Genomic DNA, 66,141 nt, shown 5'->3' on the forward strand with positions numbered 1-66,141 from the left:
TGGAGGGGGTGTTGTGTCTCGAAGTACCTCAAAGATTGTCTTTTCTATATCTAGTAGGTCACTCCGATCACCTTTTCCTCCGGGATAATTGTTGTCTGTTTTTCTTGAAGGTGATCTGGAAGGTATAGTGTGAACAGGGCGTCAGCTTTCCCATTCTTGCTGTAAGAGATGGTAAAGTCAAACTGGGAGAAGAACAGTGCCCAACGAGCCTATTGAGGACTTAGCCATTTGGCTTGCCATATGTATTCCAGATTCTTGTGATCTGTAAAAACAAGAAAGGGATATTTTGCACCTTCCAACAAGTGCCTCCACTCTTCCAGTGCCAATTTAATGGCTAGGAGCTCCCTGTTGCTGACATCATAGTTCTGCTCTGCCGGGGTACGTTTCCTGGAGAAAAAGGCGCATGGAGGAAGCTTTGGAGGAGAACCGAATCGTTGAGATAAGACTGCACCTACCCCCACTTCAGACATGTCAACTTCCACCTCGAACTGTCTGTCAGGGTCCAGATGTTAAAGAATAGGTGCAGATGTGGCTTCCTGAGCTTGCGGGGTCCACCTGGTTGGGTCCCTGTTTGGGTCCCTTTTTTGTCAGGGCAGTAATGGTTGCTATAATTGTGCTGAAGTTTTTAATAAAAGTCCTGTAAAAGTTTGCAAAGCCTATGAAGCTCTATATCTGTTTCAGATTGGTGGAGGCCAGTCTTCTCTAGCGGCAATTTTTGCAGGGTCCATCTTCAGCCCGGAATTTGATAAGATGAACCCCAGGAACACGATTTCTCTAATTTTGCAGAGATGATGGAAATGTAACCGTAGAAAAACCATCCATCATGTCTGGCATAGTTCCTAGAGAATATAATATATATAGATATATAACAAAGAATTTACCTAGGTAATCCCAGAATATGTCATTCATGAAATGCTGGAAAACTGCTGGAGCATTGCACAGTCCGAATGGCATCACAAGGTATTCATAGTCCCCAGTCTGTGTATTGTGCCCATCTCCTTCTCTGATGCGAACGAGGTTATACACCCCCCTGAGGTTGATCTTAGTGAAGATGGTTGGGTTATCCGCTTTCTCCAGTAACTTCGGGAGGAGTGGTAATGGGTACTGATTCTTCCTAGTTATTTTATTGAGATCTCTGAAATCTGTGCAGGGGCATAGCCCCCCATCCTTTTTTTCCACGAAGAAGAATCCAGCCACAGCCAGAGAGGTAGAATGTTGGATGAAACTCAAGGCTAAATTTTCTGTGATATATTCTTCCCTGGCCTTATTTTCTGCTGGAGAGAGAGTACAACCGGCCTCTGGGTGGCAGCTTCCCAGGTATCAGGTCAATGGCACAGTCATATGGTCTTTGAGAAGGGAGTTTTGTGAGAGCCTTCTGTTTACTGAAAACATCCAGAAAGTCTTTGCATTCTTCAGGAGGTTTGTCCGCACTAATTTCTCGGGTGGCCAGTAACTTAACCTGAGGCAAGCAGTGCAGTTTGCAGTTATAACTCCAAGCAAGTAATTTCTTTTTAGTCCAATCAGTATGGGGGTTATGTTGCTGTAGCCAGGGAAAACCCAAAATTAATGACGGCTGTGATGCTTGGATGCATAGAAAGGAAATTGTCTCTCAATGTAGAGAACCTGCAGTAAGGGTGAGGGGAACTATTTGTTTAGTAATCTGCCCTGGACCGATAGGGTAGCCGTCTAATGACTTGATCTTGATTGGAGGAATACACAAAACCAGAGGGATCTGTAATCTACTGACCATGTCTTCATCAATGATGTTACTGGCTGCACCGGAATCGATAAATGCAGAAAGATGTGCAAATTTATATGCAGGCAGGTAGCTTACCTTTGTGCTGGGCTCATGGATAGTAGAAGGGTGGAAAAATACATTTTGCTGAGGCTGTTAACTAGTGGCTAGTTTGGAAGCTCTATTAGCCCGCTCCATGCAAGACAGATTGCTAGCATAGTTAGCATCTTTGGTAGAAAAATGCCAACTGAGATTGTATTCTTTGAACACTGCGACACTTTCCTTGCAAATTAAACATATAGCCTTTGTTCCAACCTTGGTGAAAAGGTATTTTATAGTCCATTCTTTGTTGAACACTGCATTCACTGTCAACTTTCTGTTTCTTCAATCAACTTTTTGGTGCAGGTTCCCTCACAGTGTGATCGACCCACTCTAACTGGTGAATCAAATTAGTAAAACAGGGCTTCCCAAATGTTTTGGGTCCATGCCTCCCTTGACCTGTCAAATTTTCCACGTGCCTCCCCTGTGTCAAACATAAGTTCTATGGCAGTGCAATATTTTACAAAAGATTATAAATTTGAAAAAGAAATGATGGATCAAAATAAAAACAAATTTGATCCAATTTGTATATAATCATTTTCAAAACCAAACCAAAACCAAAACTTGATCAAAATAGTAAAATTTTACATTTTATTGAAATAAACTGTAAAATGCAAATAAAATGACCTAGAAAAAGTACAAATTTAACATCAATGTTTTTTTTAAAAAGGGGGAGAAATACAATGTCTTTTTGTTTGTGGCTCTTAAAGGGTAGGTGGGCTTGTTTTATAAATTATCGTAACATAATTCACCAAACATACTGGGTAGTATTTTTTAAATGGCAACATGCATCTCCTTCTCAACATTGACCCTTGATCTGAACTTGGATTTCATAAGTGCTGAAAACCCAGCCTCACAAAGGCAGGAAATTGAAAAAGGAAGCAGAATTCACAGAACTCAGTTGCTTATTCCTTGGTATTCCAATAGTATGAGTTTTTTTTGCATTGTGCTACTCGGTACACAACTTTGTATGAAGAAAGAAGAACTTTGCTGGGGACTGTAGTTTGGTTAGAAAAAGCAGCTTTCTGTCCATTCATTTAACTTGAGCAAAAAATACTCACGATACTTACTTATCAAACTACTTTGAACAGTTTCCAAATGACATTTCAATTTATTGGGAAGCATGCTCTCAGCAGCCAACACTTTAAGGCAGACAACACACTGAGGACATTCTTCGGTGTCCACAATTGTGCACATGAAACTGAAATTTAAAAAAACTGTCATCATACTTTCTGTATTTGTGTTTCCGTTTCTCTTTAGAACTAGGCTTTGTGTCCTTCACATTTTTTACTCATATTTAAAACCTCTCAATTGTGATCGTGTAACAAAAAACTCACAAAATGACCACTCATAGAAATATGAAACACCGAAGCTGCTGTCAACTGGTACGCTGCTTACAGAGTCTTACAGACTGCTGACTCCTGTGGCCAGTGTCATGTGACACAATCTAGTAACTTAAAATCTGCTAGGTAGCGCACGACTCATACATTCTGTGTGCAAGAACAATGGGTTTTGCTCGTAAATAAAATTTTTCTTTGACTGGCAATACCTGAAACGACCCTGACCAACAATAGCGCCTCCCCAAGGTGGCACGATGCACAGTTTGGGATCACTGTGGTAAAGCGTTCGTGTGCCATCTAATGGCACGAATAACGAAATGTAAGAAAAAACTTCACCAAACAAAGTGGAATATGGCGAATACTGACTAATTTATTTTTTACCTCAAGGGCCAGTTAAAACTGGCTGCCCACAGGTGCTGTAGAACTATTCAATTTGCAGTTGGCAGTCCATTTAATTTTTACCTGACAACAATGGAATTTGCAAAGGAATAAGTAAAGGTTTATTCCATGCTGAAAAGAGAAGAAAAGCAACATAACATTTTGGCTGTGGAGATTTCTTCGGGTGTCTGATAATGGAAGTTGTTTAATCAGGCCCTGGGTCTCCACTCATTCTCCACACACAACTACATGTAAATTATATCTCTCTTTAAGTCTCTCTGTCCTTAATCTCTTGATGTTTCTTATTTCTATTACAATAATTGTTTCTTCCACATTTTTATGTTTTCTTCATTAAGCACTCACCCTTTGTTGGATCTCTTCCACCTGTTCTGCAATTGTTCTGAATGAGCTCTGTATATTATTTCGATTTGATAGAGATATAGCTTTAGAGTTGATATGTTGCAATACAAAACTCTTACTCTCTCCAAAAGAATCTGCAATGCAATCTCATATTCTCCACTCATTGTGTAGCTTCAATATGGCATATTAGTGTGTTAACCGGCATAGCAGCATATCTACTGTAAATGGTCAATCTTTGACCTTTTAAATGTGAGTCCCTTATATTCCATAGTTATTAGTTATTATATTAAATTAAATGTCAACCATAAATAAAACAAGACCTTTGTCATTTCAGTTATATTGTATCACCCAATAAATTCTTATTAAACATCAAGATCTAAATTGCTTTACAGATTCTTAGACATTCATGCGGAGAACTTCTCCCTGCAACTCACTCAGCGGCCATTGTGCCTTCATTCTAAGATCTTAACAATAAGTGCATGCTATTGACCACCTAGTGTAGACATGGTTACAAGTATCTTATTGTATAATGATAACAGAAATATATGTAGCAAAGATGGTGCAATATTTCCAAGATATTTTAACTTTACAAGCTTAAATTGGGATTTAGTGGTGGGGAATACAGAAGCTGATATGGATGTGGTTGAAATGTTTAATGATTGCTTCTTAACCCAGTTCATAAAACACCAAATGTGGAAGATACTGATATTATCAAATAACCAAGATACAGTATAAGTAATACAATAGACAGACAGGTCCAGTCCTGTCTGAGAGGCAACGCTGGCACGTTTGTCTGCTGCTCCTCTCACCAGATTTTCATTTATTAATTTTCTTTTTCTTCTCTGCAATACTGGTTTCTAATTATTTATTTTTATCCACTTCACGTTATCCACTCCACTTTGCAATTTACTTCCACTTGCATTGTGAAATTGCTCAACTGAAGACTTTCACCACCTGCTACTGCCTTCCCGTCTTGTTACACCATCTTGGATTCATCGAACATGTCTCTGAGGTACACCGCACTGCAACTGCTCCAACTAAAACAAAACTACTTCCTGGTAAAAACACATTTGATTATTGTCGTATTTCTGGGATTTTAGGACCGATTTTAGGGTCGCTACATCCATCGCAGCACAGGACACCGTTTCTTTCATTTGTTTGCCAGCGGAGTCTCTATCTCTATCTCTTTCAGCGCACGAATGTAAGTCCATCCCGTATTGGTGCGGACCTCAAAAATCTTCTCTTACTACCGCACCTGGAGCTCACTCCCCTTCCTCCTGCATCCCCGAGACTGGCCAGATCAGCGTTACTCAATACCCACTCCATAAACAACAAGGCTCTTCTCTTATGTGACATTATCAGAGAAAAAAAAATGGACCTTCTGTGCTTAACTGAAACGTGGCACTTACAAAACGATGGACTGCTGTTTAACCAACTAGTCCCTCCTGGGTATGGTTTGTTTGACCTTCCTCGTCTCTCAGGCAGAGGCAGGGGCATCATTGTTATTTACAACCTTTTTTACAATTTAAGTCCTATTACTATACCTCCTCCCTCTTCTTTTGAGTGCCTTGTTTTAAATGTCTCTATCCCCCAATCTACTATCATTGCCACACTTCCTTTCTCTATTGGGATGTTTTGATCTTACTCAATTTGTTTGTACCCCTACACATAACAAAGGACACACCTTAGATTTAATCATTGCAAATGAGTCTTTTGTCTCCCGCTGCTCTTCCCTTGATCTAGGCCTCTCTGACCACTTAGCTATTCTTTTCAATCTGGAATTACCTGTCTCTAACACTTCCCCCTCACGTTCTGTAAATATCTGCAACTGGCGATCAATTGATCACCCAAGGTTTGCAAATTCTGTTCTGTCCTCCTTATCTTGTTTCTCTTCCTCTGACCCTCTAGAGGACAAAATACAGTTACTTGACAGTGCTCTTTTATCTTCCCTTGACACCTTTGCTCCCTTAAAACCATCCCCTTCTCTCCCCTGCCCCCTGCTACAACAACAATCTGCTATCTATGAAGACAGCCTCCCGCAATCTTGAGCGTAGGTGGCGTCTTTCTGGCCTAAATGTACATTATCAGGCTTGGAGAGATTACTTGTCTGAATATAAGGTTACAATAGAGTCTGCTAGATCCACCTACTTTTCTCACATCTTTGAAAATTACCATATCAACCCCAGACATTTTTTCTCCACCATCAACAGCTTGCTAAAGCCAAACTGCCCCACCACATTACCTGTCTCATCACAACTTTGCAACACATTCTTAGATTTCTTTAGGTCTAAGATCGACAGCATCACATTCTCTCCACTACACATATCATTTCCATACCTCCTCCCTCCTTATCCAACTTTTCTGGTTCCCTTCTCTCCAACCTCTCTCTTCTTGACTCAGTATCCATTAATAAACTAGTTACACACATGAATCCCACAACAGCTATTTTAGATCCCATTCCCACCACTTTATTTCAGTCCTGTTTCTCTTCTCTCTGTCCCATTGTCCTCAATATTATGAATGAATCCTTGAGCACTGGCATTGTACCAAAAGTCCTCAAAACTGCTGCCATTACCCCCGTGCCAAAAAAGTGTAACATGGCTCTCAACAATCTTAACAATTTTCATCCCATCTTCAACTTAGCTTTTCTTGCAAAAATTCTAGAACGTACTGTTACATTTCAGTTACATAACCACCTCATGACAAATAACCTTTTTGAACCCCTCCAATCTGGCTTCCGTCAACTTCACAGCACAAAAAGTACCCAGGTCAAAGTCACGAACGATCTTCTAATAGCTTTTGATTCTGGATCTCTTTCTATTCTCATCCTTCTTCATTTCATACTGCTTTTGACGCTATTGACCATGACATCTTACTTTCTCATCTTGAGACTGTGTTTAGAGTTTCCAACACTGCTCTCAAATGGTTCAAGTCTTACTTCACTGATCGCTGTCACTTTGTCTCTCTTAATGGGTATAGGTCTGAAATTGGTTTTGTTAAGTCTGGTGTTCCTCAGGGCTCAATACTGGGCCTCTTGCTCTTCAGCATTTACATGTTTCCACTTTTTAAGATCACATGGCCTCAGCTATCATTTCTATGCTGATGATACTCAAATATACCAAACCAAACCTGACACTGATGTGGCCGTCTCTATTCTATCTAATTGCATCTGTGACATAAAAACTTGGATGACTCAAAATTTCCATCATCTTAACTGTGACAAGACTGAAGTCATGTTTATTGGCACCCCCCATCAACTTCGTAAAGCCAATCCTGTAACTCTATCTGTAGATGGTTCTGTACTTGAGCTTCAGTTTAAATTGAAAAACCTTGGGGTAATATTTGATTCTGGCTTAACATTCGACCCACATGTGCAGCATATTATCAAAACATCTTTTTTTCATCTCAGAAATATTGCTAGACTATGCCCTATGTTATCACTAACTGGCTAAAAAGCTGATCAACACATTTGTCTTCTCCCAAATTGACTACTGTAATGCTCTACTCACTGGGGTATCTAAATCTACTTTGAACAAACTGCAGTACTGTATGTCCAAAATTCGGCAGCCAGAATCCTGACCAGGTCTAGTGCAAGTGATCACGTTACTCCTATCCTGGAGTCCTTGCACTGGCTTCCTGAGAAATTCCGTGTGAACTTTAAAATCATCATGCTCACCTATAAGGCTCTGCATGGCTTGGCACCTCAGTACCTGTCTGAACTATTATCGCCCTGCTCCCCACCTCGCAACCTTCGCTATTCTAATTCTGGTCTTCTAACTGTCCCCCAAGCCCATCTACATTGTATCCAGCGATTGATCAAAGCATACTTCACCTCCTCACTACCTAACACCCTAGACCCACTACCCACTATTTGCTATTGCCACTGCCCTCCATACTGCCCTTTCACACCTGGATAAGAAAGGAACATATGTGAGAATGATGTTTGTTGATTACAGCTCAGCATTCACTACCATAGTGCCCTCAAAGCTTGTCATCAAGCTCCAGGACATGGGACTGAACACCTCCCTTTGTAATTGGATCTAACTAAGTGGGGAGGCTCCCAGACACAGTTGTATTTATTCAGAAATCATGTAAAACACCTCAACTGCACACAGGTGGACTCCAGTCAAGTGATTATGTGACTTGGAGAAGAGAGTTGGTTACTTCAGAGGTAATGTAGGTGTGTTAAAGCAAGGGGGTGAATACTTATACATTCAATTATTTTCTGTTTTGTATTTTTAATTAATTGAATAAAATGTCTGGATTTTGTTTCACTTTGACATTATAGAGTACTTTGTGTTGATGAGTGGCACAAATACTCAGTTAAATACATCATGGTTCCATGTTCTAACACAATAAAATGTGAAAAAGTCGAAGGGGGGTGAATACTTTTGCAAGGCACTGTATGTATTAATACTACTGATGTCATTGCTTAGATTTTTATAACAGGTTTCAATTCAGAGTATCTTTAGCCAACAGCCCAGTTGGTCCTGACACTCTGTGGTCATTATAAATCCAGCATCCTGGCAAAATTTCCCATTGACCTTTATTAATCATGGCCTTCTAATAATCCCCATCTATGAATTGCCTTCTTCAGTCTGTTCTCCTCCCCACTGATAGTTGGTGTGTGGTAAGTGTACTGGTGAACTATGGCTGCCATCACATCATCCAGGTGAATGCTGCACATTGGTGGTGGTGGAGGGGAATCCCCATTACCTGTTAAGTGTTTGTGTGGTGTGTCCAGAAAAGTGCTATAAAAGTATAAGCAATTATTTGTATTATTATCTTAATGTGTTACTAACACTGTTAGAGGAGACCCATTTCATCCAATATCTGGATGTTGCACCAGCAGTCCCACTACACAGAAGATCAGATGGGTGAGTGATAAATTATTACTTCCATTTATTTAAGGGGGAATTGGTACAGTAAGTGCCATAAAGTGTCATGACATCTTAAATGCTATTCAGGCCTAGCAATTTCTTAGAGTAAAAAAAAATGTCTTGCTACTGTACCTACTGACCAACCAACTTTACTTTCAGCACCATCCTGGTATAAGAGGGTAGGTTGTGACAGGATGGCACAGAAAGCTTTGGGGAATGACTTCCAGTCCTCCATCTCCTGAATAATTGATGGAAGACAATTGAGCAGGTGACAGTTAAAAACCCAAAATCAAAGGCTTTCAGTTTTTGATCTGCATCTGCTGTCTCTGGAAGACAGCTGATCCCCCTCTACTATGCACTGCACCAGAAGGAGAGAGGGAAGGAAATGTCCAACTGACCGTGGAACCTATGGAGATTTGGAGATATGGAGATTTTTGGGAGCTGGTAAGCAGCTTAACTGTCTGGCTATTTATAGCAAGAGTATTTCTGAAAAAGTGTACTGAGAGCTCAAAGAGATAATAGAGTATGTGTTTGTGCTTTGCAATTTTTATACACTGTAAATAAAGAACTGTGTTGTTTTAGCATAAGTCTGCGTACATGTGTCATTGTCCCTCAGACTTACCTATTAAAAGACACACTACTATCTGTCCATTCTCCAGGCAGTATCACATAGATTTTTGGGGGAAGTTTCCTGTTCCTGTATTGATAAGCTGACATAAACTTTTAATTGTAAGTCTAAAATAAACCATAAAACCATGTGCAAAGCTACATTACACAAAAATACTGAACTCACCCCATGCATTATTCACTAATGTAACAATAACATCATTTACAAATGGAGATTATATTCCATTTTGCATTGTGTATCCAAAAATAATCTCCATCATGAATAGTGGGGCATGTGTCTCCTTTCTTTTAATTCAAAAGCATAACTTTTGCATTATACCTCAATGGGTTTCCCGGTGTTTTAGAATGTAAAACTTCTTACTAACTCCATTTCCTCTTGTACATTAAATGCTTTGCAGTGATTAGACAGTCTGGTCTTAAATTAGAACCCCATCTAGTGGTCATTATTATTATTGGATATCTAGCTGGCAACATCAACCCCATGTTGCAGATTTTCAGTTTTACTGTTGGAATCTGTACATATGAAAGTCACCCTCAGTCACCCTCTTTCAGTTGCAGAAATTACACTGGATAATAACCAGGTTAATCACAGAGGAAGTGAGTGAATGCTCTCCCAGAGTAATTAAACATTGAACCAGAATAGCTTAAGAGCTTGATTGATTAATAGGGAGTGAGGCAACATGTAACTCTGCCTTATTAGAAGACTGTTGTGTAATGCTTTTAAGAGTTATCAAAATAAAGGAGAGCTTACAGAGGTTTTAAGTACAAGATCCACTCACTCTTCAGAGAAAGGACCCACTTTCAGGGATAAACATTAGCTTTAAAATGGAATACATTGCATATGTTTATATGTGAATATCTTAATATAAATGGGTCTAAAATAGTATCTTAGACCTTCGTAGAGAGTATAGATGGTTGTGAAAGAGGGTTTTGTATTTTACATTGTAGTATTTAAATCAAGATAATATCTTGAGTTACTGTAGGATGATTGAGTCACAGAGACTACAAATATAAATACATACATTTCCCAAGTACATATTGTAGTCACATGAGAAATTGCCAGCAAAAAGATGTGGATAAAGCAGGGGAAACATAATCAATAACACATAACCAAAAATAACACATACGTTCTTACACAAACATAGCCCCATCCAATATTTGTCTTACAGATAAAAAAGTGATCACAAGTTTGTGTCCTGTATTGTCAATGTTAAGGACTTCCACTTTTTTAAGATTCGAAGTGTAACAAACCAATCTGTTTGGTTGGAAATTAATAGGTTTAAGTTTGAGTTTATTGTCATGTGTACCTGAGAACAATGACATGCTTATTTGCATGGTATCCTCACATGATGAATGACATAACAGAAGACATATGGTAACATTGATATAGAAAATGACATACAAATGATATTACAATCAAGGAGACAGGAACATGATAGCAGCTATAATTTTAAGCAGCATTTAGATAACAGCTGTGTTTTGCACATCAAAAAGTGACAGTATTTTTTACTGTCAAGTAGTGGCAGTATTTTAAGTTCAGTGCAAAAACAGAGGAGTATAAGCGGGGATGGGAGGATTTAAGAGGTAGAGTTTAGGAGTCTTATGGCTGTGGGGTAGAAGCTTCCTTTGAACCTAGAAGTTTGCGATTTTATACTCCTAAATCTTCTGCTAGAAGGAAGAAGAGAGAAGAGTGCATTCCCAGAGTGGATTTAGTTATTGTTTATATTATTTGCAGATCTGAGGCAGCACATGGCGAAGATGGTCTGGATGGAAGGACGTTCGGTACCAATGATGGCCTCAGCTGTCTCCTGTATTTTTTTATGGGGATGAGCTGGGCAATTGCCATGCCAAACTTTAATGTAGATATTTGTGAGTGTTTGTGAAGACATACCAAATCACCTGGATCTCCCAAGAAAGTAGATGCGCTGGTGTGCTCTCGTGATTACTTCATTTACGTGATGGGACCAGGTCACATTTTTGGTGATGTGAATGCCCAAGAACCTGAAGCTGCTGACCATCTAATGCTGCTGACTGGGACGTGGCCTCCTCCATGCTTACTAAAGTCAACAACCAGCTCCTTAGTTTTGCTGACGTTGAGGGAGAGGTTGTTGTCCTGGCAACATAACACCAGGTCCTTAACCTCTTTCCTGTACTTTGTTTCATCATTATTTGTGATCAATCCTACAATAGTGGTGTCATTAGTGAACTTAAAGATGGAGCTGGAGCTGCGTCTAGCCACACGACTCTGGGTGTAGTGCTGGGGCCTGAGCACACAGCCCTGGGAGGCTCCTGAGTTGAGGATCAGAGTGAAGGAGATGTTGTTGCTTATTCTCACAGATTGAGGTCTGCCTGCCTGAAATAGAGAAGCACTAAGGCCCAGATCCAAGATCTTGATGACCATCTTGGATGAGATTATGGTATTAAAAGCTGCACAATAATCTATGAACTATGAATAGTAATCTGGCTTAGGTGTTTATATTGTCTAGATGAGCCAAAGCACTGTGTAGTGCATGGGAGATGGCATCAACTGTGAGCCTATTATGTCTGTATGCAAACTGAAGTGGATCAAGATTGTCTGTGAAGCCAGACTTAATGTGTGCCATTACCAATATCGCAAAGCTCTTCATTATGATAGATGTGAGTGCTACTGCAGGATAATTATTAAGACACATTACCTTATTTTTCTTGGGTGCTGGAATAATGGTGGTCCTCTTGAAACAGGTGCGAACAGCAGACTGAGAGGTTAAATATGTCTATAAATACTCCAGCCTACTGGTCTGTGCAGGTCTTGAAAACATAGCCAGGTATTCCATCCGAATTAGCTGCTTTGGGAGTGTTAACCCATTTAAAGGTTGATTTTACATCAGCCAGAGTTTTAGGGGCTGTATGGGCTTGCACAGGCGATTCTGTGTTTATGTGTTCAAAACAGGCATAAAAGGCATTAAGCTCATGGAGGAGAGAGGTATTTGTATCTGTGATTCCACTTGGTTTCACTTTAAAGTTGGTGATGGCTTGTAATGCTTGCAAGGATTGTAATGTGCCAAGCATTAGAGGTGTTAGACAAAAGTTCTAGATTGCTCTTGTATAGTTTTTAATACTTTTGATTACTTTTTTGGAGGTCTTACCTGTACCTGGTTTTCTTGTATAATTCTAAGTCACTGCTAATAAAAGCCCAGGATAGGGTTGTTAGCATGCAATGAATTTCTCAGTTAATCCATGGTTACCAGTTGGGAAAAGTCCACATTTTTCATAGGTACACAGTTAACCACACATTTCTTGATTAAGTCTGTAACAACTGTTGTGTATTTGTTGGTTGGTCCAGTCCACAGACTCAAAGCACTCTTGTAGTACTTACGCTGTCTCCTTGGACCAGCATTGTACCATTCTCACTACCAGGTTCTCATGCTTCTGTTTCTGCTTGTAAACAGGAAAGATAAGCACAGACAGGTGATCTGATTACCAAAATGCAGATGAGAAAAAGAGTGACAGGCATCCTTGATGGTAGTGTAACAGTGGACGAGAATGTTAGTGCCTTGTGAGACAGAAAACATGTTAGTAGTATTTTGGATGTATTTTCTTAAAATTGGCAGGATTAAAATCCCCAGCTAAAATGAATATAGCGTCAGGGTTTGCAGTTTCGTGTTTGTTAATTACAATGTATGGCTTGTTGAGTGCAAGTTTGGTGTCTGCTTGAGGTGATATGTAAACTGCAGTCATGATGACTGAAGAAAACTCCCTCAGTAGGTAGAAAGGGTGGCATTTCACCATTAGATGTTTCAGACAGGGGAAGCAGAAGTGAAGCAAGATTGTCACATCTAAACAGCATGAAGTGATTTTCAGACAGTATACTGTACCTCCTTCCCCTTGCCGGAGGACTCTGTGCGATCAGTACAAGGTCTGGAAAACCTTCAGGCTAGAGAGCAGGATCAGGTGAGTTTGGAGTGGCCATATCTCTGTGAAACAAATTACAGAAGTCCCTCATCTTAATTGATCAACCTCACACTGAGTTCATCTAGTTTATTTTCCAGCAATGTTCACCAGAAGAATGCTTGAGAGCTTGCAGAATTTCATTCTTACTTGGAGGCCTCCATTTCTACCATGCTTCTGCATTCTACGTTGTTAAGTACTTGTTCGGTGCTTTCTTGAAGAGTCAGGTGAATCACGTGGCAATAGACAAAAGAAGATAGTCCAGATAGCTGTTCTAGGCCCAAAATACTAAAACTTATGTCTGAATCTCTTGATCTAATGTTCAAAATAGCATGTCAGTCTTATAAGAGTACTGCAGGAATAGTTTGTATGTATAAAGGTAACAAAAATAACACACAACATGACATAGAGTACAATATGTGAGGACCTGTCTCCGGCATCATCTTGAATCAAGTAAGATGGTCATTCAGTTCAAGTGTTGTCTGTGTGCCATGTTAGTTGTGGTGAGTAGTAGCGGAGAAAGAAGGAGTTTGGAGACTTTTTGTAAAGATAACCGAATCGAGATATGGTTAGTGGAGGTGAAGACCAAAACAAGGTGGAAAGGATTCACTATTGGTTGGTTTTGACATGCTACCATATCAAAACCCTCCACAAAGTACGTGGCAAACATATTTTTCTAAACATGTGACTGTGAATTCTAATAACACAACATCACAGCAATGTTTGCTATACATGTTAAAATTATATTTTTACAAATACAACAAAGGCTTTTCTTTGATTCTGGAGCCATTTTGTAATCAAATGCAGTCTAAAGGAAAGTATACAAATTGTCTTTATTCACTCCACACTCAGAACTCCACAACAAACTTTAGATTTTGATAATAGGAATACCTCATGCCACAATCTCTACTTAGCAATTAATTTTTTCTGGTATTTCTGTAATCTGTTTTAAGACAAAGACCAACTGTTTTCTTTTTTCATCTCTTGAGGAAAAGGAGAAAGTATAACTATAAACAAAAAAAGCATAACTGTACACAAAACATGAATAGTGTTCAGTAAGTGAAAACTTACTCTGACAAGCACTTTAAAATATATATCCAGTAATCCGTTTTGACCTGGCATATAATCTGGACATGTTCATGTTCAATTGTCCGTCTTGTTTATTTTTTGTGATTTTTGGTAAAAAAACAATAGTAATTTCAATTTTTTTCTTTTATGGCCAATAGCTTTGAAGCACAATAAAATGTCCATACAAGAGCAGTTATTTTTTACAAGTTAATTGGCAGACATCTCTTGTTCTTTTAAATGTAAAGCACTTGAATTATATGGTAAATTTTCTCAGATGGTGAATACTAGCTACCAGCCTTCCATGAGTTAATCGCCTGATAGCAGATGTTGACTGAGAATCCTGCTTCCCCTGAAAAAGAGTTGGCAGTCTATTACACTTTCTAAAAGCCTATTAAGAATGGAGCTTAGGTACGATAAGCAGCTCCAAAAGCTGCAGGGAAGAAATAGCCTTTCTAGAAAAAAAAAACATTGTAGCCTGACAATACCTCTTTCTTACAAGACCTAGCTCTGTGACTGCACATCAGACTTTGTCTGCTTTCTCAGTTTCTCAGTGTGTGAGCAATACCAGCTTGAATCTGGTTAAATAGCTTTTGTGCACAAAGAAGACATTTTTTTTTAGGGAATGCAGCAAATATTCTGAACGTCTGCTGTTGGAGCTAATCCTCATTTGTCTTTTTTTGTGGGGCATCATTCTTTTTTTGCAAGCATGGAGAAACTTCACAGGAATTAACAACTTTGTTGTATTACACTACTGTAGTCGGGAGGCAGTCTTTCTCTTCATGTAGAAGCTTTCTGCTTGTAGGACCTGTTTACAATATATGGAGTAACTGGAAAAAATATGCATGGCAAAATAAACTGGAGAAATCATATAATATTGTGAAATCATGTCAGCTGACTGACTTTTTTCACACACATAATTTTATATTGTCCTTGTTTTTCCCTAGTTTGTTGCATATTTGTTTTAAGTTAATTTTTTCCATAGTTTTCCACTAATGTTTTCACTTAGCTTTTGTGGAAATCTTGGTTTCTTTATTGAGTTCCAGCAATTCTGGGTTTGGTATTGAATTTCAGAAGACATAACCAAGAATTCATATTTTTCTGGAAAACATCTGTATGTATGTTTTGATTTATTTTAGATTTTTTTTATCTTCTACAACACATTTTTGTAGTGTCTGCATTATATTGTGAGTCATGCTGCACAGCATTGTATTGCAGTTGTTTGAAATTTTAAGTCTCTTGATGATGTTTTATTTTTAAAAGTTTGCTGTTCAGTGAATAGCTGTTTGTTACACCATTGTTATTTAATTCAGCTTGGTTCCAGATAGATTGGTTGTCTATGGTAAGGTTTCAGTTATTCTGGGTCAGGTGTTGACAAAGGTCTAGTGTTGTTTACAGGAAGTTCATCTCAGTTTTGTATAACCCATTAAGGGTGTCCAAAGCTTTGACCATTTTGAGTTCTGGTTGAATTCCGGTGTCAAATAACTCCTTATCAGTGCCTTCATGCCTCTTCAGAAGGAAATTTTGAGGGAAGTCTGGACAACAAACAAGTAAGTCTTTCCATTTATTTTTGTGACTGTAAGTAATTCTGAACATCATAATGCACATACACAATTGAAATATCAAAATGTACAATTTCAGTAATGTGGTTATAATAATATGTACAATCCTTCTATTTTCAATAACCTCCTTACAGGTTAATGGTAAGCTGGAACCTAAATCCATAAAACAGTATGTGCAAAGAAGTAAACACTTTAGATGAGATTCCAGTCCACCACAGGACAGATACACATTCAAACAGAAAACAATAGAGAGCCCAGTTAACCTAGATAGCATGTCTTTGCATTGTAGAACAAGATGTATTTCAATTAAGATGTGAACAATTCTGTCATCCAAGCATTTACAGTAGATCAGAAAAGCAATCAGCAAGTACTGAAATAGTCACAATTACAGTCAGAGTTACTTAATGTCCAGTTAGTATGGCGATAGATTTAAGAATAACCTACATAAACCTACATAAACATGATCATTCAGAATGCATTATTTTAGTATTTGAAAATGAGGAAACATACAAATAGCAAATAAATAGCAAAATGCCCAGAATTGAGTCCTTACGAACAACAGACATATAGCAACCTGCACAACATCAGAACAACTACAGCTACAAAGAAAGGTAAAGTATATCAAAGTGTCACAATTTATACAATTAAATTTATGTCAAAATCAAATATTAAAATTTCTTCTATTTATAAAATAGGTTAGTAATTCTGTCAAAGAACAAAATACTGAAAATTATTAAATTATTTACATTTAATTCCATCTAATAAATGTCTAAGTTTCAATCTCACCTCTTTTCCAAGTTCAAATATTATCATTACATCAAAATATAACATATCAAATACATGGAGAAATTGTCTAAATAAAATGCAGATGAAGTATGTCACAGCTGGTTAGTAACTGTTTAATACAGTTTGAAATTTGATTTCTGTGTTGTATTATTGGATATCTTTACTACATTTAATATCTTGAAAACTGGGTTAGGCTTTCTGGGGAATTTTTAACATAGTTTAAATCACATTTTGTTTCTTTATGTGAGCCTGTTTCAGATTTAGCAAATATTACCTGTAGTGTCCCACAAGGCTTTATTCTTGAACCAGTATTAATTTTGTGATTAATTATGAACTCTCAATACAGTATATATTTGTTTTCCAAATTGTATAAGCAGCACAAGATTATGATCATTTAAAAATGTATTGAAATTAATCACAGATAAAACTGACATCTTATTAGTAGGGTCTAGACAACAAATTGACAAAACTGATTTGACTTAGAAGGCTTATTAGGTTTATAAGAAGCTAAGCTAATATGAAGTCTAAAGTAACCTAATAAATGGTAACCAAGTCACAGATAATAAATATTGCAAGAGTACAATTTCATAACTTTATAATTTTGTAAGTGTTGGTCATTTCTATGCTGAGAAATGTTGTTTTTATGTTTCATTAAGTTTTTAGGTTTTGTGTGAAATGCTGAAGTTAGAATCCTTACAAAGACAAAACTAATATTTCATATCACTCCAACTCCATATCACTGGATTCCTTACACTGGCTCACAGTCAAATATAGGATTGACTTTAAGACGTTATTAATAATCTGTAAGACATTAAATAAAATGGCACCAGAATACATTACAGAACTGCTTTATCCCTATGAGTTATAGTGTGTCTTTAGGTCTGCCAATCAGGTACAGTACTTCTCATAACTTTAAGGGTGAAACTGAGAAGCAACCTTTAGTATTGCACATTTCACACCTTGGCTTTAGAATTCTCTTCTTGGTCCTGTCCTTCATTTTCTATTTGTAAATCTAAACTAAAAACTGTACACGCAGTAAATGATCATTTAAAAATATGTTCTGCTTATGTATCTTATTTACCTGTTATTTTTGTATTCTTTAAAGTGCCTTGCAAACTGTTTGTGAGTATAAATGTGCTCTATAAATATATACTATGTGGTTCTGTGTAAATGAGGTTTTTATTTTATGGTTTAAATATATTTTTAAAGGCAGCTTTTAAAATATACTTTTTAATTTAAAAAAAATATGTAATTTTAAGAAAAAGTGGTATTAAGAAAAAGCCTCTCTTGGGAGGTTTTTTGTGGAATGTTTCCTATCCAAGTAATTCTTACAAATAAATAAGCATTTTAACAAAAATAAATATTGTGAACAAAAATTATATTTTACTGTGCGTACAACATTTGACAGGAATTTTTTTTTCAATTCTTGTCTTGTCTTCTTGCCTCCCTCCAAGATGCAATGCAAAGTTACCATCTGAATGTTGAAAACATTCTCTTATGTAAAAGCCAAATCAGTACAATTCCCTGAATAAAGAATTCTATGAAATAAAGCTGTAGAATGTCATTGATTTATCCATATTGTTGTTGCTTCCATATTCACACAGGTACCTAAAGCACAATATCATTTTAACCGACAGCTGATGCACATTACAAGGAACATTGTATTCCTTTAGTTAGGATTTTCTTCTGCTTTGAGAATCCTGTAAGATACTGTACTATTGACAGAAATATTATTGACTTCATTCATCCCCTAGAGAATGTACTAATCCATTCATTTCATTGTGCTGGATGTTGTAAAATGAGCTTAAAGTGTACAATTATTTTTATTTCAGCCTTCACAGTGAAGATTCCACTCTGCCGAAGCAACAGCTGGTAAGAATTAAGTACATGTACCCTTAGCTTTTGTGAAGTAATCGAGAAAATCCAGTTAAATGAATAAATGTATGTTTAATTATGTTATTATCTTATTCTATTTTATTCTCATAGACTGTTCAGAAGGTTGTATTTTAGCATAGTGTCACGAAGCTTCTTTCAGGACCCTATGCAGACAGCACAATCTGGAAGGGAGTGAGAAAACACGTGGAAAAAAAGACTAGGATAGGGGCTGGAAGAAGAATAGGGGGCATGTCCAAGGTGCGCTGGTGTTGGGGGGGATGTCCAATGCAAACAAGTCCAAAGGGAATCCATGAAAATAACCTGAGTAACCCAAAGTCCAAAGCCAGGTGATCCATCCTGACACAGACGAACGAAGTTAAAAGCCGGAGCGGAATCCAGCAAAGGGTCGGGGGAATAAAAGGGGGTGATGGGGCCAGGCACTCCCAGTCCTGGACCCAGATGGTCAGGACGCCGTTGTGAAGCCTATGCCGTCGAGTCACTCCTGGACTCAAGGGTAGGCGGGCTTCCGGGCGTCCATCTTCCAAAGCTGAGCCCAGATTGGCAGGAACGTCTGGCTTTTATAGGACGGGGGCAGGAACCGGAAGGAGGTGCAGGAGATAAAGAATAAACAAGGAAGGGCTGGAGCATCTTTAAGAGGAGGGTTTATGATCGTGACACATAGAGGTTAGGAATGTGAACCTCAAGTGCACATGCGCTACATGACTTTGGGTTTTAATATAACAATTATATATTAATACAAGTTTGTATTAATAAATTAATTTGATTAAAAACATCCTTACAGTTTGTAACACGTAGTGCATTATCTATGGTTGTACATCTATAAATGCTTTTTACAACGTTAAGAGGAGGTTATATTTGCTCAGTTAATCTCCTATCTAATCCATTAGACAGAAACTAGGATTGGTGCTTGGAACAGACCAAATTGGTCATAGAAATTACATTCTTTGTTATCTGAACTCAGTTCAGTTATTACATGTTGTATTTTACATGTTTAAAAAGTCATAATCCTGACATTTTGCTAGTTACTGCAGACTTTTGCACATTCTTTGTACAGAATTTTTTATCAGATTTTCTTAATTGTATTTCATGCTTGTATTTAGCAATGTTATGTGTAAATTCTTTTTATAGCAGGTAAATAGATTCTTCCTGGTTCACCCCTAACAGATTGGTTTGTTCTGACAGTACACTGGGTTACTGCCAGATGGGCTGCCAATAAATCCTATTATCAACTTTAATTTCTGCTGATGATGGCTCATTGAACAAAGCTTTCTGCACACTTTCTGAACAGAGATTCTTTTTATTCTTTTTTGGTTTATTGGTGCTTATTTTTAAGGAGAACAGAACTGACTTCTAATCAGACGTACTGTATATGAATATGTCTTCAGATAAGGTAAAGTTGTAAGAGATTAACTCACGCTGGTACAACTAATTAAGCAGTGATTTGATTGTGTTTGTATTTTCTAATAGTCGATAGGATGACATTTTTTGTTTAGTTACTAAAGTGAATTTGTTTCTGGCACATGAATATGTTATATTTATTAATACACTATATTTTGTTAATAAGCAATATTTTAAAAAATATACTTACAGTAATACAATTTTTTTTCTATGCTGATCTCCTTGTATTAACACATATACAATATACAAAATATTTCTTTTAGATATAGATGTTAGTTGTGATGAGTAAACTATTGCTTTCTTAAACAGCTAAATCTTACAGAGTAAAACTGCAAGCATAATAGTTTTAGTTAATGAGATAAAAGGCAACTGACGAATTAATACAATATGTCTAGTACAAAAGGATTTAGTTTAATAAATGTCATATAAATTGGACTTAGAAGAGAGTTTATAAAAAAAGTGAGTAAAATTAAAAATGTCACCAAATATGAAGTTGATCATATCATTACAGTTTTTTGGTCAGTTTTAAAATATCAGGAAAACTCCTGACAATTATTTATTCTAATTGAACAACACATATATATATGAATTGCAATAATGTTGTTTATTACGGTATATCAGGAGCAGGAGTACAAGAGTGAGTTACAGTCACAAGCATATAGTAAAAATATAAAGTACCACATTTATTTAATATTTCATGTATTCATAAAACAATTCAAAGAATGAAATGTACTAAATGTACTAACAGTTGGCTACAACATGAACAGAATGTATGCAATAAAGCCTTTCTGTGTACTGACCCTGTAGTCCAACCAATGGTCCAAGAAGTTCAAATGTCCCAAAAGGGTTCTATGACTGTATTGTTATAATTATTTTCTACAAGGAAACAGCAAAACAAGGGAAGTTCCTAGAGTTAATTGAAGGTCCAACTATTTTATCAGGATCACTTCATGTTAAGAGAATTTTCATGCACCCGATTTTATTTGCCTGTGTTACAATTTAGTAGTTTTGGTCCATGCTTGTGTAAATGGTCATTGAAACATCTGTACTTGGAGTTAGTTACACATTTGATTTCAGTTTAATCAATGCTACAACTAGAAAATCTGCTTATATTGCTTTTCAGACAATATGAGGTTCCTAAATTGTATAAATCATGTTACATATTTCATTATAGTGGCCATATTGTTTTCTATTCAGTTTATTGATATTTGTACAGCCTCTTTCTCCTTTAAATTGTAGCTCCTTTGGAAAATTTCATCCATTTTGAAACCACAATATCAAATACAGGGTTGCAGACTTTTGAAAACTTGCTGATACTGTATATTTCTTAAACTGTATATTTCTTAAACAAAATTAATTGACAAGACTAGCATTTTTGTTTACATCTCATTCTTTCCCAGAGGACTTTTTTCCATTAAATTGTAAAAGATTTTTTCAAGCTCAATCCCATAAAAAATATTCCAAGACTGAGTTTATGTCTTGAAGTTGTTTCATAACTTAACACCCAATACTTTAAAACCCTAACTAAAATATTTAACAGTTCAGAGTGTATGTGTGATTTTGTCATTTGCCCACTATAACTAGAGATTTAAGAGATTTTGTGATTTAAATTGCTGTAAATTCTTTCACCATGTTATAGCTATCTACAGGTTTCAACCACACTAACCTGGTTATGAATTTCTGATTATGGTATATACAGTTAACAATAATGTTAATTTTAATGTTAATTTTCAGGAAACTTAGATTTGCTGGACATGTTGTTAAATGTTGTAAGTTGACTTATAAGTGTGATAAAGTTGCGTGATCCTTCACTGGAGGTTAATTGTTGTAAAGAAATCCAAATATAATTATATAATTACAGGTTTGTAATAATTGAAATAGCATTTAATGCTTATTTATTACATTTGTCCTGTGGTTTACAGAGTGTATATGAAAATGATTTGCAAAGCAATTACAAACAATCTCTATTAATGTTTGAAGAGTCTTTGAATTCCATATAATGCTTCCAGTCTGAGCTACAGTATGTAATTAGCTGGCTGTACCTTGTAATTCCAAAGCACATGAAATGCAATAGGCTGGGCACTGAGAGGGTTGTTTGGTCATAGATAGAGCCAGGATCTTCTCAGTTTACTGCAAAATAGCAAATCCCTGAGATCTGCTGGGTGAATGCTGGCTTGTTGTAACGTCAATGAAAGACAATTCACTCATTTAATTGATGCTAATGCTCCTAAGGTGCTACAGGTGTCATAATGTATGAATTGATAAGTGGACCTAGTAGAAAAGTGTTTGTGTGAGTCCTCATTATGCCTGTGCAGTACAGGTGGTGAAGGAAGAAGCTGAAGTTAATAAAAACTTAATGATTCCACATTTTGTCGATATGATAAAGAAAATAATTGAGAACTTTATGAGACAATATTTGAGAAATACTTAACATAGGAGTGCAATGTATATAAGCTGATATAAAAGCACATTTTAAAAGTCTTCTGTTTTGCCACAGTCTATAGAGATGCAATGTGGTTGTCTGTGCCACTGGTTTATCTATTACTGTTTATCTATTCCTGAGGAAAGGGAAACAAAAATAGTTTTAAGTTTTTGCATGGTATGTATAGACTGAATATGATTCAGAAATACTGAGCCCAGCACAGCCTTTTATTGATATTTTATGTATTAATTTATTTTAGAGATTTTAATCATATTTTGGTGCATTACATTGAGAATTACATTGAGAATTTACCTTATAATACACATTTTTGTTATGTCAGAACGCTTTTCATAACTTTTTTGACTGATATAATGTAAAATTAAATGCATGTGTTTCTCAGTAAAATTTTATTTTTATTTTTTATTTATGTAAATTTGGCAGTAAAAAAGGTCCTATTTATTATTTCTATATTTTCTTTTTCATTTGAGAAAGAGAACACTCCATTATTTTCAAAATTAAAGAAAGCTGGAACAAGGGTGCACTTCAGTTTTTAATTTAAAAAAATGTAATAACATGCATAACATTAATTTCGGAAATTTCCAATTTTATAATATATGAAACCAAGGCAGTATTGTGCCAAACAGCAGTAATGTTCCTCTTGAGATCTTGAATTTTAGCAAATGTTTTAGCTGTATTTAAACACAAAACAGTATTTCAGGTTATATGGATTTTCAAATAACAGACACAATAGAGCATACTAATTTATTTTTTAAAAATAAGTTACAGTTAAAGTTAAAGAAAAGTACAAAACATTATTTGGTATCCAGTCAATACCATTCATTTCCGCCTGGTATGCCCAGTTGAATTTATACTGTCATCAATCACAATTTTTAAAAACATTTTTTGGGATACATACAGTAAGCCAGAAAGAATCAATACACCAGCAGTTCAGGTCTGTAGTAAGCAGTGACTGTTTGAGATGGTAATATAAATAGAAACACAAGATTTACTCTTAATAAGATTAACCATGCCGCCACTAAACCTGAAGTGTTCAAATAGTGAGGAGATCAGAGTGAACTGATCCTTCCTCTTGAGAGCTGTCAAAATCACTAGTTGAAAACTGGGTCTCTTTTTTTCAGACAGTGGTTCCCACCTGTTGGTTTTAATTCCATCCCACCTTCTTTAGAGAGGCCTTACTTGGTCTAAGAAGTTGCTTCAATTGAATATTTGCACTTTGTTTCTATTCACAAATGTGGTCATTTATTTCACTTACAAAATACAATGGTTAAAACTCCAACATGTTTAAGAGTTGGGAAAAACAGTTCAAATTACTCTTATTATTAAGTCAATAAAAGGTTTGAATGTTAGCTGGAAAAAAAAGTGTGTGTCACCATGACCAGGACTGGAAACCACTGTCTTAAGCTGTGCACTACAAAACTAACACGTTAATTTTATATTCATCTGCAGTCATAGAATGTTCTTAGCAGTTCGCTCTTATTCAGTGTTTGATTAGGCATTTTTAACAATAGAATATGTATACAGTATATATTAATTTTTAAGTCCTTCACAAATGCATCAGTACATACTGTATGTTGACAATTATTTTGATTCATTCTGCTAATTGCTGTCCACCTTACCTAAAAAGTTCAGCAGGCATTCAATTATCACCTGCTGGTTTGTTCTTCGTTTGTGTAATGAATTTCTTTATCTTGAGTGATGAGTTCCAACTCAACCATATTTTGGTGTTGTAGGATGGAAATGAATATACTGTTAATCGTGGATTTTTGATTCAAGAGATATTCAAAATGCTGCTTTCAATTGATTATTTTTCTTTCACCTTTAGTAGTTGGTGTGAAATCTTTTTCTACTTTGAGTTTGGGATGTTCTGCTATGAACAGAACATTTTATAGCAGAATTTGCTGCACATTTCACTGTTCATCTTACAGAACTATATCACAATATATGGTGTTATTTAACATAAGTTCATGAGGAGGTCAAATTCTAATTTCACACTTATGCTTTCCTGCATACTGTATAAACAATTGCCAGCTACTATCAACTCTGTGTGCATTGTTTCTAGCACTCTGTGTTTCAGTCTTATCTTGGCTGTTACTAAGACCTTAACTTTATTCTGTTTACCTCCTGTTTACAAGCCAGGACTGAAGTCACATTCCAACCTCTTCTTGAATAAGCAGTTCTTCAACCTCAAATTCTCCACAGAAAACAAGCATTAACTATGCCTCTTATATTCATCAGCTCCTTTCATCTTTATTATAATTAGATGAAACTATTTAAAATCTGTCAGTTAACAGACATCCAGGAGGAGGACAAATTCTAATCTCACTCTTAAACTCTTCTATTTAGGTTGCTGTTGTGATCCAGGTTCTACTCTACAGCTTCTATAGAACATTCACATTGGATTTCAGAGACCAAGTAGCCAACTACTATTTAATATTTATATACTGTCATCTCCAATGCAAGCCCTGTACTGGAAGGAGCCAGCTGTTTCATGTAGCAGTTTGCGTTTGACTGACTCCTGAGCAGTTCCCCTTTAAATCTTTGCTTGAAAAGTAGTGAATTTCAAGCAAAGTTTTAAAGGGAAACTGCAACACTATGTTTACATTTCAGGGTTATAAAAAATCGTCATTGATGAGTTCATTTCAAAACACAATAAATGCACAAAGTACACAGTAATGTGTAAAACCTCCAATTGACATCACAAAATAGACAAACCTGCATAGCATGTATTGCCATCATTGTCTGCATTTCAGAACGAGGCAACAAAACATCCGGAAATATGAAACGGCCCTGTTATTTTATGAAACTAACACATAGACAAAATGTTTTTTTTTAATTTAAGATACTTCATGTAGACTGCCGATTTGAATGAACACAATTGAATTAAATTCAACATAGACTTCACGACAGTTTTGCTAACAAATACTACTTGCTTGTTAACTCTGTGTGCAGATCACATTGGAACATTTCTGCAGTGAAATGTCTGCAGCACAATCTATATTTATACATCACTCATGAATCTTGTCCAGAAACTTGTCGATTAGACCAACATCAGTGCTTTTGTTTATTACCCACCTCTTAGCTTGTTGAATATCCCTCAAAAAAGCAAGTAGTTTGACCCTGATCTGATCCTCTGTTTTTTGTGTGATGACTATGTTCTGCACAGCCAAAGGCTTGACAATGAGGCATTGGTTAAAATATATACTGTACGTGAGTTGAGAAAGCCAAAAAAGGATTAATGCCGTTTGGAGATTAAGTTTCGAGCAAGCAGGGCAGATTTTACATTACAATTCTCACAAACTCGCTCTTGCCCATGGTGAGACAAAATTTGCAAACAAAATTTATTTTGTTACCAAGATTTAATAACCAGTCTGAGAAATCGGGACTGCAGTTCTCCTTTAACCATGATGACCAAGCAGCTTTCAAAACAACTAAGTTTTAATTTATTCTATGAATAAATTTGTAGAATGGTACAAAACAGGAAAAGATTATTAAAATTTTTAAGTCATTGAATATCCCTTTGAGCACAGTAAAGTTGATCATTAAGAAATGGAAGGTGTATTGTACCAGCCAGATACTGCCTAGATAAAGCTGTCAAATCAAATCAAATCAAATCAAAGTTTATCAAATGCACAATAATACAGCATGCAGCAGTAGTTGCTGGCAATGAAATGTCTTTTCTGCGAGCTCACAAAAATCACAAAAATCACAAAATTAAGGTTACAAAAATAAGGTTACATAATAATAGATAATAATGTAATATAAATTGAATAAAACTCAATATGAATAGAGCTGCTATGTGTCCATGGTGTATGCAATATATTATGTCCAAGAAGTGCAGTATGGTGAATACAATGAAAACTGTATGTCCATGTAGCCATTACAGGTGATTTGCTAAAGGAGCTGCAGGTTGGCTGTTTAGCAGTCTTATTGCCTGGAGGTAGAAGCTGTTCTGTAATCTGTTGGACTTTGACCAAATGCTTCGGTACCATTTACCAGATGGTAGGAGAGAAAACAGTTTGTGACTGGGATGACTGGGGTCCTTGAGAATGGACCTGGCCTTCTTAAGACATCTAGCTGAGTAGATATCCTGAATGTTTGGTTGCTCACAGCTGGTAATGAGCTGCACTGACTTCACCACCCTCTGCAGTACTTTGCAATCCCGGGCAGAGCAGCTCCCATGCCAGGCAGTGATGCAATCAGTCAGGATGCTCTCAATAATGCACCTGTAGAAGTTGGCCTGGACATGTGATGGCATGCCAAACGTCTTTAGCCTACGGAGAAAGAATAGGCACTGCCGTGCTGTTTTGACCACGGTGTTGGTGTGGTGGGTCCAGGTTAAGCCCTCTGAGATGTTAACTCCCAGGAACTTAAAACTGCTGACCCTCTCCACTGTAGTCCCATTGATATAGATAGGTTTGTGATCTCCTCCTTGGTGTTTCCTATAGTCCACAATTATCTCCTTAGTCTTACTGATGTTCAGAGAGAGGTTGTTCTCCTGGCACCATGCTGCCAGAGTTTCAACCTCCTCCCTGTACGCAGACTCTTCACCATCAGTGATCAGGCCGATGATTATTGTATCGTCCGCAAACGTAATGATGGAGTTTGAGTTATGCCTGGCAACGCAATCATGGGTAAATAAGGAGTAGGGGACAGGGCTAAGCACACAGCCTTGGGGGGCTCCAGTGTTTAGAGTCAGGGTAGAGGATATGTTGGTGCCCACCCTCACCACCTGCGGACGTTCCGTCAAGAAGTCCAGGATCCAATTACAGAGGGAGGTGTTCAGTCCCAGGTCCTGGAGATTGATGACAAGGTATTGAATGCTGAGCTGTAATCAACAAACAGCATTCTCACATATGTTCCTTTCTTATCCAGGTGTGAGAGGGCAGTATGGAGGGCAGTGGCAATAGCATCTCCTGTTTACCTGTTCTGGTGATATGCAAATTGCAGTGGGTCTAGGGTGTCAGGCAGTGAGGAGGTGATGTATGCTTTGACCAACCACTCGAAGCACTTCATGATAACTGATGTGAGTGCAACAGGGCGGTAGTCATTCAGGCAATGGTGGACAATGGTGGTTATCTTAAAGCAGGAAGGAACTATAGAATGAGCTAGAGAGAGATTAAATATGTCCAAGAAGACATATGCCAGCTGGTCTACGCACGCCTTCAGAACACGGCCAGGGATAGTATCAGGGCCAGGAGCCTTGCGAGGACTGGTCTTTTTAAAAAGTTTACACACATCCGCTCTGGATACGATCGGTGGGTTTCCGTCTTGGATTTCTGGAATCTTCCTGACTGGATCTGCGCTACTGTCCTCAAACTGAGCGTAGAAGGAATTTAGCTCATCAGGAAGAGAGGCAGACTCTTGTGCGATATAGCTGGGTTGCATTTTGTAGTCTGTAATGCTGCATATACCACTCCACGTTCTGTGTGTTGCAACTGTGATAATATGACTCTAATTTTATTCTGTAGTTGTATTTAGCTATTTTGATAGCTTTCCTGAGGTCATATCTGGATTTTTTGTATTTATCCTTATCGCCAGAATTGAAAGCAGCTGTCCTAGCTTTAAGTTTGGCACTTATCTCGCCATTTACCCACAGTTTCTGATCTGGATATGTGGTGTCCATCCAAACTGAGAGGTTATGCAAGGAAGAAAGGATGTCATCTTAAGGTCAAAGCTTCAACTTTCAATGATTCAATGAAGGAAAATGAATGTCCCTGAGTTTACAATGTCCTGATCACTGCAAAAAGTCAGCCTGTATGAAAAAGTTAAAATAATAATTAATGCTCTACAGGAATTTAAATGCTACTGCCAACATGTAACAAAGGTTTTGTGATCACACAAAACAAAATTGAATCATTTTGGTCTATATTAAAAATTTTACATCTAGTGCAAACCCATCACAGTACGTCAAAGCCATCCCTACTGGTGTTGTGGTAGCTGCATTATGTTATGAGGATGCTTCTCATTAACTCAAAACTGAGTGGAAAATGTATGGAGCAACATACAGGCAAATAAAGAAGAAAATGCTTCAGTCTGCTCAAGACCTAAAACTGGGCCAAAATTTCACTGTTCCATAGAACAAACACTTAATTACGTAAGCTTTACTTGTGGTTTAACAAGAATAAAGCGAATATCCTTTAGTCACAGTCAAAGTACTGATTTGAACCCAATAAAATATCTATGGCAAGATTTGTAAATTGTTGTTCATCAATGATAACCAATCAACTTGACACAAACTGTAGAAGAAAATTGGGTAAAAATTGCACCATTCTGCTGTGGAAAGTTGATACTTATCCAAAAACACTCACAGCTGAATATTTTTGCAAGGCACTTTATATACTGTATATCCATAGTCTGTTACAACCATGCACCACACCTGTCACTAAATCGTCCTCATTACCTCATTAATTCATCTGTTCCATTCACCGTTTAAACCCTCAGTTCCCACAACACCTTGCTTGGTATTGGAGTATCTCGTTTGACAGTTTGCTGCTTGCTCAGTTGCTCTCACCATGTGTTTTCCCTTCCCCTAGTCTTCTGGCCTTTTGACCTTATTCTTTGACTTTTGGATTTCTCTCTTTTTGGATTTGTCTGCTTTAATTATGGCGTTTAGCCTTAACATAGACCTCAAGAGCAGAGGTTGGTTATTTTCACATTTCATTCTATTAATATATTAATTAATGACATACTGTACATAAATGGTCACTTCTCAACCTTTGCTAAACATTCTGATGTGCTCAATGTAGTTTTTGCCAGAACAAAATCGACACATGGAAAATTTAGTTTGTCTTACATTCTAGGCTAGGAGGGCAAGTTGCATAAGGAGTTTATGTTGATAATTCACAGAGCCTTTTAGGTTAACTTCTAGAAGTAAGCTGTGTTGATTAAACCTGACATTTTGCTTCCTGTAAGGCCTGTTAATTCTTTGACAAAGAATCCTGCTTATTTGTTCAGTGAAACCTAAAATAGACAAGTGGAATGTCTGCAGAATGTTTAACTTGACAAAACTGGGAAGATCATTCTAAAATAGTTTTTATTTTTGGTGGCAAATACATTTCTGAGCTTTTTGTAGCTTCAGATTTTTTGGGGGGTGGCATCTGATCTTCCATTTTGTTTTTTTGTTTTTTTGCCATTTTGTAAAATTGGGTTAGACAATCTTCCAGACATTTGATGTTTTTCAGTTTCTTACCTGCATTTTAGTTAGTGTTTTATTGCAGTGTAGTTTAAGAAAAACAAAATGTCATGGGGAAATTATGTGAAAAACTCAAATGTATTTAACAGAATAACAAATTGATTTATATTTCACAAATTATTTAAAAAGACATTTTGTTTACTACGTGTTTTAAATGAACACATTAATAAATGTATTAAAAAGTGCTAAATGGAAAACTGAATCGTATGTTTTTAAAAATGTTTTGTCTCTCATTTCAGCAAGAAAACATTACATGATAACATTCTTAATCATAGACATATTAAGTTTCATCAAAGAATGTGGTGAAAGCTTTATTTATAACCTCAAAATAGAAAAATAATGGAAATATTTATGTAGATGTTTTGTACATATATGTTAAACATTTCATTTAAAAATAACAAAGTTCACATAAATTTGTAATGATTAGATTTGCATCAAGCTTAATTTCCAGTTGGGTGCTTTACTATTGTTATTTGTTGCTTGCACATAGATTTTCTATCATTTAAATGCCTGTCAAATTTTGACTGCCTTTAATTTGTACTAGAAATGTCATGTTATATTGTTGAATCTTTTTTGTGTGCTTTTCACCCTTTTTCCTTTCTGTTGCTTTCTCTGCCACATGACTCCTAATGGTGAGATGTTTTCATTTTTATCCTCTGTATTTTGTAATGTACATCTTACATTTTTTTCTGAGCATTTCTTCACTGTCATTATTGTTCTTGCTTTTAATAACTTTAGATTGATAATGTATTTATTGTTTTTGCATAGATCTGAATTCACAGCAGATTGGATTTAATCATTTCTCTGCTTTTATAGATTAAAAATTCAGTAAAATCTTTAAAACTTTTTCTGACCAACTGAATTTCAGAATTGAACATTCAGAAAAAAATGTGAACAATTATTTCACTTAATCTGGAACTTGGCATGGTCTGCATAACAAAATTCAGATACCAAGGATATCAATGAGAATGATTTTATGCTAATGAGACCGACTTTTTAAAGAGACTTAAAGAAAAAAGATATTTAAAAGAAAAGACTACCTAGACTCTTGGCTTATGTTTTCACTTGTTGTGAATATTTCCTTCATTAGCTCAGTATTTAACGCTTTCTTTTTGCACTTCTTACACAGGGCGCTCTCTCAAATCAGAAGGCAAAAAAGAAGAGACAGGAGCCTGTCATGGTGCAGTCTAATGGCACTGATGCAAAACCCAAGAAAACTAAGTCAAAGAAGAGTGAAGACCTGTCTGGTGGAGAGGAGAGCACCCCAACAAAGAGTAAGGTCTATACTGCACTAACAGTGACAGCATTGAAACAATTAGTACAGATGTATCTTGCTGTTGCTTATTGGAAACTATTTGAAAAAAGTCTTTTGTAGTATTTAATTTGAATATGATCTGGCTGAGTACCAAACTTGTTTTAGACAACACTTGTTTAAAAAGACAGGGTTTAATATTTGTTACCACATTTTAAGTAAGACTGCATGTAAGACTAATCTTTAACATTGATTTTTTTTTAAATTGTGGAGAATTCCCAATTCAGGATGGCCGTGTGGGCCCTCCAGCTTGATATTCAAGATAACTTTCGATCTATACCAATTCTAGCACTTTAGCAAGAGTTCTTGAAAAGGCAGGAATTAAATAGTTGTTTCATTAATGGTAGTAATGTCATTGATTTTCAGTTTTTGTTCCAAACATCACACTGAGAGTATGATTGGGAATGCAGACTCAAATATCATATCTGTTTTTTATAGATTTTAAAAGTGTATCTTTAGAGAAAGGGTTGTTTATTTGCCAACTATTCTAGTCTGATTTAGATCACATTTTAAAAAGACTATTTTGTTTCCTTGGGAGAACCTCATCAGAAATGACTAATAATACATGTGGTGTTTCACAGGGATCTATTTTGATTACAAATGCAAGGAGGCAATTTGGTAATTAGTATCTAACTCATCCAAGCATCTCATCTAGCAGTTTCTTGAAAGAAGCCAAGGTATTGCCTTCAACAAAATGTCTTGGAAGTTTTTTTCATGTAATTGCAATCTGTTCTCTTCTTTAAATGCACCTTAAATGTACTGTACATGATTTCCACTTGTGTCCTCTGGTTCATGTTTCACTATTCTGAAGAATCATTCTCAATCTCAATGCAGTTTCATAATATACTTCAAAACACCTCTATTTGCCCATTGCCCAATCTTCATTGTTTGCAAGTTCTATACAAACTACACTATATCTTTAGAATGTTTTTGATGGTCCTGACCCATAAAGATTTAGAAATTCCTGATTCCTCCACCTTTAGTTCCTGAGCCTGAATATGCTTTTTGATATACGGTGCTGTATTTCTCCCTTTTCTTTCTTTTCCAAGACTTTTGAACAGTGTATATCCACTAATGTTACATTAATCTCCATTTTGTTAGCTATGTTTTTATAATTCCAGTAACATTACTGCCTGATCATAACTGCCTGCTAATGGGGTAACTCCTATCTAATCAAATTTATTTCTAATACTCCTAGCATTTAGGTATAAGCACTTAATTACCTGATCATTTGACATTCCCTCTGTCTTTGCTCCCCCATGTGACTATTTTCAATTCCTATTCCTTCTAATTAACATTTACAGATAATACTAGAAGGTTAATGCTGAGGAGCATAGAAATATATTTTTAATAATTCTTAATTATAAATTACTACTTTATCTTCATGTCTGCAGGATGTGTAGCTTTTTATCGGGTTTTTTTAAAGTTCAGGAAAATACAATCAGGTTCTCCCTCACCTTACTCCTACTCTAGCTTGGTTGATTAATGTATTTATGAAGCTAACCTGGTTTTACATAAATGTACTGTAGGTTCAATTTGAATGTCAATTCACACCTTATTCTTGTTTTTTCACCTTTGTTGTTCAAATAAGATGGAAAGAAAGTGAAGAAAAAGAAACCAGAAAAAGAAACTGAGTCTAAGAAGAAGACAAAAATGGCCCCCAAAAAGAAAAAAGGTGAGATGATTCGTGAGCAAGACAAAGTATCTAGCCTTGCAAAAGTATTTGGACTCGAGCAAATTTCTTATGTTTTGTCATTTTACACTTTGCAGTCATGGCATGTTAGAAATTAATATTTTTATAGACATAACCTAGTCCAAACATCCATGCATTTTCCAACCACTTTATCTAGTACAGGGTCGTGGGGTCGCCAAAGCGTATCCTGGCAAGCAATGAGCACATGGCAAGATACACCCTGGGTGGGACACCAGTCCCTCACATGGCACGCACAGTCACACATTCACACCTAGGGCCAATTACCCCAAAAGCCAATTAACCTCCCAATATGCTTTTGGACATAAAAAAACAGATTAAACCCACATGAACATACAAACTCCACACAGATAGCAGTCAAGGACCAGAATCGAACCCAGGGACCCAGCTTTTAGAGGCAGCAATGCTATTCATTGTGCCCCCATGCCACCATTTACTCCAACAATGGGATAAAACAAAAAGAAAGAAGTAAATACTTAAGAAATGTGGATGAAAAATGGAAAAGTCATGATTAGTTGGTCTCATCTGTATGAAATAACATTGGTTCACATGAAGTGAGAATAAATACATTTATCTTAGTAAGGTCCTTCAGTCAAGTAGGAATGTTAAGATTCAACCATGAAAATCAAGGCTTTTTCAAAACAACTCATTGATAAAGTTGTATGAAGGTACAGATTAGAAGAAAGGTAAACATTTCAAACACCCTTAATACAGGTATCTATTTGGGCATAGTTAAGTTGATCATTAAGAAGTGGAAGTCACCCAGATACTGCCTAAATCAGGCTGTCCCTCCAAATTAAGCATCCATCTCAATGGTAGCTTTGAAAGATCTGCAATGGCTGAGATGAGAAAAAAATATCTGAGTCAACAATATCCCAGTCACTCTACAAAGGCTCCCTGTATCACAGTCAAAGTCATACATGGTGTTTAAAGTGACAAAGCTTTTAAGTAACACTGCAAACATGTAGCAAAGGGGTTTGTGATCAAACAAGAAAAAAATTAAATCTTCTGGTATACATACAAAGTGTTACATCTGGTACAAATCCATCACACTGCATCACCTAGTCTACATCATCCCTACTTTCAAGCATGGTAGCAGTATTAAATTATGGTGGTGCTTCTCATCAGAATGGACTAGGAAGCTTGTCAAGACTGAGGGGAATGTTTGGAGAAAATTAAAGGCAATTTTTATAATATATGCCTCAGTCTACTAAAGACCTATTCAGTAATTTGGTTAGATCCTAATGAATGCAAGAGAGACAAATATGTATAAAGTATTTGGTGAGGCTCGCACCGCTAAGAGAACGGTGGCCTATTCTAGGCTGACCAGATCCTCCCTTACTTACTGTGAGGAGTAAGTTAGGGAGTTTGCCGCAAGGGTGTGGAATGGAAGGCATGTTGGATGCAAGAAAGAGACACAAAAGGAAGTCCTGGGTGCGAGACATACAGTGCCTTCAGAAAGTATTCAGATCACTCCACTTTTTCCACACTTTGTTGTGTTGTAGACTTATTTCAAAATGGATTGAATTGATTCTTTTTTGCCATCAATCAACATACAACACCTGAAAATGAAAAAGTGAGTTTTTGCAAATTTATTAAAAATAAAAAACTGAAATCTCCCATTTACATAACTATTCAGACCCTTTACTATGACACTCCAAATTGAGCTCAGATTCATCTTGTTTCTTTTGATCATCTTTGAGATGTCTCTAGAACTTGATTGTAATCCACCTGTGACAAATTCACTTAATTGGACATGATTTAGAAAGGCATACACCTGTCTTTATAAGGTCCCAAAGTTCACAGTGCATGGCAGAGTAAAAATCAAACCACAAAGTCCAGGAACACTCCGTAGACCTCCAAGAAAGAATTGTGTCAATGCATAGATCTGGAAAAGGGTATAAAAAATTGGTAATGCATTGAAGGTTCCCAGGAGCACAGTGGCCTCCATCATTGTCAAATGGAAGAAGTTTGGAACCACCAAGACTCTTCCTTGGGCTGGCCATCTGGCCAAATTGGGTATTCAGGCAAGAAGGACCTTGGTCAGGGAGGTGACTAAGATCCCGATGGTCACTCTAACAGCGCTTTAGAGGTCCTGTGTAAAGATGGGAGACCCTGCCGGAAGGACAACCATCTCTGCAGCACTCCATCAATCAGGTCTCTATGGTAGAGTGGTTAGACGGAAGCCACTCCTGAGTAAAAGGCACATGACAGCCCACACGGAGTTTGCCAAAAGGCACTTTAAGGACTCTGAGAGCATGAGGAAAAAGATTCTCTAGTCTGATGAGACAAAAATTGAACATCATATCTGACGAAAACCAGGTACCACTCATCACCTGGCTAATATCATCACTACGGTGAAGCATGTTGGTGGCAGCATCATGATGTGGGGATACTTCTCAGTGGCAGGGACTGGGAAACTGGTCAGGATTGAGGGAAAGATGAACAGAGCCAAATACAGAGACGTCCTTGAAGAAAACTTGCTCCAGAGCACACACAACCTTGGACTCGGGTGAAGATTCACCTTTCAGCAAGACAACGATCCGAAACACACAGCCAAGCCAACGCTGGAGTGGCTTCAGAACAAGTCTCTGAATGTCCTTGAGTGGCCCAGCCAAAGCCCGGACTTAAACCCCATAGAAAATCTGTGGAGATGCCTGAAGATTGCAGTTCACCAACACTCTCCATCCAATCTGATAGATCTTGAGAGGATCTGCAAGGAAGAATGGGAGAAAATGCCAAAGACTCGCAGCTGTAATCACTAATAAAGGTGGTCCTACAAAGTACTGAATAAAGGGTCTGAATATTTATGTAAATGGGAGATTTCAGTTTATTTTTAATATATTTGCACAAATTCCTAAAAATGGGTTTTCACTTTTTTGGGGGGATATTGTGTGTCGATTGATAGCAAAAAAAACCAATTAAATCAATTTTGAAATAAGTCTACAATGCAACAAAGTGTGGAAAAAGTGGAGGGGTCTGACTCATTTCTGAAGGCACTGTATACTGTACATCGGCAAGTGTGAGATTAGGATTTAACTTTTCACCTGAATTTCTATTATGATTTGTTATAATTCCATTTTAGTAGTTTGGTCAGATACTAACAGATGTTAGATAGAAATTAATATATTAATAATATAAAGTATTTGGTGAGGCTCATCTAGTTGAGGGAATAATGTATGTACAGAAAGTTCCTGAGGGTGGATGACAGAATTAAGCTCATAATGAACAAAATGCCTTGACCGATTACTTGTACCTGTTTTAAAGTTGTCAGCATTCAGTATTGGGAACCCAGGGATATGCACAGCATAACTTCTGAACTGAGTACCCTGGAGAGGCATATTAATTTCATAATGTGTAGATGTTTTTTTTGCAGAAAGGATGAGTCTGGAGAGCTACTTTATCAAGCTGGCAAGGAAACTCATCCCATCCTAGTTTGTATGGTCGGACCTCTGAAACCTGCCATGCTAGGAAAGGTGGATAACATACAGAGGCTGAAACTGAGCCAGGCAAGCTGCAGTGGAGAAGTGCACTTTAAAGTCGCAACTTTATCAGCACTGAGTGCGAGTCACTTGTCTCTGACTGCTGTACATGCCAAAATGCAAAACAGATATACGAAAGGAAGTCCCAGGTGGAAGTAGGCGAAATATGTAGGCGAGTGGAAGTTTAGGTTTAGATTAGGATCTAACATTCCTCCCAATTTTCTATTAAAACTTGTGACATAATTCAATAAACTGCAACAGAAACTTAAGTGTCAGTGGGACAATGACCTAAAGCACAAAGCCAAATCTACACTGGACTAGCTTAATAAGAAAAAGTGAATTTCCATAATCCAAAACAGATAGGCTTTCATATCAGGGAAGGTGCCAATTAGTGGTTTATTAAAAACATTCAACCTTTAGGAACCACTAACCAAACATTTACTGCAGTCAAAAGTAATCTTTATCTTGGTTTTCTCTTTATCAGGTTCAGATGATGAGGAAGATGAGGAGGATGCAGATGAAGCTCCTGAAGAAGCCCCCTCAAAAAGGACAAAGAAAAAAACAAAAGACATTACCAATGCATCTGGAGACACCAAGGACAAGAAAGCTAGAGCCAAAGGTTAGAATCCTCTTTCTTCATTGTCTATCTATCAGAACCTCACTTATGAGAGAAGAACTGATTTGCACTGGTTTATAAATTATTACTGGCTTTTACTTATGGCATCACAAAAGCTCAAAACAAAAGTGATTCATTTATATTTTCTATAATGAATGTAATTCATTCAACTGGCGCCTGACTAGCTCAGTTGGTAGAGCATGAGACTCTTAATCTCAGGGTCGTGGGTTTGAGCCCCACGTTGGGTGGTGCCCATCTCCTTATTGCCAGCAGCCATATCACCCTGCAACTTACAACTGGCAACCCACTGAAGCTAAGCAGGTGTGAGCCTGGTCAGTACCTGGATGGGAGATCTCCTGGGAAAAACTAACGTTGCTGCTGGAAGAGGTGTTAGTGAGGCCAGCAGGGGGTGCTCACCCTGCAGTCTGTGTGGGTCCTAATGCCCCAGTATAGTGACGGGGACACTATACTGTAAAAAGGCACCATCCTTGGACAACATGTAAAACTGAGGTCCTGACTCTCTGTGGTCATTAAAAATCCCAGGGTGTTTCTTGAAAAAGAGTAGGGGTGTAACCCTGGTGTCCTGGCCAAATTTCCCCATTGGCCCTTACCAATCATGGCCTCCTAATAATCCCCCTCTATGAATTGGCTACATTACTCTGCTCTCCTCCCCACTGATAGCTGATGTGTGGTGAGCGTTCTGGTGCACTATGGCTGCCGTCGCATCATCCAGGTGGATGCTGCACATTGGTGATGGTGGAGGGGAGTAAAAAAAAAACCTGTAAAAAAAGCGCTTTGAGTGGAGTGTCCAGAAAAAGCGCTATATAAGTGTAAGCAATTATTATTATTATTAATTGTCTATTTCCTCAGAAATTTAAATAGTTGCTTTATGACCTTTAATCTTAACCTTTTCTGGTCTTAGAAGTAATAGCACAGGCAAACTTTCAAGGAAAATCAATTTGTTTCTGTAAGTGATGTTACTAGACCAGATTCTGTCCTTTGGACTGAAACATGAAATCAGGTTTCTGACTACTAGTGGCCATTAAAGATCATATTACTCTATTTGTGAAGATGTAACCTTAAATTCTACTATGGGCTTGCACAATCTAGACTTTCTAAATATCTCTCTTAATTCAATTGGTGAAAAAATGGATATATCCACCTAACTTACCATGTAGGGATGATGGTGTAAAATGGATACTATGCATCACTTGGGCCACCTGTGGGCAAACCACGGCCTCCGGGCCGCCAGTCAGTTTTGACCAGCCCTTGAGGTAAAAAATAAATTAATCAGTATTCATCGTATTCCACTTTGTTTGATGCTGTTTTTTCTTACATTTCATTATTCGTGCCGTTAGATGGCGCACGAACGCTTTAACACAGTGATTCCAAACTGCATCGCGCCACCTTGGGGAGACGCCATTGTCGGTCAGGGGCGTCTCAGGTATTGTCAGTCAAAAAAAAATATTACGAGCAAAACCCTGTTTGTGCACACAGAATGTATGAGTCGCGCGCTACCTAGCGGATTTGAAGGTACTAAATTGTGTCACATGACACTGGCCACAAGTGTCGGCAGTCTGTAAGACTCTAAGCAGCGTGTACCAGTTGGCCGCGGCTTCGGTGTTTCACATTTCTATGAGTGGTCATTTTGTGAGTTTTTTGTTACACGATCGCAATTGAAAGGTTTTAAATATGAATAAAAAACGTGAAGGACACGGAGCCTAGTTCTAAAGTGAAACGGAAATGCAAATACAGAAAGTATGACGGTTTCACGTGGACAACTGTGGACACTGAAAAATGTCCTCAGTGTGTTGTCTACCTTAAAGTGTTGGCTGCTGAGAGCATGCTTCCCAATAAATTGAAACGTCATTTGGAAACTGTTCACAGCAGTTTAATAAGTAAGCCTCGTGAGTATTTTTCGCGCAAGTTAAATGAATGAACAGAAAGCTGCTTTTTGTAACCAAATTACAGTCCACACCAAAGTTCTTCTTTCATCATACAAAGTTGCATACCGAGTGGCACAATGCAAAAAACCTCATACTATTGGAGTACCAAGGAATAAGCAACAGAGTTCTGTGAATTCTCCTTCCCTTTGTAATTCCCTGCCTTTGTGAGGCTGGGTTTTCATCACTTGCGGTTATCAAATCCAAGTTCAGATCAAGAGTCAATGTTGAGAAGGAGATGCACGTTGCCATTTCAAAAATACTACCCAGTATTTTTGGTGAATTATGTTAACATAATTTATTAAACAAGCCCACCTACCCATTAAGAGGCACAAACAAAAACAGACATTGTATTTCTCCCCCTTTTAAAAAAAACATTTATGTTAAAATTTTACTTTTTCTAAGTCATTTTATTTGCATTTTACAAAGATGTTGACTATTTTTTAATTTTTTTCCAAATTGTTTTCACATTCAAATAATTTCAATAAAATGTGTTGTCAAGTATTTTTAATATTTTGATTAAACTTTCTGATTTTGAAAATGATTAAAATAATAAAAATTGGATCAACTTTGTTTGTATTTTGACCCATCATTTCTTTTCAAATTGATCATCTTTTGTAAAATATCGCACTGCCATAGAACTTATTTTTGACACATGGGAGGCATGTGGAAAATTTGACAGGTCAAGGGAGGCATGGACCCAAAAAGTTTGGGAAGCCCTGCTTTATCAATTTGATCCACCAGTTAGAGTGGGTCAACTGTGAGGGAACCTGTGCCAAAATGAGTGGATTGAAGAAGCAGAAAGTTGACAGTAAATGCAGAGTGTTCAACAAAGAATGGACTTCAAAATACTTTTTCACATGGGTTGGAACAAAGGCTATATTTTTAATTTGTAAGGAAAGTGTCACAGTGTTCAAAGAATATGATCTCAGTTGGCATTATTCTACCAAACATGCTATCTACAGTATGCTAGCAATCTGTCATGCGAGGAGTGGGATAATAGAGCTTCTAAACTAGCCGCTAGTTTACAGGCTCAGCAAAATGTATTTTTCCGCCCTTCTACTATCCAAGAGACCAGCTCAAAGGCAAGCTACCTGCCTGCATATAAAATTGCTAAACAAAGCAAGCCACTCTCTGAAGGGGAGCTTTTGAAAAAGTGTAAGATAGAAACTGCAGATATTCTTTGTCCAGAGAGCAAGAGCAAATTTGAGAAAATAAGTTTATCATGCAGAACAGTTACCCGTCGGGTCGAGGTAATGGCATGCGAGTTAAACGTCAAGTTTTATTCAATTTTTATTTGTTAATATTTAAAAAATTTATTTTTTCTCTCAGGTTATCATTAACCTTGAACTAATAAGCCTATGTTGGATTTTAAACTTATATAGGGCATAGGCTATCTGTAACAGCAGCCTGAAGTGGCCCGCTATACAGTTTAAACATTTTATGTGGCCCTTGGGACAAAAAAGTTTGCCCACCCCTGGCCTAGGCAGTGGATGAAATAGGTCCTCAATGACAAAAGTTATGCAAATACATGTATTATTATTTGAGACTGGTGTGCAGGGAAGAAACAAATACTGTACATATATAATTTTAAGAAGCTTTGTGTTTGGAAAATTAAGTAATTCTTTAAAATTACACTCATTAAAGGGAAACTGCAGTTCCCAATTTATTAAATCTTGGCAGCAAAATAAATGAATTGTCAGAATTGAATTTGTTGGTTTTTTTAAATTCTGAATTTAGCACAATCGTGAACTTTGTGAAAGTACTGTATGGTTGCCATGTTGTCAAGAGTTTGCAAGAATTGTGATGTGAAGCGATCTTTCCTGTTCACAAGTCATTGTAATGACTAATATAATACTAAGAATGTGATGTATGAGCGAAAAAAGTACAGGTTGTACATCAGACATTTCATCACTGAAATGTTCCACTGTGATCTGCATGAAGAGTTAACAAGTAAGTAGTATTTGTCGGCAAAACCACCTCAAAGTCGAGAGCAATATTTCTATAGGAATGAAAGAGATGTATTCACAAGTCTGCTTGTTTACAATGTAATAGAGCCACTTCACTTTACTGCAAATAATAGTTGCAGAATATGGCAATGCGCATACCAGATAACTTTGTCTATTTTGTGATATAAATTAGAGGTTTTACACTTCACTGTGTACAATTTACTTTCACTGTGGTTTGAAGTGCACTCATTTGATTGCTGGATGCCAATTTCTTCTAAGCCTCGAAATATACATAAAAATAGCATTGAAAGGGTTGAAACTAATTTGTTCCTTCATCTCAATTTAAATGTTCTTTTCGTTATTTCCTGTCATCCTTTCAGATGAAAAAAATGACTCAGAAGCCAAAGGAAAAGTGACAAAATCCAAAAAGAAAGAGCCAGCTTCCATGTTCCAGATAAATGGAGAGAAGCCTGAGGAGAAAACCAAGAAAAAGGGTGTGTTGGCTGTTTGTGTTGCTGTTTAACTATGCGATTGCCTTATATGCAGATCATATAGTACTTTTAAACCTTGAAAACAATTAAATAATTTTATAAAACCTATAAAGTATCATTCTCTTTTCAGTTTAACAAACTTCATTAATTCTACAAAAATACAATATACAGTATTTGTACACTTTCTACCTTCTGTAGTAGTTCTTTAATACTGTGTAATCATTTTACTTTCTACACTATAACGAATCAAATACAAAAATACTTTTCCTTGACTTACCAAATTTTTTAATTTGTTTCTATACAATAAACGTCCTATTCTGTAATGTAAATTGACTGTGTCATTCAACCTGGTCACCAGTGAGAAACAACCCAGCTACACTGCCATGCAAATATTTTCACCATTTGTAATGATGTCCCATTTTGTTGTATTAAAAATGAGGACCACATTATTTAACGATTATAAAAGCTAAATGTCAGATAAACTGAAGAAAAATCTAAATAAAACTTGTTGATTCCATAAATAGTAGCACGATGGCATAATAGTTAGCATTGCTGCCTTGAAGCCCTGGGGCTCTGGGTTCAATTCACCCTTTTTATTGCTAATCTTTTTTTTTATATGAATGTAACCTCAAGAGTTTTCTGTCTTAGCCTTAAAGGTAACATTAGGAAACAATTGCATTTTAAAACTAACTAGCATGTCATATTACTTCTTAGCTGTGCCAATACTTTTTTAAAACTGAAGAAATAATCTAAGTTTCTTATTGTATCATTTTTAAATAAAAACCTAAATCAAAAAGACATTTAAAGTTTTATCTGTCTTTTGAACTACAGTATGTATTTACAAAGGTTAGAATGAGCAACTTCCTGCATTAAAGGACCAGTATTATATCTTTTTACACAATGTTAATACATAAACATTTATGAAAATTGGATTATTTGTTCATGGGGCACTATTTATTACGTTGAAATTGTTAATAACAGATTTGCAACACAACATTGTAAACGCTACCATATCACAAATAGAGATTTTGGTAAAATTTTAATATTTTTATTCATGGATCAGGTGGATCATTCTTGACTTAAATCGAACAAAGCAAAAAGTTACAAGTAAATATCTTGACAAACAGACAAATGATGAACATCTACAAATTTTCTTGAGCCAAAAAATAGGAAAAAATTATTTTTGATATCTTGAATCACAACTACAGATAGAAAGGTCTCCAAAATGAAAAATAAAAAATATATATATTTTCAAAGTGTGATTAGTTTGTATGTACATAGAAAAATCCTGTTTCAGCAAAAATGACAGGGAAAATTTTGACTGCCACATCTTTAGTCTGCCCCAAGTAAGAAAAGAAAGCACTGAAATTTCAGCTGTAGAACATGCACAGGAGACAACTATCAGCTCCGTCTCCTGTGCATCTTCGGGAAGGATGCAGGAAAGACTGAATTAAGTGATGTAAAGCGTACTAATGAGAAAGTCTGTGAATTAGGAGCACAGTTTAAAAATGTGCATAAAGTAGGTTAGTGGAACAATGCATGAAAGAACTAAGTTAGGCAAGGGAAAAAAGAGAGGACTTACACTTTATAAGGCTAAAGCTAGAATTCAATCTCTCTTAAAAAGTAAGTACAGGAAATTGAAAAGTTAGGACATTAAAGTTTTATGAATGTGAACTAAAGGTTTAGATGCAGAGATGATAAAATTGAGACGCTTGAGCAGAAAACCATTGAATGCAAGCAGTCAGTACTTCTAAATGAACAGCAGAAAAGTAGGTTTGACAAGGACAAGGTACAACTAGAGAAGAATATTGATGAAATGCAGGAACAATAGGAAAAACAGATAAAGCAAAAAATGAAACAAAACTTTGTATTACAAAAGGAAATTCTTTTTAGAGTATTTCTCTCTTTTTAGAGATTTAGAGTATTGCACCAGAATGAGCAGGTGCATTTCTGACAGGGGGCATATGAAGGTTTGAAAACAGAGAGATAGGATAGTGAGTCAGAAGATTAGCTGATATGAAAAAGGAAAGTATAACGATGCTGTCAGAGGCATATATGAACTTAGAAAGTTTTAGTAGTCTCCTCCCTGTCTCACCAATGTACAGGCATTTTATGCAAGAGATGCATATTATTGGAAATACAATGTCATCTGGGTGATCCAGAATTGTCCAGAGGAGCCTTGAATGTGCATGGTATCGGATACAGTATATGTATTTACAGGTGATGTAGCAGGTTCTGTGGCAGGGGAAAGTGCCTGGTGTGGATTACTGTGGGAAGTCAAGGAAACTGTGAACAAGAAAATTGTGTGGATTAGGTGGTCAGTAATATGAGATGATAGGGCAGGAAAGAGGGTACCAGTTGGGGTGTCATCCTGTAAGATGAGGACATTGTCATTTATGGTCCTGGGAAGAGAAATAGCAACAGCACTAAATAGAAAAGTTGTTAGGGTGAGTGCGATTGTGAGTCGGAGAGTTCCTATTTGGGTTGATAATCTAAGGGCTTTTTTGGCTCGGAAGAGGGCCCTGTCAATAATACGGTTAGGGTATCCTCTGTTAATGAAAAAAGAGTGCATTTTGAGGGTTTGGTTATGGAAGTCCGTGTCATCACTGCATAGTCATCAGAACCTGAAGAACTGTGAAAAAGGGAGAATGTTTTTAGTATGTCTGGGGTGGAAAGAACTGTGCAGGAGATAGCTTTGTGAATCAGTGGGTTTATAACAGACAGAAGCTGAGAGTCGTGGATGGTTAATGTCCAGAAACGGAAGAGTAGTAGAAGATGCAGTATGTTAACTGTATGCTTGAGAGATGGGTCAAAGTTGGTGAAATGATGCAGGAAATGCTCTTGATGATCATTAGAGCATGTGGCAGCACCGACACGGTCATCGATGTATGGCCTGTAGAGGTCTGGTACAAAGTGGGTATTGGAAGCAAAGAAGTATTCTTCTACCAAGTTAACAAAAATATTTGCAAGCTGGATCCCATCCTAGTGCCCATGGCAACTCCACTGATCTTGTGATTTAAAAAAAAGTTACTGAACAAGAAGGCATATGTTGAATCAAAAACTAACTCAGGTTTGGTCAGAGAAAGGAGTCTTTATTGTGTAAACAAGTAGCAAACACTTAGCGGGATAGCAAGTGAGGCTCAAATTGCAGTGAGTCTTTCTAGCTTATATATAGTATTGTAAGCAGGTTGACGTCCAGGGATGTTGGGTTTGTGGATAATTGGACGAAGGTAAAATTAAGATGCGTGAAGATGTTCCTGCAGCAGTGGTCAGGTTCGAGGCAACCTCTGGGCCTCCCAGCACCAGAATCTGTGAGCTATCAGGCTTAACTGGCAATCATCCCTGCATCTGATCCACATGGTGGCAATAAATGCTACCATCCGCCTTCACTGCCCTGTATGACAGTGGTCCTGTTGCCTCTACCACTGTAGCAGGTACCCACTTTGGGCCCCCAGCATAACTATGGATATGCACTCCATGCTGTGGTTCGAATCTACGAGCTACACGCATACTCTTTTGCCCTCTCTTTGCTTGCTTTTCTGACATCTCTGCTACCAAGACTGGCTGTAGTCGATCCAGCACTGTTCGCAGTCTGTGGTTCATTAGCAGCTCAGCTGGGCTGCCCTGTAGCTGAGTTTGGAGTGGTATGCTGAGAGATCAAGAACCAGGCCACCTTGGTAACCAAGTCTCCCTCTGTCAGCCTGGACAGGGCTTCCATTGTAGTCTATAACATTCTCTGCCTGCCCATTTGATGCAGGGTGGTAAGGAGCAACTTTAACATGACGTTCAAGTAGATAGCTGTGTCAGCATGCGTGGGCTGCAAAGGAACAAGTAAAGATTAACTCCATGCTGAAAAGAGAAAAAAAGCAACACGACGTTCACACCTGAAGAAGGCTCCACAACTGAAATGTTGTGTTTCTTTTCTTTTTTCAGCATGGAATGACCCTTTACTTGTTTCTTTACTGTAACATGATGTATTGCATTACAACATAAATATTCCTCCAACTCCACTGATGTGAAAGATGTGGCGTTGTCTGACACAATTGTTTAAGGTACTCCATGTGTTACAACAATTGTTATAACGATTTCTAGCCACTTTGATTAGGCATCCACTATGACCAACAGCATCTTGCTCATCACTGGTTCTGCAAAGTCCAAGTGTAGGCGTGGCCATGGTTTTGCAGGCTACTCCCAGGGATGCAGAGTTGCCTTTGGTGGTGCATGGCATGTTTGCATGCATTTTGCACACCCCCTTACCACTTATTCTACTTGAATGTCCAGACCAGGCCACCGCACATAACTTCTTGCCACTTTCATGCGCACTATCCCTGGATGTGCCTTATATAGCAACCTAAGAAATCTCTTGCCAACTCAAGAACCAACACATCGCAACCCCTCAAAACACAATTCTTCTGAACAGTGAGTTCCTTTTGCCTCCAGAAACAACAGTGTGAACCGGCGATCATTAATTGCAGCCGACCAACCATGCAGAACCCAATGGAACACATGTGAAAAGACTGGATCTTTTGCTGTCATGTCAGCAATTTGTCTTCCCTGCAGTATTGCATCCGGCACCATTTACAACAAAAGAACCTCCAATGGTGGGGGTGTTGCTGATGACCCATTTTTCAAGGGAAGAGACTCAAAGCATCAGCATTAGTCAGATGTCTGCCAGGTCTGTAGCACAGCTCATAAAAATATGCTCCTAACATCAAACTCCATCACAGCATCCGAGGAGACAATATTTGTGGCGTTGGCTTTGCATAACAGAAAAGACCCAATAATGGCCTGTGATATGTATAGATTACAAAATGTCACTCTTGCAGGTAATGGATTAATCAAAATTAATCCAAAAGAAAGCTGTTGGACTCCCCACTCTGGTCATTTTCAGTCAGTAGATTATTTCTTAATCAATGTAACTATCAAGCTCCAAAACTCTTTCCACACTCAGGGAACACAACACGGGTCTAACCTCACCCAAGGAGAAGTTCAGGCACTCCAGTCTCTCTGAAACAGAGACAATATTGTTATCAAACCAGAAGAAAAAGGCAGTGCTGTTGAAGTGTGGCAAAACGACCTATAAACTGTATCAACCAATCCTCCAGACACCTTACCAGTGCCTCTTCCTATTAACCTCTTCCATAGGATCCTAGCACTAACTACCAAAAGGAAGTGGTATCCTGATTCCCACACACATAACACTACCATTTATCACTTACTGTACAGTATCAGTTAGATCGAACAAAGTAAAAAAAAATGAGTAAGAAGAAAGTTACAGAGAATTCCATGAAGTAATATCTACACATACCCATACATCAATTATTACCGCAGTTCTCGCTATCTTTTCAATAACATCTAATGCACCACAAGTGCCACCTACTGTAGCAATCAGTTTTGTGCTGTGGAGGGTTTCATAATCAAGTGAATAAGTGAATTATGAAGTGAATGTCTTTATTCTACAGCAGAGACCAAATCAGATGATGATGACAGCGAGTCTGAAAGCAAACCGAGCAAAATGAAGAAGAAAGCCACTGCCAATCCAGCCTCTATGTTCCAGGCAGGAGGAGATCCCAAGGACAAGAAAGGAAAAAAGAAAGGTGAGTTATGTGTCTCTCAATTAAAAATAATGTAGGTTTTAAATGTGTTTCACAGAAAATTGGCTTCTAAGCAATTTGAAACTAAATACACTGTAGGAGTGATGTGGCTCTCACTGTCAACACAAGTTCACGGTTTGCAGGCACATGGCAAGCAATTGAAACACCCTACATCCAGGTGGATGCTGCACATTGGTGGTGGTGGATGGGAGTCCCCATTACCTGTAAAGCAGTTTGAGTGGAGTGTCCAGAAAAGCGCTATATACCTGTAAGCAATTATTAATTATTATTATTACTACTGCAGGCTGCTTTACTGTGGTGGAAGTCACGAGAATAAAAATGTCATTTTTATAACAAACTTCTTAGTTCACTGAAATATTCTGATATCTGTTATGAGGTTTTCCATTTATCCATTTGAATTTTAGGAAGTTTTCTTTGTAAATTCCTGTATTGATTTCTTCACAATGTTCAGATCATTCGTTTCTGCACTCTGTCCGAACAGGTTCTGCAAAAGAGGAGGACAAGAGTGAAGAAGAGAGCTCAGAGGTGACCCAGAAGACCAAAAAGAAGGGCAAAGGCAAAAAAAAGAAGGCAGGTTCATGGGCTGTGACAGTGTACCAGCAGACAGCATCTCTGTTATTTATATCTTCCTTGCTGACTGTTGTTTTACATACATTTAAGTATTTCTCTTCTGATTCTGATCAAATCATTTGCCAATCAAAATAAATATTTTATCCAAAAATTGGAGATGTAAAAAAACTGGCTGGCGGACTATGCTGATAAGATGGAAGGAGAAATCATTACAATTATATCTTAATTATATTATATCTTAAATTACCAATTTAATTTTCTAATTTAACATTAGAAAATTATGGTCTAAACATAAATATTACCAGTAGCATGGTATCAGTGAAGGAAACACAAATATAAATAACAAGCAAAACATACAATAAAAAGTAAATACAGTAGGGTCTCGACATTTGTGAGGGTTCTCTACAGAGAAACTCTGTGAACAGCCAAATTCACATATAAGCTAGTCCGCCGCTATACTGTTCAATAATGTACTACAATGTATAGTATGCACAGTTAAAAGATACAAGTAACCTTCTCTAATATAATAATTAAAGTAATAATACATTGGCTTTAAATTAGATAACATTGATCAACTTAAAGAAACAACAGTAAACACTAACTTATAGTTATCAGTAGAAATAAACAACATGCTGATGTTGGATATGCTGATGTTATGATGATTAATATGATAGATATGATGAGATGCTGATGTTGGATAGAGGGTACTTGGACAGGGGGCAGTGTGAGGCTCACTCATAATAATAATAATTGCTTACACTTATATAGCACTTTTCTGGGCACTCCACTCAAAGCGCTTTACAGGTAATGCATCCATAGTGCGCCAGAACACTCACCACACATCAGCTATCTGTGGGAAGGAGAACAGAGTGATGAAGCCAATTATACTCAACTATAAGGCTCTGCATGGCTTGACACCTCAGTACCTGTCTGAACTATTATCGCTCTACTCCCCACCTCGCAACCTCCGCTCTTCAAATTCTGCCCTCCTTACTGTCCCCCAAGCCCATTCACATTGTATGGGTGACAGGGCCTTTTCCTGTTATGCCCCCAAGCTCTGGAACTCTTTGTCCAAGGATATCAGAGAGTCACCTTCTCTAAACTCCTTCAAATCCAGACTCAAAACCCTCTTCTTCAGAAAAGCCTTTACTTAACTGGTTCCATTCTTCACCCATCTGCTCTTCTTAGTATCACCATCCACAGTCTCCTCTATATATTGTAATTGTGTCTTATCTTGTGTATTCTTCTTATTTATTGTTGTATTCTTCTTATTTATTGTTATTGTCATCCTGTAAAGCGCTTTGAGAAGCCACCTTTAAAGGCGCTATATAAAATAAAGTTTATTATTAAAGATGGGGATTATTAGGAGGCCATGATTGGTAAGGGCCGATGGGAAATTACACCCCTACTCTTTTCAAGAAATGCCCTGGGATTTTTAATGACCACAGAGAGTTAGGACCTGGGTTTTACGTCTCATCCAAAGGACAGCGCCTTTTTACAGTATAGTGTCCCCTTCCCTATACAGGGGCATTAGGACCCACATGGACCACAGGGTGAGCACCCCCTGCTGGCCCCACTAACACCTCTTCCAGCAGCAACCTCAGTTTTTTCCCAGGAGGTCTCTCATTCAGGTACTGACCAGGCTCACACCTGCTTAGCTTGTGGGTTTTCAGTTGCAAGTTGCAGGGTGATATGGCTGCTGGCTAGCTCATGATTCTTGTCTGCTAATTTGAAAGTTGCAGTTAACAGTCTTCAGCTAGGTTTCATCCTGCTCTGCTCTTCTTTCATGCAAGACTCTGATGGCGAAACTGAATCGCAAATAAGTCAGTTTGCAGATGTTAAATTTGCACCTACTCTATACTGTATTGCATGTAAAATTTAATGTTACATTTTGTATTTTTATTTATTATGAAACCTTCTAGTACTCTAGCTTGTTAAGCTGTGATATGGAACAAGCAGGATATGTTTCCTTGACATGACATTCACTCTGGTGTAATATGTTATTAGGAGGAGGAGAGGCCTCCGTCACCAGAAATCGAGGTGGAGAACCTAGAACAGTTTGTGCTACAGCCTGCACCCCAGGGTGTCACCATCAAGTGTAGAGTCACCCGTGACAAAAAGGGCATGGACAGGGGCCTGTACCCAACCTACTATCTGCATCTCGACAATGAAAAGAAGGTATGGTATGGCTCAACAAAATAGAAACAAGAAGGGATATGTGTCAGGCTGGTCATTGAGGAGACTGTCCTAACAGCCCATCTGCCTCTAGAAACCAATAAAGGACCCTATGTTTTTAAACAGACACACTGGGTGTTAATTATTTGATTAACTAGATCAAGGGCGGGCAAACAAGGGCCACATAAAATTTTGAAACTGTATAGCGGGCCACTTCAGACTGCTGTTACAGATGCCCTGTTTAAGTTTAAAATCCAACATGGGCTTATAAATTTAAGATTATCAATAACCTGAGAGAAAAAAATTAATAATTTAAATATAAAAAAATAAAACTTTACGTTCCACTCGCAAGTCCAGTCTTCACCGATTACCTCGACCCAACGGGTAACTGTTCTGTGTGATAAGCTTATTTTCTCAAATTTTCTCTTGCTCTCTGGAAAAAGAATATCTGCGGTTTCTATCATACACTCATTCAAAAGCTCCCCTTCAGAGAGTGGCTTGCTTTGTTTAGCAATTTTATATGCAGGCAGGTAGCTTGCCTTTGTGCTGGCCTCTTAGATAGTAGAAGGGTGGAAAAATACATTTTGCGGAGCCTGTAAACTAGTGGCTAGTTTAGAAGCTCTATCAGCCCACTCCTCGCATGACAGATTGCTAGCATAGTTAGCATGTATGGTAGAAAAATGCCAACTGAGATTGTTTGCTTTGAAAACTGTGACACTTTCCTTACAAATTAAACATATAGCCTTTGTTCCAACCTCTGTGAAAAACTATTTTGCAGACCATTCTTTGGTGAATCAAATTGGTAAAGCAGGGCTTCCCAAACCTTTTGGGTCCATGCCTCCCTTGACCTGTCAAATTTTCCACATGCCTCCCACATGTCAAAAATAAGTTCTATGGCAGTGTGATATTTTACAAAAGATGATCAATTTGAAAAGAAATGATGGGTCAAAATACAAACAAAGTTGATCCAATTTTTATTATTTTAATCATTTTCAAAATCAGAAAGTTTAATCAAAATATTAAAAATACTTGACAACACATTTTATTGAAATTATTTGAATGTGAAAACAATTTGGAAAAAAATTAAAAAATAGTCAACATCTTTGTAAAATGCAAATAAAATGACTTAGAAAAAGTAAAATTTTAACATAAATGTTTTTTTTAAAAGGGGGAGAAATACAATGTCTTTTTGTTTGTGCCTCTTAATGGGTAGGTGGGCTTGTTTAATAAATTATGTTAACATAATTCACCAAAAATACTGGGTAGTATTTTTGAAATGGCAACGTGCATCTCCTTCTCAACATTGACTCTTGATCTGAACTTGGATTTGATAACCGCAAGTGATGAAAACCCAGCCTCACAAAGGCAGGGAATTACAAAGGGAAGGAGAATTCACAGAACTCTGTTGCTTATTCCTTGGTACTCCAATAGTATGAGGATTTTTGCATTGTGCCACTCGGTATGCAACTTTGTATGATGAAAGAAGAACTTTGGTGTGGACTGTAATTTGGTTACAAAAAGCAGCTTTCTGTTCATTCATTTAACTTGCGCAAAAAATACTCACGAGGCTTACTTATCAAACTGCTGTGAACAGTTTCCAAATGACGTTTCAATTTATTGGGAAGCATGCTCTCAGCAGCCAACACTTTAAGGCAGACAACACACTGAGGACATTTTTCAGTGTCCACAATTGTGCACATGAAACCGAAATTCAAGAAACTGTCATCATACTTTCTGTATTTGTGTTTGTTTCACTTTAGAACTAGGCTCTGTGTCCTTCACATTTTTACTCATATTTAAAACCTCTCAATTGCGATTGAAGGGTGTATGATCCTGGCCAGATGACACATTAAACCCTTTGACCATTCAGGTGTTTGCAAGAACATCGTGCTGCTATAATGAGGTACAGCATATGTATCTCAATTGTAGATGAACAACTGGGATCCAATCCAGACATCCAGACAGGAGCAGGGAAAGCTGGATTTGAATACAATTATGTTTTAATAAATCCTACAATGAAGGCTGGTTATATTTACAAGAAGAACAGTTATGTAACTGCAGAGTAATGAACATATTGTATGAAGGTGGGGTATGTTTTCAGAAAGGTGATCTAAAAGGAAACTGAAATATGTGTGTGTGTTAAAAACACTTTAAATGTTTACATTATTTTTCCTTAAAATGGTTCTCAGTTTATCTATTCTGCTGCTTCTTAATATTTTATTAAAACCAGTAATTTATTGATGAAATTAAATTAATTAATGGTGAAATATAATGGATCGGATTTGAGAACTTGCATGAAGCAGTTATGTTTAGTGTGACAACAGTATGTCAATGACACATATGTCTTTAAGCTGAATTTTTTTCATTGTCACCAGGGGTCTATTCCTTCTCCACAGGTCTTCCTCCTGGCTGGGCGAAAACGCAAGAAAAGCAAAACATCCAACTACCTGATATCTGTAGACCCTACAGACATGTCTCGTGATGGAGAAAATTTCATTGGAAAATTGAGGTTAAAAACAAAGTCCCTCTTTCACCGACACATCCACTCACTCCAAGACTAACCCATAAAGCACTGAAGTCCCAGCTAACTTCCACATGGCTCCACTTATGACAGGCTTAATAATATTGACTGGGGGAACCTAAATCTGAGAGCCTTTGGACCTGACACCTGACACCTCATCTGGCATGTACAAATCCAGAGAGTTGGCTGTCACATATCAGAGAGCTAGCCAATAACCTGTGCAGCACCACCACTAGGTCTTGATGCCTGAGCCACACCCAGTAAACTATGTCTGATAGCAGACCATACTCAGTTTCACTCAGTTCAGAGGCACTCCCAGGATGGTGAGAGTTTTGGAGAGTGACCCTTGTAGATGGCCTGTAGACCCTCACCAGGTCCCTGCAGCATGAATGTCAAGTGACATCCAATTCCTCTGGATTCCTAGATACAGTCCACTAGGCACAAAGTACCAGGGACATATGTCTGTCCCAGTCTTTCTGGTCAGTGGCAGTGAGGGTGTTGAGCTACATAGCAAGCTTCTGATTGAAGAACTCCACCTTATGGATACACAAATACTGGTACACTTCCCCACAGACAGCCTACTCAAGTTTTGGATTCTGGTCAATGATCAGTTCTTCTATTCCACATGCCTTCAGCCCTGGCCCTAGTACAACCACTCTCAGAGGCACACAAGAATCTTCACCTCCCCAAAACCAGTCCTAGGCAGGCTGTGCACTGGTTGTACATCCAAGCTCTGTACTGTACTGTTCCTGCAGTTCTTTAGTGACACAGCTGTCAGCCCAACCTTGGCAGTCCAGGTGGCATTGCTGAGCCTGCTCCTGCTGAGTACCATTATTGTCCTGTTCCTCAAAAAAAGGGCTATATTGGCATAGCTTCTGTGCATATGGCAGGTAGGAAAGGGCATCTACATTCGGCTTTCACTTCCCAGAACAGTACTCCTGAGTGAAGACAAAACTCTGCTGCAACTCTAGCCATCTGACCCTTAGCCTTCCTTAAGTTAAGCAGCCAGCATAAAGAAGCATAAGGTGAAAGGCTTTAGGGACAGGGACAAAAGTGGAGGACAGTTTGGAACTTGCACTGTGTTATGAATAGTCTTTCTCAGCACAAGTAAGAGCATGGCTCAAGTAGGATGAAAGGATATTCTGGGTCCAGGTAGAATAACACCAACAGGGCAGCTCACAGTTGTTTGAATGCAAATTAGCCATTCTCATCTCACTACAATGGGGCTTTTTTGCAAGGGAGGCGAGTAGAGGGAAGCAACAGCTGTGAGTCTGGAGACAAAGCCATGATAATATGATGCCAGACAGATGAACTTTCTCATGCTGACATCTTCAGGAAGTGTCAAAAACCTACTATTTGACATTCCCTGCACAAATATGATATTTATAGGTGATTGCAAGGAGGAAGCCACTACTGAGGCACCACAAAGAGAGACAACTGTATTTTGTTACACTACATCCAAATTAAAAAAAGAAATCTTCCTTATGTTATATGAAAATTAAGCAGTTTTGCAAACTATCATGAATATTATGTTTGGCATAAAGAGGTGAAGCTCGTGTTGAGAAACATTTAGTCCCACTGTGTAATATGATAGTTGCTAAACTTTCTGGAGATGTTTTGTCTCTACTGGTCCTGTAAGCCTAGTTAAGGTAGGGGGAATCAAACTCCAACATGTGCCAGGACATTTTGATTAAACACTTGTTTCCCTTTGCCAAGAAGCTCAAGCTTAGAGGGCTCTGTATTGTTCTGATCTATGCATATAACTAAATATTCAATAGAATTATAGTACAATAAATTAAGACGTTCCAGACATTTCCCTATATGTTTCTAGCAGAACTCAATATTCCATTTACTTAGATTTACATTTTCTACTTTATTTCCCAGGTCCAATTTAATGGGAACCAAATTTACAGTGTTCGATAATGGAGTAAACCCTGAGAGAGCCAGCTCGGATTTATCCAATGCCCGTCAGGAACTTGCTGCCATCATTTATGTAAGTAGGAATTCACAGCTGCTTTGAAACATGTAAATCTTTGTTGTACAAGAAGCTTTAAAATGTCTGAATTTAATATATTTAAAGAAAATAATTGATAAGAACTGAAATGAAATAATTCTTTCAATAGCCATTTTTAAAGAACTGAAGAAAATCAGGCATTTAGTAATAAAAAATATCTTGTTTCTAACATTTCAGGAGACAAATGTACTGGGATTTAAAGGCCCCAGAAAGATGACAGTTATAATCCCTGGAATGAATGAGGAGAGCGAGCGAGTACCAATTCGACCACGAAATGTAAGAAACCCTAACCCTAACAAATCTGCTTTAACTACTATTTAACTATGCTTTCATATGATAAAATCATTTAAAAAAGAAAAGGGGTAAAATCTATGAGTATCAAGCAACCTTAGAAAAAGCAAAAATATTTAATATTTAATTATTGTTTATGATTACACATATATTATTCTCAAATTAATAAATAAACAAAAATATTGGTTCAGGAATTTAATTTCCTAATTCCTGATCTGATATTTTTGTTTATTTATTAATTTTAGAATATTTTCTAATTGTTCTAATTAACTGTTTTTCTTAATGCTTTTGAACTTAGTAATTTAAAGCATATATACACTGCATATTCTTGGACATATTGTCCCCTTGTGGCAAGGCTGGAGAATAGCGGGCAGAGATGTTAATTTTTCATTAAACAAGCTTTTCTCTATATGCAAATATAGAAATGCAATGTCATAATGCATATTCAGGTAAATGCTAATTGTAATACAGTTGTACCAAATTTACAGTGTAGCCTGTACAGAAGGTAAAGAAAATAAATTCAGATGAGTTTTCATGACCATGACATTAGTGACTCAGCCATTTACTCACACATAAGTATGCATTTTTATGTTTTATGTTCAACAAGGTTGTCCAGCACTGGTTCTGGACTTAGATTTCTCTGCCCTGGAGCATTTGACCTTTAAGCAAAGCACATTTTCAAAAAGACAATGCTCTCTTGGCTGCAATTGTAACTAGTCTTCTCTTTCCAATATTCACATAGGAAAATGATGGACTGCTCATTCGCTACCAAAATAAGAACATGGACAACCTGATTGAGCTTCACAACAAAACACCGGTGTGGAATGATGAGACACAGTCCTACGTGCTCAATTTCTCTGGACGAGTAACCCATGCCTCCGTCAAGAACTTCCAAATTGTCCACAGCAAGGATGGTGAGTTGTCTCTCCCTGTCCTTCACCTCAAGTTTGCTTTTGTTGAGAATGTCCAAATCAACAATATTTGTTTAATGCTTTGGTATAATATTATGAATTTAGAAAGTCTGGAAAGAAAATCTTAAGAAAGAAAATATTTCTTAATTAAACCCTAAAGCAAGAATTTATCTCCCCTCGCCTCTTTTCCAATTCCCACAGGGAAAAATGTCACAAAAGACAGGGTTCAGATGGAATTAGTAGCAATATAGAATTTTTAACTTAATGTTGTCCTTGGCCTTGGGGAAAAACACTTTTTGTTTTACAAATGAGTAGTTGTTTAATGTTTTGGTTGTAAATGTTTGCTTTTCTTGAGTTTGCAATAAGTTATAATTTAGTTTCTCTTTTTTAAGTTATTGAAGATGGAGAATAATAAGATGACTGATGCTTAACCAGTATTTTCTCTGTCTCCCTCTCTCGAAACAGTTGACTATATAGTGATGCAATTTGGACGAGTGGCAGATGATGCTTTTACACTGGACTATAACTACCCCATGTGTGCTGTACAGGCCTTCGCCATTGCTTTGTCTAGCTTTGATGGCAAACTCGCCTGTGAGTAACAGATTAAAATGCAAGGTGGCAAGAAACAAAATGGTTTTCCGCCGTGCTGTGAGATCACAAAGAACTGCAGGTAGATGCAGAAAAATGACAAGCATTCCATTATCCAAACCCTTACATGCTTCAATTTTGTGTCAGATGTTTTAGAAAATGTAAACTTTGGCTTTTATTTGTTACAATTTTAAAATTTGCCATTGTTTAAAATAATATTTTATTTGCTTTTTATACTTCAGCTAACTTTTGTTCTGATAAATGTGAGCCTAGGACATTTACTGACTTTAAGGGGTGATGTTGTAACAGAGGGAAACAAATACCTTTCTACTTCTATTACAAAAAAGAGTTACTATGGAGAAATCATAATAAAAATTAAAAGATCATTACTGCAACTAGCTGAATATTACTATATGTGATGGAAAACATATTGTTGGCAGACCTTTCATCATACATGATACAGAAATCATTGCATGGAGAATCAAATGAATGAGTTGTGTTGGTAAATTACAACACTTTGGGCTATCTATTGCGATGCCACAGGGGAATGTGGACATCTGAATGGCACCAGTAATAGACAGGGCACGATAGACACACCAGACACAGTCATTAGGTTTATAGTGAATAATCAAAAGTGCAAAAATAAAATTAGCTAGTAAACCTAGCTCTTGGTGTGAGCTTCTGACTTTATTTCCATACTTACGTACTAGCGGCAGCTACCAGTATGATTCTTTCTCCAAAAATGCTGTTTCAAACAAAAGTCAGAAAGAAAAATAACATTCCAGCATTCCTTTCCAGGTTTGTTTAATACTCAGGATCCTCCTTCAGTTAAATGTTGGGATTTAATTTCAATCCTTTCATGGTCTTGCAATTTACAACAAAAATACAATAAGACTCCATTTTAAGCTCTCAGATACACCACTGTTTCCAACTCAGATCTGTTCTTAGTTTCTCTGATCTTAGAACTTCAGATCTGGCAGCGGTTAATTTCCTTCTTTAAGCTTTAAATAGCACAGTGTTTAATATGAATCAGCTTTCTCTCACGCAATACTATTCTTAGCTCAGGTGTTTCTGTGATTCAGCTGCTTCTTATTCATGTATAAACAGCCTTTTACTTAAAGTAAAGCACAGTGCTTGTTATGTGAAACTTATCTCCACTTGTTGCTTCTGCTTTAAAGCAGTGGTCACCAACCTTTTTAGGCATAAGATCACCTTTTGAAATCAAAACAAATCAAAGATCTACCATCATATATGCCGGACCTAGGCTATCCAGAATAAAGATGTGCATTTAGCTTATTCCCACCTTACTATAGCTACAATTACATGAAATATCACTGTTTACTTACTTCATTAAGGTGCTGCAAAGTGCTGACAATCATGGCACTAACAGTCAGTGAGATGCCTGTAGCTGTACACTATCCGCAAGTGTGCTTTGTAGTCCAGAGTATAGTTTGAGACAGCAATTCTAATGCAGTTGGTCAGGTGATCAACTGTTAGGCGAGTGCGAGTGGCGAGTTAGGCGAGTGCGATACTTGATGCATCTCACAAAGATTTTTGGATCCAAAAAAGGCCTTCGCCTTAGGTGCATAGGATGAAAGGAGTGGATACCTCTCACTGCTCACAAGCCCCCAAAAGTCCTTGTCTCTTAACCTGGCTTTCATCTCAAGGTCATTTTGTAGGTCAATTATTTCCATGTCAACTCCACTGTCGAAATTTTGCTGACAGATACTCAATCTCAGTGGCAAGAAAGAGGTTTGAGATGAATGTTACAATGTCTTCTATCTGGTTTAGCTCCTGAAACCGCCTGTTAAACTCCTCTGCCAGTCTGTCCAGGTGGACACAGAATTCTTTAGGATGGAATGAGTCTTTGTCTGAGATGTTGCTCAGCATGTTGGCAAATTTCTGGAAGTGAGATAGATTCTTTAACTGGGATGTCCACAGTGCAAGTTTCACTTTGAAGGCATTTACAGCACTGATCATGTGTAACATGTCTCTTATCCTTTCCCTGCAATTCACAATTCAGCACATTCAGTTTGGAAATGAAGTCTGTTAAAAATCCCAACTCGAGCAGCCATGTGTCATCTGACAAGTCCCTGTATTCTTCATTTCTTGACTTCAGAAAAGTCATAATCTCTGGCAGCAAATCAATGAATCACTGGCGCACCTTCCCATGACTTAACCAGTCCATATCAGCATTTAGAATCACATCTCCATATTCAGCGTCAATCTCATCAAGTAATGACTTCAACAGGCGGTGTTGAAAAGCTTTGGCACGAATCGAATTTACAATTTTGACTACAACAGTCATCACATGTGAGAAATCCAGTACTTTGCTGGCTAGCACTTTCTGATGAATGACACAGTGATAATTGACAAAAGAGGGGAAAGCTGGATCTTTCCTACAAAGCGCAATGAAACCAGCATTCAGACTGCGCATTGCCAGTGCTCCGTCTGTTGTGATCGACACTAGTTTCTGAAGTGGGATATTTTTCTCAAGTATGTGTTTTGATTGCACGGTATAGAGCTCCTGTCCTCTCTTTTAAAAGCAGAAGAGTAAGAAAGTCCTCCTTAATAGTCGCGTCCATAAAAGCCATGCGAACGAACACGACAAGTTGAGCCGTGTCTGTCATATCCACAGATTCGTCAAATTGCAGAGAAAAGAATTCACAAAGAGATAAATCTCTCAATACGTGCTGCGATATGTCTTCTGGCAATGACTCTACTCTTCTTGCTACAGTTGCAGCTCCGAGTGACATATTACTTATAGCTGTTCTGATTTCATCTCTGTTTTTAAAGTCTCTGAATAAGGAATCGGCGGTGACCATCATTGCCTCCTTGAACAAGTCTCCATCTGTAAATGTTTTTTTGTGCGTTGCTAGAAGGTAACTAATACGAAAGGATGCCTCGGTGTGGGCTTTTCCCTTTTCCTGTGGTTTGGTAAAAAACAATTGCTGAGCCTTCAGCAAAGCTTTCATCTCCTCAACTTTCTTTGAACGAATTGAACTTTTCGGAGGATATGTGTCCTTAGTGGAGTAATGGCTCTCCAAGTTACCTCTTTTGGGCAAAGCTACACTCCGTTGAAATGTCAGGCATATACTTTTGTCCTTAACCATGGTGAATAAAAACATCCTCCCATTCCAAGTGAAAGTTGTAAGTCTTCGTCTCCTTTTTTGATGGCTCTTCCTCAGCCATTGTTTTATACTGAGTTTGGGGAAAATAATAATCTAGCTAGAAGTGTGTAATGTTACAGCTTTTTTGATAGCTACCTGTTTAGCTAGCCAAAAACCCCTGATTCAGAGTGAAGTAGCTATGATGAAAAAAGCACTGATTTTTCACAATTGACTGGCAGTGTCTGGAAGATCAACTAGTTGATCGCAATTGACTGGTTGGCGACCACTGTAAAGTAAAGCACTTGTTACGTGAAGATGTAAAGCTTCCTCCATTGTTCCAGTTCCAGTATCTATGCGTATACACCATCTTAGGTGTTGGATTTCTCTCACTGTTGGATTTCTCTCACTGTCAACTTGGTATAGGCAAAAGAGTCTAAAAATTCTAAGACTTGTCAGGGAATTTACCATCCCCCTAGGCTGACACTCTTAAAGCCATCACACTATTCACCATATTTAAATTATAAATCCATGATAGAAATATTGCAGTAAAACCCACATAATTTTCATCAGCTCTGTAAAGCATATTATAGCTGTGCTTATAGAACTGATTTTCAATTAAGGATCTTATAGTTATAAGTCTTTATTTCTGATTCATCATATACATTAATGAAGATATCTGGATAGCTTTTTGGAACATTTGTTGGATAGGTTAGTGTGCATACCTGCTATGCTTCTCAAATAATTTAGTGTAATTGATGTCTTTCATATGTATTGCTAGTTCCTTTTGTCAATATTGATTTATTTACATTTCTCTATCTAAGACAGAAATACTAGTACAGTCTGTATTAAAAATAAACAATGTTTATAATAAAATAATATGAAACATACAGTTTTTCACAATTGATGCTCTATTTTTAGTTTTATTTTTCATTTTATATATGTGACCCTGGATTCAATTCCTGTGGTCTTATCTTGTGGATGTTCTCCCTATATTTGCGTGGATTTCCTCTGGGTGCTCCAATTTCCTCCCACAGTCCAAAACCATGCTGGTAGGTTAACTGGCTTCTGTAAAATTGAAAGAACAGATAAACTTTCATTCCATGCTGAAAGGTAAAGAAAAAAACACAAATGTTTCTGGTGTGGAGCCTTCTTCAGGTCTCAAGTATAGCAGTAAGGCTCTGCAGCAGAAACATTGTGTTTCTTTTCTTTATCTTTAACTTTCATCTGTTCCTTTGCAGCCTCCTCCTACTAATACAGCTATCTACTCAAAAATGTTCTGTAAAATTGGTCCTCATGTGAGTGTGTACGTTTGTGTCTCTGTGTGCTTCCAGTCCAGGGTGTATCTTGTGTTGCTTGGTTACTCTGACCCCCCTTGAGGATTTCTGATTTTTTAAGAACTTTATTTTCTTTTCCCAAATAAAAACAGAGAATCACAAAATAGAAAGCTTTACATTAATATACATACTTAAAACAGTATATATGAACACATTTCATTACGTTTTGACACAGTAACAGTTACATAGCAACAATTTATCTTGTTCTGGTGTAAATCCCATTCTTTACTTTTACTTTTTTTTATAATGTTTTTCACAGATTCTTGAGGTACAGTCCTATGCCCTCTATTTTCCACAGATTTTCTGCTTCCTCCCTCCCTTCTCTCCACAGATACCTGCTACCTGCTACCTTGACTGGGACCTTGAACCCTTTGAACACCCCCATGTTCCTCACTCTCCACAGGGTGCCTTTCCCACTGTTTACCATGGCCCAAATCCTGTCAAACACGTCAGAAGGAAGTTTGACAGGAGTGATGCCGTATATAACGAAAGAAGCGGTCAGCGAAAAGTGGGGTGAAAGGGCTTGCAACCAGTCTTCAAACTGGGCCCAGAAAGCCTCAGCAAAAAAGCAGGACCACAGGAGATGGGTCACAGTCCCCTCCTCACCGCAGCCCACCCTAACACAGCGAGGGCTGGGGGTGAGGCCCCTGTGGTACAAGAAGGTTCGCACCGGTAAGCACAGGTGGATGACATTCCAGGCTAAGTCTCTGTGAACGTTGCACAGAAACTTAGAGGATGTGTGTTTCCACACCTTCCTTGTTTGTGCTGATGTTAAAATGCCCACAGGGGTCTCCCTATTATTCTGAGGTGCAACGGAGTCTTCCAGTTTTTGGATGCTGACAACTCGGAAGAGAATATGGCCAATTGGGTGAGATCTTAGAAAATTTTTAACTTTCCCATAAATTGCAGGGCATGTGTCAGAGAGTGGGACATCCTGCTTGGGTCTGATACCTGACACTCTGAACACCTCCCTACCTACCCAAAGCCTGGCAAAATAAGTCCAGGTACACGCTTCAGGTGCTGTCACAAAGCCTCTCAGAACAGCGGCCAGGAAAATGCACAGCAGCTTCGTAGCAATATCTGGGACAGACTTCCCCCCTAAGGGTAGCGGCCTGTACATTATTTCCCTCCTGAGTCTTTCCTGCTTCCCACCCCATAGAAATTGAAACATCAATCTCCTCAGCACCGCCGCAACACTGTGTGGGATTGGGAAGGTAGAAGCTAGAAGTTTTTTTCTCTGCCAGTTTTTTTCTCTGTAAAGTCAACTTTACGGCTTTGGAGCAGTTTGCAATCATGTTCATTGTCTTTATAATGCCACTTTGAGTGGTAATGTCGGTGTCACACTACACAACATTTCCTAGGATTTTCAGTCGTAGCCTTCATTTACATAATTGTAAGAAAATCACAGCGAGTTGTAGATTAATTATATTTTTGAAGATGTTTATTTGTGGAAAACAATGTCCGTGTTACATTTTTCAAGATGTTTACGTGCTTTTTCTCCATGTTGTTTGTTTACTTTCATGCGGTGCTCCAACTCTTATCCAGGTGTGCTCCATGTTGATTGGCTGCCAAATGAGGCGACCTCATGGTACTTTCGTGGCACAATACGAGATTTGGAACCATGATGAAAAGTCGTTAGGGGAATAGTGTATTTAGTCACCCCGTGCAATTCTTAACCGTATAATTTGACACCCTCCAAGACAGAAAAGGCAGTGAGGTTCAGCAACTGCAGTTGTTTTAAATTTAACATGGTCTCCGACTAGAAGTCGTGTTGATTTGTGTAGTGTGACGCCGGCTTAATGGAAAATGAAACTAATTGTCAATAAAATGACAGCTAGGCCAGCTAGAAAGAAACAAACCAAAAGATCTTTTTAAACACTGGATTTTTCCCCAGGTGACTGTGGAGTTTACACTGTATGTTACGCATGTTCTCCCTCCCATTTTATACTAAGATGGTGGCGCGCATTGACGCAGCGGCTTCATTAGCTCTCAAACAATGGTGCATTTTGTTAGTTATTTTTATGTTATATGTCACATCCTTTACTCAAAACACTGAAGCTTACATCTCCAACAACTGGAAAACATTACTGGACATCAGAAACACGTCCATCCTCTACACCGCAGACCTGGAAGCCACGGAGCCACCTGACCATGACTGCGAGCGCAAACAGAAACGCGGTAAGAGAGCTGAGCTGCAAATAAGACTAAAAGAACAGCAGAACAGACCACCTATACCCAGCCTGTTCCTCGCTAACGTACGATCCCTAGACAACAAACTGGACGAAATAAAACTCAGGCTCACTACTCACCAGGAAATAAAAGACTGCTGCACTCTTGTGTTCACGGAAACATGGCTTCACAACAACATACCGGACTCTGCCATTCAGCTGGATGATTTTTTAACTCTCCTATCGGACAGAACAGCTGCCTCTAGTAAAAATAAAGGAGGAGGTCTGTGTATTTATGTCAACCAAGCATGGTGCAGAGATGCTACAGAAATCGCGATCCACTGCTCACTCGATTTAGAATATTTTATGGTAAAATGTCGACCCTCTTCTATTTACCAAGGGAATTCACGTCGGTCATTATTACTGCTGTATACATGCCTCCTAATGCTAATGCTAAGGAAGCAGTCAAAACGCCATCCAAAGCTATTAGTAAACAAGAATCAGCACACCCTGATGGTGTTTTTATTAATGCAGGCGATTTTAATCAGGGAAATCTGAAATCAGTCCTGTCTAGCTACCACCAACACGTTGACTGCCCCACCAGAGGAAACAACACACTAGACCTTCTGACCACATCTCCCTGTTCCTACACCCAGCCTACAGAAGACTTCTCAAATGCACCAAGGCTTCAGTTATAACTGTAAAAACATGGACCAAAGAGGCAGAATCAATTCTTCAGGACTGTTTTGAGTGTACAGACTTGAGTGTGTTCAAAGATGCAGCCTCCCATGGATCCCACACTGATATTGACATGTATGCATCATCAGTCACCAGCTACATCAGCACATTTGCTGATGATGTGGTGAGCGTTAAAAAGATACGCAAACTCCCAAATCAAAAACCTTGGATGAACACTGAGATCCGCTCCCTGCTTGAAGCCCGTGACGCAGCCTTCAAATCTGGTAAGAGGAAGAATTGAGAGTGGCAAGGAAAAAATTAAGAGCTGACATAAAATCTGCCAAGAAACAGTAAAAATCCCAGATAGAACACCACTACAACACCAGTGCTAACCCACAACGCATGTGGCAAGACATAAATACAATCACAAGCTACAAGAACAAAACAAGCCCTGTAAGCGCTACTGACCCCTCTCTTCCAAACAAGCTTAACACCTTCTACGCTTTGAAGCTCATAACCCTGAACCAACCACCTGGACCACTGACTCCCCTGCCACCCCACCCCCAACACTATCCAAGCTAGATGTGTGGAAATCACTAAGTAGAGTGAACACACAAAAAGCTACTGGACCTGATGTTATCCCTGGCCTGGTACTCAGAACATGTGCTTGGCAGATAGCTGATGTCTGTACTGACATCTTCAACATGTCCTTGGCCCAGGCCACTGTACCTACTGTAGCTGCTTCAAGACGACCACCATTGTTCCAGTACCAAAAAAATCAGCACCCACATGCCTGAACGACTACTGCCCTATTGCACTCACCCCTATCATAATGAAGTGCTTTGAAAAACTACTTATTCCACATTAAAGCCAGCATTCCAAAAACACTGGATCCTCTCCAGTTTGCCTATCGCACAAACCACTCCACAGAGGATGCAATCTCTATAGTTTTACACACCACACTAACCCACCTGGATAAAAAGAACACCTATACAAGAATGCTGTTCATTGACTTTAGTTCAGCATTTAACACCATCATACCCATAAAACTTTCTACCAAAATCAGGGCTCTAGGTTTAGATACCACACTCTTTAGCTGAATCCTAGACTTCCTCACCAGCAGACCCCAGACTGTCAGGATTGGCAACCTCACCTCCAACATGCTCACCCTTAACACATCATCGGCAGTGCCTTACCATCCATCCAGGAAATCTTCAACACCAGAAGTCTGAAAAACCAAAATTATGTCTGACCCCACTCACCCCAGTCATAACTTGTTTGTCCCCCTACCATCTGGCAGAAGGTTCCGGACACTCCAGTCGCAAACAATTAGACTCCAAAATAGCTTCTTCCCCAGAGCCGTCAAGCTGGTGACGCCCCCACTCCCTCCCATCATACTATGATCTCTCCTAACTTCTTCCTGTACCCACAACGACTGTACTCCAACACCACTACATACACAACAACTGAATGTAAGCCGAAATTGTACTTAAAACTGTATTAGTTGTAATATGTTATTACAACTATTACATTAGTTGTAATCACTGTACTATTTTTGCACTGTTCCCCAAATTACTTTTGCACTGTTTTTGTCCTGTTGTATTCTTTTCTCTGTTTGCGTATTTGCACAGTTTTGATTACACTGTTATGTTATTACACTGTTATTGTTATTGTGTTACTGTCTATTGTCTTATCTTCTGTTCTATTTATGTACTGCACCTGAGTGACTAATGAGAAACACTTTTCACTATACTATGCACCTGTGTAAGTATAATGACAAAAAAAGTTGAATTGAATTGAATTTTCTGGCTTCTTGGTATGAGTGTGTGTGTGCTGTGCCACAAATTAGGATGTTCTGCTGTCTTTTTAAAACCAGTTCATTCCATGCAATGCATTGTACTTAAGATATCTAATAAAGTATAATAAAAAATATGTTCTTATCAGTTTAATATCTGATACATTTCCAATACAAACGGTGATGCACAATAGTTTGAAATGCTTCTGTGAGCTGGGCAGTCACTATTTGATTTCAATGCATCTTGTTAGAAGCTAGTGACAAGGACATTTTTTCCTGAATTTCAGAAATTATTACAGTGTTTCACATATACAGTACATCCTAATCAGTAATTGGGCATCTACACAGAAACTGGTCATCCACTGCAGAGCAAATTGTGGTTCAAATATTTAATCAACAGCATCCCAGCACTTGTTGACTTAATCATTGGTGTTTTGTAGGGACTCTAGGGACAATAAACTGACTTTATGTGTGAAACTACCTATTAACAGAGGTAGGATGATCAAATACTGAGTGGAGTGAAAATGCCACTTTCTTCAAACAGTCACATTTCACTGGCAGGGACTTCTAAAAGACAGAGACACTGTGTTCACTTTCAGTAGCCTCAAGTGTGTTTTGCAGATACTGGAAATTTGAGTTTAAGATGTATGAGCACTGTAATTTAATTACTGTAGCTGCAATTCAAAATCCTTAACACCCATTCACTCAAACACTTGAAAATCCATGTTGCTGGTAGCAAAGCTGTCTGTTAAAACAGAAAATAAATTATTGGGCCAGCATGTTAGAAATCCTGATATGTGACAGACAATTATGTGCCAGTTCACTTATGCACACTCCAAACTCAGCAACAGGGATTGCATAATGTTTTATTTTTTTTTAAGATGTTGGAAGTTGCAGTACGTTGAGGTGTCAATGTCCCAAGAGAAAGGTTTGCAAGCAATACCTTCCATTTTTCGAAAAGACCCCTAACAGTTTGATCTGAACCTTGAAGTGTTTGTTATGTTTAATATGAAAGTGTAATTCACTTGATAAGCAACAAATGACGCTCTCTCAAAATAGAGCACAAACACCATTGTGTTGGTGGCATGTTGAACAAAACCATATTCATCTCTCTGAATGGACTAAAATGAGCAAAAATCTAACTTTGCTTTCTAAGCAAACATTTGGACCATTTTGTTT

The 66,141-nt window shown here is 37.8% G+C and overlaps 1 protein-coding gene across 2 annotated transcripts; it reads left to right on the top strand.

Annotated features, from left to right (window-relative positions):
• The first annotated feature begins 14,900 nt into the window (after positions 1 to 14,900).
• Positions 14,901 to 59,891, top strand: tulp1a (TUB like protein 1a). Of its 2 annotated transcripts, XM_088920803.1 has the most exons (14): positions 14,901 to 15,961; positions 18,592 to 18,631; positions 30,836 to 30,962; positions 32,592 to 32,675; positions 36,678 to 36,812; positions 41,082 to 41,195; positions 46,655 to 46,789; positions 47,289 to 47,377; positions 49,385 to 49,555; positions 51,949 to 52,061; positions 53,958 to 54,066; positions 54,265 to 54,363; positions 55,121 to 55,292; positions 55,755 to 59,891. In XM_088920803.1, the coding sequence occupies exons 1-14, from the start codon at positions 15,915 to 15,917 to the stop codon at positions 55,886 to 55,888; spliced, it is 1,569 nt and encodes a 522-aa protein (XP_088776929.1). In that variant the 5' UTR covers positions 14,901 to 15,914; the 3' UTR covers positions 55,889 to 59,891. The 2 variants fall into 2 exon arrangements, with proteins under 2 accessions (XP_088776929.1, XP_088776930.1); XM_088920804.1 differs by lacking the exons at positions 14,901 to 15,961; positions 18,592 to 18,631 and adding an exon at positions 20,023 to 20,045.
• The last annotated feature ends 6,250 nt before the right edge of the window (positions 59,892 to 66,141 follow it).

The sequence above is a fragment of the Atractosteus spatula genome, chromosome 7 (assembly GCF_055471065.1).
Source record: "Atractosteus spatula isolate fAtrSpa1 chromosome 7, fAtrSpa1.hap1, whole genome shotgun sequence".
Classification (NCBI taxonomy): domain Eukaryota; kingdom Metazoa; phylum Chordata; class Actinopteri; order Semionotiformes; family Lepisosteidae; genus Atractosteus; species Atractosteus spatula.

Bases quoted from the DNA above. Each gene is read 5' to 3' on its own strand.
- tulp1a (XM_088920803.1), top strand. From the start codon at position 15,915: ATGCCTCTTCAGAAGGAAATTTTGAGGGAAGTCTGGACAACAAACAA. The intron at 32,676-36,677 runs GTGAGATGATTC...TCTCTTTATCAG, and splicing joins GGCCCCCAAAAAGAAAAAAG to GTTCAGATGATGAGGAAGAT. The intron at 36,813-41,081 runs GTTAGAATCCTC...TCATCCTTTCAG, and splicing joins CAAGAAAGCTAGAGCCAAAG to ATGAAAAAAATGACTCAGAA.